The sequence below is a fragment of the Saccopteryx leptura genome, chromosome 3 (genome assembly GCF_036850995.1).
Source record: "Saccopteryx leptura isolate mSacLep1 chromosome 3, mSacLep1_pri_phased_curated, whole genome shotgun sequence".
NCBI classification, from domain to species: Eukaryota; Metazoa; Chordata; class Mammalia; order Chiroptera; family Emballonuridae; genus Saccopteryx; species Saccopteryx leptura.
This window is the reverse complement of record NC_089505.1, coordinates 173,863,313-173,935,401: the sequence shown is the minus strand read 5'-3', so window position 1 is coordinate 173,935,401 and position 72,089 is coordinate 173,863,313. Positions and strand designations below refer to the sequence as shown.

The following is a 72,089-nucleotide window of genomic DNA, read 5'->3' as shown; positions in this document are numbered from 1 at the left end:
AACAATTGGCTCCTTGGGCTTGGAGCCACCCAGACTCTCCTGATGGCCTGGGAAGCACAGCAAGCATTGCATTCCCTCCCTCCTAACCCAGCCAAGCACCCCCATCCAGGCAACCTCTCTTATTTTACTTTATTAATTTTGGTCATTCGTTTCATTTACTTCAGAATATTCAATGGGAACCTTTCATGGAACAACCTATGTGGGGCAGCTGTGTTCAGCTTGCTCACGGGGTTATCAGCTGCAAGCACTTTGCCTGCTTGGAATGTGAGTGTGTGGCTCTGCCACGTGTGTGTGGGTGCTCTCGCTGAGAGATTGGGGATTGCGGGTATGCAGGTTGCCTGCCCGCCACTGTGAGGGGCCGTTGTTTGCTGTTTGTATGCCTGAGGGTTTCCCCTGCCTGTGTGCTTGTCTGCCATTGTGAGACTTTATTAAAAGAAATGGCCCGCCTAACCAGGCAGTGGCGCACTGGATAGAGCATCGGACTGGGACATGGAGAACCCAGGTTCGAAACCCCAAGGTCACCGGCTTGAGTGCAGGCTCATCTGGTTTGAGCAAAGCTCACCAGCTTGGACCCAAGGTCGCTGGCTCGAGCAAGGGGTTACTAGGTCCGCTATAGCCCCATGGTCAAGGCACATATGAAAAAGTAGTCAATGAACAACTAAGGTGCCGCAACCAAGAATTGATGCTTCTCATCTCTCCCTTCCTGTCCGTCCCTCTCTGTCTCTCTTTCTCTCCCTGTCTCTGTCACACACACATACACAAAAAAACAAAATGGCCCAACTGTAGAGCCAGAAGCCATGGCCGAAGCCACTCTCAAAGCAGCCCAGCCCATGCAGGTTTGCATTAGATTCAGACAGTCGGTAAAGAAACAACGGAGCCAAAAACTGATAGGCCGTTTTCTTTAATTCTAGCTTGCACCCGGCAGGCAAGTAAAAATATACACTGGGCTCCAAAACCCACTCACATTCAGTGCTCACAAAGCCACTGACTTATCCGAGTTTCCTAGAATCAAAGGTTTCTAGCTCACCAGCCTTATTCTCCTCAGTTCCCCATCTCCTTCCTTATCCCAAATACAAACTGCACAAACTGGCTTCTCACTCAGCACTCCGCCATCTTGGCTGCTTCTCCTGGCCTACTCCACGTGGCCTCCTTCTGCTCTCCTCTCTGCTCCCTCTGCTCTTTCATGCTAATCATCCCAGGAACCAAGAGCGCAAGCTCCCGCTCCGTCCCCATTTTATAGTGTAGAAATCCAAACCCTTAATCCAATATACAAAATAGGGAAGTCTCTAATACAAAGTCACTTCTCTGAGGCATGATTGGATTGTACCGCCCCACATCAAAAAGGGTGGGAAAGGCTTAATCCCAAAACCAAGCCCCAGGCTACAACGATCCTGCCTGCCCCCAACACACATTAATATCACCTGGGCAACACGTGGGCAACGTTATCTTTTACAAAGTGAGCATAATACATTTTATCTGCCCAACACCCAACCCTTTCCAGCTCCACAGTTTTTCTACCATCTGCCAAGTCCAATGTGAACCTGCCTAGCCTTGGCCACCGGCATTACAACCTACTTTTTTATCTTTAGGAATACAAACAAATATGTGGTCCTGCCTTGAAGTAGCTCATCCCCCACCGAGATGGCTCAAACATCCAAATTTTAAATTAACTGGAAGCCCTAGCACACATGTTTTAAACTCATACCTTTGCCATGCAAGCTCATTTGAGTCCGCTGGCCCTAGCAGAATCCTTCCTCACAGATGAGGTTGCTAAATCCATGCTGGAATCAAGTGGCTCCTGGTCACAGGGAGACATGGCCTGAGCCTGGAGGAGCTGCCTGGCCCTTAGGGCTCACACCCAGGCAGTGGGACTGCCCTTCCAGGAGACTAATTGGCAGTTCTGCATCTCCTCCCCAACCCCACATGAGAAAGCGTGTTGCTTTCATCACCAAGTTCTGCTGCACCTAGGCCTTTCTCCTTCTGGCTCTTCTGGATATTAGCTTAAGCTGGGACCACAGAGGGAATGACTTAGGGGGTGGACTTTTAGTGCCATGCATTTAGCTGTCTGGAGGCTTGCTTTCTTTTATTAAAAAAATTTAGAAAATATTTAAATAAAAGGGGATCATTTGTAAAAGGAGCCTATGAGCTTATGAAGAGAGAAAAATTTCATCCAGGAGTGGTACCTTCCTCTTTTATGCAGACTGCATGTTTTCTTGGCTATGTGACAAGAGCTAATTTTAGAAAATTATCTTGAAAGATGATGATGCCCAAAGGCTGTTAAGATGCATGAGTATCTCACTATTCAAACACTAAATCATCTTTATTATTTCAGTGTTAAAATAAATATTGAAGATTAAGATCAGTTCAGACAACTTCTACACAAAAAAAGAACACGTGTTTCTCACACCAACCGAAAACCTGGCCAGAAAATAGCTGTAGCAAACACATCAATCAAAATGTGTTCAAAATACTCTCTGTTCAAGAAAACTGGTGATCAAAGGTGGTCAAACTCAGGGCTTACAAGGGACAGCATTAAAGTGGCAAAGCCCAGAACTAACTTCTCTTTACCTTTTAACAAAATAAGAAGGAACTTGTATTCACCCTCAGCAGCATTGTAATGGTCACCCGTGGCAGTACTCTACCTTCATAATTTCACCTGACAACTTGTATTAATTGTGCCTTTTGGAAAATGCGGTTTTTCTTTTCTTCTGAATGATGTGAAAGAGAATCTAGACATGCTTTTGTACTATGTTGAATATCCATGTGGAAATGTGACTTATTTCCTTGTTTGAGACTTAGTATCTAAGGTCTGGGTACCAAATTCCTGAGCAAGTAGTACAATCAAAATAATTTCTAGCTGACCAGGCAATGGTGCAATGAATAGAGCATTGGCCTGGGATGCAGAGGACCCAGGTTTGAAACCTCAAGGTTACCAGCTTGAGTACAAGTTCATCCAGCTTGAGTGCAGGTTCACCAGCTTGAGCTCAGGGTTGCTGGCTTGAGTGTGAGATCAAAGACATGACCCAATGGTCACTGGTTTGAGCCCAAGGTCACCGGTTTGAGCAAGGGGTCACTGGCTCAGCTGTAACCCCCTGGTCAGGGCACATAAGAGAAAGCAATCAATGAACAACTAAGATCCCGTAACGAAGAATTGATGCTTCTTATCTCTCTCCCTTCCTGTCTGTATGTCCCTATCTGTCCCTCTCTGTCTCTCTCACTAAAAAAATAATAATAATAATTTCTAGTAGTGGGTCATTTTTTTGTTTTGCTGGTAATCATTGCTTTGGTGTTATAAGGCAAGTTTCCTAGAGTCCTGGCTATAGAGGCAACAGAAGGTGAGAGGAATGGTGGGGATCAAGAAGCGCTGTTCAAATACACAGAGAACACCCCCTTGGAATTTAACCTTTAGCACCGTCAAGTAATGTTAGAATCGCCATGGAAAGGGACAGAAAGCCACACCACACAAACTAGACATAAAATCTTCCCAGCTCTCTTCCCAAGGGAAAACTGACAAGATGTCAGTAGCCACAGTCATTTACTATCCTAACAAAGCATGCATGGACCTTTGATTAGGAAGCTCTCTTTTTACTGGTGCCTGGGGACAGCTGATTTCCCTGATGTGCCACTTCTATGTTTCCAATGCATTTTATATCACACCGGCTAATGATGGGACATGGCAACAAGTAAAGAACCACTTCATTTAAGCTAGTCATTACAATATTCCAGATAGCAGAGATAATGTGTATCTTTTTTCCTACTGACTAGCCAAACACTTCTTCCTATTAGGCCACATGGTCACTTTATGGATGAGGATGACCTAAGGCTGTGACATTGACCCTCCACTTCTCTCTAACCTGGATTTTTACAACTGTGCTGATGACAGGGATGTTAAGTCGCCAAAGGAGGGACACACAAGGCCTGATGAGTTTTATAAGAAATGCACCTGCGAACTGGTTGGCTGAGACCCTAAGTGACTTCAGCAGCAAGAAAAGGATGAAAAGCCTCATCCTATACAGAACTGATTTTGGCTGCATTTCTTGCCGCAGGGGGAAAACTTCTGTTACCTGTGGCACTTAAACAAGGGAGGGGGTAATAACTAATGACCAAGCAACAGAATGCCCAGATAAGTGAAAAAAGGGGGGATAACTAGCTGTCAGGATGTCCAAGGAACAGGCGAAGGTAAGACATCAATCAGGACTGCTCAGGTGGAGAGTTACGGGGACTGTGCTGGCGCCGGGTCATCTGAAGTTTCACTTGGCTAGCTGAGGATTCTAGTAGGGGTCCCTGGACCTGAAGCTAACCTGGGTCACAAGATACATACAATGATTTTCATAGAATTTTGCTAGCAGAGGATTTACTGTTGCCTTGAGAGTTAATAGTTTTGGAGAATGTTCCCTTAATTGAAGCAGCAGGTTTGCAGTGACCGAAGTTGCAGGAAAGCTTTTGGATTATTAGAAGTTGGAGCCTAATTGTGAGTTGAGTCAGGATCTCATGAAAATCCTCATTCTTTGTGTGGTGACACTTTCTCCTTCCACAATGCTCACAGAGCTTCACACACCCCACCCTTTCTACTTCCCAGACTATAGGTGGAGAGGACAGAATCTTCCCCAGGGTTCTGGCCCCCCACCAACTCCCCCTCTCCAGTGAAACTTTCCCTTTACTTTCTTTGTGTCCACAGACTTCCTGTGATTTTTCTCACTCCCTTTCATGTCTGCTATCTCCCCATGAAAAACAAGACTTGGCATGCATTGGGCTGGGAACCAATTCTGTATAATGAAGTCTGTGTGTTTGATGCTATGAATCAGACATGAGATTTAGCAGGTTCACCCTCTCAGCTCCAGTTTCTGTGATGCAGGACACAGCTTCTCAAGTCCAATGCCTGAGGCCCAAGGTTTCTAGTTCCTCCCCAACCTATCAAGCTTTCCTGCAATTCTATGCACATATCTCACTTTATTGACTTTGTTTTAAAAATAGTCTCTCAAGCAATTGCTAGAGTAAGAAACCTCTATTCCCCATTCTTTAGTAATCTACCCCAATAAGACACCAGAGCCATTGCCAGACAACCAAGAAATGATGATTTGCACCAGAAGCAGAAAGACTGGCTGCCTTTTAAATTAGCAACTAGAGCCTAATGGTGGTTTAATCTTTTGTCTAGACCAGGTGTGGCCAACAGTTTTTGCCCTGGGCCAGATTAGAAAGAAAACTTTTTTCACGGGCCACATGAAATATTAAAATTAAAAAATATTAAATACAAAAACGATTCATTTAAGTAAACAAAATTTTATTATGTAATTTGTTTATGAATAAATGTGAGTGCAAAAAGTTTTTTTTTTTGTCTTTCTTTTTTTTCTTTTAATAATTTTATTTTTTTAATGGGGTGACATCAATAAATCAGGATACATATATTCAAAGATAACATGTCCAGGTTATCTTGTCGTTCAATTATGTTGCATACCCATCACCCAAAGTCAGATTGTCCTCTGTCACCTTCTATCTAGTTTTCTTTGTGCCCTTCCCCCTCCCCCTTTCCCTTTCCCTCTCCCCCTTCCCCCCGTAACCACCACACTTATCATTGTCTCTTAGTCTCACTTTTATGTCTCACCTATGTATGAATAATGCAGTTCCTGATTTTTTCTGATTTACTTTTTTCACTTCGTATAATGTTATCAAATCCCACCATTTTGCTGTAAATGATCCTATGTCATCATTTCTTATGGCTGAGTAGTATTCCATAGTGTATATGTGCCACATCTTCTTTATCCAGTCATCTATTGACGGGCTTTTTGGTTGTTTCCATGTCCTGGCCACTGTGAACAATGCTGCAATGAACATGGGGCTGCATGTGTCTTTACGTATCAGTGTTTCTGAGTTTTGGGGGTATATACCCAGTAGAGGGATTGCTGGGTCATAGGTAGTTCTGTTTTCAGTTTTTTGAGGAACCACCATACTTTCTTCCATAATGGTTGCACTACTTTACATTCCCACCAACAGTGTATGAGGGTTCCTTTTTCTCCACAGCCTCTCCAACATTGGCTATTACCTGTCTTGTTAATAATAGCTAATCTAACAGGTATGAGGTGGTATCTCATTGCAGTTTTGATTTGCATTTCTCTAATAACTAAAGAAGATGAGCATCTTTTCATATATCTGTTGGCCATTTGTATTTCTTCCTGGGAGAAGTGTCTGTTCATGTCCTCTTCCCATTTTTTTATTGGATTGTTTGTTTGTTGTTGAGTTTTATGAGTTCTTTGTATATTTTGGATATTAGGCCCTTATCTGAGCTGTTGTTTGAAAATATCATTTCCCATTTAGTTGGCTTTCTGTTTATTTTGTTATCAGTTTCTCTTGCTGAGCAAAAACTTCTTAGTCTGATGTAGTCCCATTCATTAATTTTTGCCTTCACTTCTCTTGCCTGTGGAGTCAAATTCATAAAATGCTCTTTAAAACCCAGGTCCATGAGTTTAGTACCTATGTCTTCTTCTATGTACTTTATTGTTTCAGGTCTTATATTTAGATCTTTGATCCATTTTGAGTTGATTTTAGTACAGGGGGACAAACTGTAGTCCTGTTTCATTCTTTTGTATGTGGCTTTCCAGTTTTCCCAGCACCATTTCTTGAAGAGGCTTTCTTTTCTCCATTGTGTGTTGTTGGCCCCTTTATCAAAAATTATTTGACTGTATATATGTGGTTTTATTTCTGGGTTTTCTATTCTGTTCCATTGGTCTGAGTGTCTATTTTTCTGCCAATACCATGCTGTTTTGATTGTCGTGGCACTATAATATAGTTTGAAGTCAGGTATTGTAATGCCCCCAGCTTCATTCTTTTTCTTTAGGAAATTTGGGGTTTTTTATAGTTCCATATAAATCTGATGATTTTTTGCTCTATTTCTTTAAAAAATGTCATTGGAATTTTGATGGGAATTGCATTAAATTTGTATATTGCTTTGGGTAATATGGCCATCTTGATTATATTTATACTTCCTAACCAAGAACAAGGAATATTCTTTCATTATATCTTTTTCGATTTCCCTTAACAATGGTTTATAGTTTTCACTATATAAGTCCTTTACATTCTTTGTTATGTTTATTCCTAAGTATTTTATTTTTTTTGTTGCAATCGTGAAGGGGATTATTCTTTTGAGTTCGTTCTCAAATGTTTCATTGTTGGCATATGGCTATTGACTTCTGAATGTTAATTTTGTATCCTGCGACCTTACTGTATTGGTTTATTGTTTCTAGTAGTCTTTTTGTGGATTCTTTGGGGTTTTCGATGTATAGGATCATATCATCTGCAAAAAGTGATACCTTTACTTCTTCTTTTCCGATATGGATGCCTTTTATTTCTTTGTCTTGTCTGATTGCTCTGGCTAGAACCTCTAGTACCACATTAAAAAAGAGTGGAGAGAGTGGACAACCCTGTCTTGTTCCTGATTTAAGGGGGAAAGCCTTCAGTTTTGTGCCATTTAATATGATGTTAGCTGATGGTTTATCATATATGGCCTTTATCATGTTGAGATATTTTCCTTCCATACCCATTTTGTTGAGAGTCTTAAACATAAAATTGTGTTGTATTTTATTGAAAGCCTTTTCTGCATCTATTGATAAGATCATGTGGTTTTTGTTGTTTGTTTTTTTGATATGGTGTATTACATTAACCATTTTACGTATGTTGAACCATCCTTGAGATTCTGGGATGAATCCCATTTGATCATGATATATTATTTTTTAATATGTTGTTGTATTTGATTTGCTAGTATTTCGTTTAGTATTTAAGCATCTGTATTCATTAGAGATATTGGGCTGTAGTTTTCTTTTTTTGTGCCATCCTTGCCTGGTTTTGGTATGAGGGTTATGTTGGCCTCATAAAATGTGTTTGGAAGTATTGCTTCTTCTTCAATTTTTTGGAAGACTTTCAGTAGAACAGGAACCAAGTCTTCTTTGAATGTTTCATAGAATTCACTGGTATAGCCGTCTGGGACTGGACTTTTATTTTGGGGGAGGTTTTTAATGGTTTTTTCTATTTCTTCTCTACTAATAGGTCTGTTTAGGCTTTCTGCTTCTTCCTGACTCAGTCTAGGAAGGTTGTATTGTTTTAGGAATTTATCCATTTCTTCTAGGTTGTTGAATTTAGTGGCATAAAGTTTTTCATAGTATTCTACAATAATTCTTTGTATATCTACGGTGTCCGTGGTAATTTCTCCTCTTTCATTTTGGATTTTGTTTATATAAGTTCTTTCTCTTTTTTCCTTGGTAAGTCCTGCCAAGGGTTTGTCAATTTTGTGGATCTTTTCAAAGAATCAGCTCCTTGTTCTATTAATTTTTTCTATAGTTTTTCTGTTCTCTATTTCATTTATTTCTGCTCTTATTTTTATTATCTCCTTTCTTCAGCTGGTTTTGGGTTGTCTTTGTTCTTCTTTTTCTAGTTCCTTAAGGTGTGAAGTTAAGTGGTTCACTTGGGCTCTCTCTTGTTTGTTCATATATGCCTGAAGTGATATGAACTTCCCTCTTATCACTGCTTTTGCTGCATCCCATAGATTCTGATATGTCGTATTGTCATTTTCATTTGTCTGTATATATCTTTTGATCTCTGCGCTTATTTCTTCTTTGACCCATTCATTTTTTAAAAGTATGTTGTTTAGTTTCCACATTTTTGTGGGTTTTTCTCTTCATTTTGCAGTTGAGTTCTAGTTTCAAGGCTTTATGATCAGATAATATGCTTGGTACAACTTCGATTTTTCTGAATTTGCTGATGTTGTTTTTGTGGCCCAACATATGGTCAATTCTTGAGAATGATCCATGTACACTGGAGAAAAATGTATACTCAGTCACTTTGGGATAAATGTCCTGTAGATGTCTATCATATCCAGGTGCTCTAGTGTTTTGTTTAAGGCCACTATATCTTTGTTGAATCTCTGTTTGGATGACCGATCTAGAACCGTCAGTGGTGTATCGAGGTCTCCAAGTATGATTGTATTTTTGTCAGTTTTTGTTTTAAGGTCAATAAGTAGCTGTCTTACATATTTTGGTGCTCCTTGGTTTGGTGCATATATATTAAGAATTGTTATGTCTTCTTAATTCAGTGTACCCTTAGCCATTATGAAATGGCCATTTTTGTCTCTGAGTACTTTTGCTGTCTTGTAGTCAGCATTATCAGATATGAGTATTGCTACGCCTGCCTTTTTTTTGGATGTTATTTGCTTGGAGTATTGTTTTCCAGCCTTTCACTTTGAATTTGTTTTTATCCTTGTTGCTTAGATGTGTTTCTTGTAGGCAGCATACAGTTGGATTTTCTTTTTTAATCCATTCTGCTACTCTGTGCCTTTTTATTGCTGAGTTTAATCTATTTACATTTAGTGTAATTATTGACACTTGTGAGTTCCCTATTGCCATTCTATACATTGCTTTCTGTTAGTTTTGTGTCTTGTTTGATCCTTCTCTTTCATCTTTCTATCTTTTGTTTTTATTTGGTTGTATTCCATACATCTTTCCTCTGTTGCTATCTTTTTTAAATCATGTGCTTCTGTGGTGGTTTTTTCAATGGTGGTTACATTTAAGTAATGAAAGGGATTCCTACCCTGTTCATTGTAGTGCACTATTTTGTGAGTACTTTTGCACTTCATTGTCCTTTGCTACTGTTAATCTCCTTCCTCTCCTCCCCCTTTCTTTTTGTTGTTGTCACAGTTTAAATTTGGTTTTATTGTGTTCTTCTTGGAGCTTTTACTTGTGGCTTTGTTTTTCTTTGTTCTTTGTATCTGATTGGAGAACCCCCTTTAGTAATTCCTGGCGTGGGGGTTTTCTGATGATAAATTCCCTTATCTTTTCTGTATCTGTGAATGTTTTTATTTCTCCTTTATATTTGAAGGATAGCTTTAATGGGTATAGTATTTGTGGCTGAAAGTTCCTCTCTTTCAGGACTTTAAATATTGGGGTCCACTCTCTTCTAGCTTGTAGAGTTTCTGCTGAGAAATCTGATGATAATCTAATGGGCCTTCCTTTATATGTTGTATTCTTCTTTTCCCTGGCTGCCTTGAGAATTTTTTCTTTGCCGTTGGTTTGTGCCAATTTCATTATGATATGCCTTGGAGTAGGTTTGTTGGGGTTAAGAAAACTCGGAGTTCTGTTTGCTTCTTGAATTTGAGGCTTTAGTTCTTTCCAAAGGCTTGGGAAGTTCTCATCTATTATTTGTTTGAGTATGTTCTCCATTCCATTTCCTCTCTCTTCTCCCTCTGATATACCTATTATTCTTATGTTATTCTTTTTGATGGAGTCAGATAATTCCTGTAGGGCTATCTCATTTTTTTTAATTTTTGAGTCTCTTTCTTCTTCTCTCTGTTGTGCCTCACGTTGCTTGTCTTCTATTTCACTAATCCTCTCTTCTATCTGGCCTGTTCTATTAGCTAAGCTTGTTACCTTGTTTTTTAGCTTGTGTATTGAGTTTTTCATCTCTGTTCGATTTGTTTTTATAGTTTCAATTTCCTTGGAAATATATTCTTTGTGTTCATTGAGTTGTTTTCTGAGCTCCCTAAATTGCCTTTCTGTATTTTCTTGTATATCTCTGAGTATTTTTAGGATTTCTATTTTAAATTCTCTGTTGTTTAACTCCAAGGTTTCCAATATATTCAATTTTTTCTCCATAGATTTTTCCTCATCTATCTGTGTTACCTCTCTTTCATTTGTATCCATGATATTCGATTTTCTCTTCCTTAATGGCATCCGAGGGTGGTTTTGTTGATAGTATTAATGAGATTTAATAAAGAATAAAAAGTTAAAAAAATAAAAAATCAAAGAGTTGGTTTTTTTAAATTAATAATTAAATAAGGAAAAATAAAATAAAATTAAAATTAAAAAAAGGAAATTATTCCCCTCCCTCCTTTTTTCCTCTCCTCTCCTCTCCCCTCTTTCTTGAGAAAATCTTGTGGTGAACTGTGAATTACATTGTACTAAATAGAACAAACAATGCCTGTAATGGAGGGCCTGAATTGGGGAGAAGTAATAAAGGGGCAAAAAGAAAAAAGAAATAAAAGGGGAGGTATGGACCCACAAAAAGCAAATAAGGAAAAAATTTGGGTCAAGAATAAAATGATTTGCTTTTAGGTGTTGGTTGACTAAGAGTTATGATGAAAGGAATAAGAGGGAAACAGGAAAATAGGGGGACAAATTAAAAAATTACTATTGTATTTAGTGGAACAAGAACTAGATAGGCCCTGGCCGGTTGGCTCAGCGGTAGAGCATCGGCCTGGCGTGCGGGGGACCCGGGTTCGATTCCCGGCCAGGGCACATAGGAGAAGCGCCCATTTGCTTCTCCACCACCCCCCTCTTTCCTCTCTGTCTCTCTCTTCCCCTCCCGCAGCCAAGGCTCCATTGGAGCAAAGATGGCCCGGGCGCTGGGGATGGCTCCTTGGCCGCTGCCCCAGGCACTAGAGTGGCTCTGGTCGCGGCAGAGCGACGCCCCGGAGGGGCAGAGCATCGCCCCCTGGTGGGTAGAGCGTCTCCCCTGGTGGGCGTGCCAGGTGGATCCCGGTCGGGCGCATGCAGGAGTCTGTCTGACTTTCTCTCCCCGTTTCTAGCTTCAGAAAAAAAATACAAAAAAAAAAAAAAAAGAACTAGATAAAATGGAGAGCCAGGGATGGGAGCACGGCTAGTGAGTTAAAAAGGTGAAGTAAAAAACCCCCAAAATGCCACAAACATAAGTTTGAGTCCCAGATAAGATAATTTGTTCGTTATTGAGGTTTGAATGAGAGGAGACATAAAGGAGAAAGGAAGAAACTAATATAGAGGGAGAAAAGAAAGAGAGAGAGAAAAAAAGAGGGAACCACTAAAAGATAAAAAAAGAAAAAGGAGAGAGAGAGAGAGAGTTAAGGGTTTTGGAGTGCAACCCTCATAGAGAGAAAGGAAGAGGAAAGAAAAGATAATGGGAGATGTAACACTTACGGGTAGCGTAGTTCAAGGAGAGGAGAGAGTAAGACTGGCAGAGCGTTAAACGACCGAATTGGAGGAGGAAAAAAAAAATCAAGAATGAAGAGAAGCAAACGAACAAATATAATAAAATGGGAAAGGTTATAAAGTCTGTGATTATTCTTGATTTTGAGAGGTTATCTTCTTGCTTTTTCTTCTCTCTCCCTCTTCCTGGTCAGTGACTCTGTACCCCGGGTTCTGTCCCTTTGGCACGCTCAGGTAGAGGTTTGTAGTTGATAAGTCTCTATGGCAATGTCATGTATTGGGCTTCAGTCTCGTTGGCAGTCGAGGCTCATTAGCATTTATAGGCTCCGACAGAGAGAGTCTGTGTTCCTGGAGCCTCTCTCCTAGTCTTTCCTTTCTTAATTAGTAGCCTGATAATCCAGCTATGGGGTTGCTGCTGCCTCTGCCTGGATAGTAAGAGGCTCAAAGAGCTGGCAACTCCCCACTCTATTTCCACTCAGCACAGGGCTCTGGGTAAGGCTCAGTCAGTCAGAGCTGCTAGCATAATCAGGCGGGGCTTCCACCCACTCAAAGACCTCTGGCTCTGCCACTCTGTCTGGTAACACGGGCGGGCGCCCACTTCCGGGGCGCTTGGAGGAGACTCTCTCACTATCTGCGCGTGCAGACCAGGATATCAGGCCGGCAGTCTCACACTCTGAGTGAAACCCCCAACCGCATGGAAAAGTTCCAGCGTTGGAATTGGCTCTTGCTCCATCCCCGTGCGCGGCTTTTGCAAGGCACTGGGGCGGCCCGGAGATTCCGCTTTTGGCCCACACAAAGGCCCCGACTCTGCCCCTCTGTGGGATAACACGGGCGCGCACTGCCGAGGCACTTGGAGGAATCTCTCGCTCACTATCTGTGCGCGCAGACCAGGATATCAGGCCAGCCGCCTCTCCCTCTAAGTGAAACCCCTACCAGCACGGAAAAGTTCCACCATTGGAATTATTGATAGTTCTCGCTCCCTCCCGTGCACGGCTTTCCCAGGGCGCTGGGGCGGCCCAGAGACTCCGCTTTCGGCCCACACAAAGGCCTCTGACTCTGCCTCTCTGTGGGATAACACGGGCGCCCACTCCCGGGGCTTTGGAAGGAATCTCTCGCCCACTATCTGCGCGTGCCGACCAGGGGATCGGGGAAAATGGCTGCCCCACTTGTCTTTCTTTGTCTGGGTTTGGCGTGAGTGTTAGCTTGTATTGACTGGGTTGCCACAGGCAGTTTTTCCTCCTCGGCTTGGATCTCCGTGCCTCAGCCTGGTTCGGCCGTTTGTGCTGCGGCCTGGATCTATTCACCCCCTTTGCCCGCCTTAGTTTCTATTCTCTCAGTTCCCAGTGAAAGCAGCCCTATTTAGGTTAGTTAGGAAGGCGGAGCATTTCCTACTCCCTATTTCCTTCGGGGTTTGATTATATATTTTGCCAATTTTTCACTCGACCATACCTTTGGGTGTATTGCGGAATATCTGGAGGCTCCAAGGATAGGTTTTTCTGTTTCTGGTTGAAGATCTTGTTGAGTTTTGGGGGAGATTTATCAGTACTGCTTCCTACCGCGCCATTACTCTGACGTCATCTCTCCAAAATGTTTCTAATATACATTATTTTAATAAAAATATATTTTAATAAAAATATAATTACATACCATATAAATATCCAAACTATATCGCAATCAATCAAAACAATATTTAATTAATAGAATGAGCTTGAAGGGGTTATATCGCAAATAAAACAATTATTTTTCTTACAAACAGCCTGAACACATTTTCAATTATCAACTGCAGCTATTGTCTATGCTACAATGCCACTTGATTCAGTACACTTGACCACAAAAATAACGAATTGTTGACCTTGGGTGCACACTGGCAAACTACACCTAAAAGAATGTGAGTTTCACATTGCTGCTGCTAACCATCAAACAGTTCATATCGAGCACAGATGAGTACAATCTTTATAATGGAATTTTTTAAAAAATAAAGAAGTATCGCGAATCCATTTGACCAATTATTGGAAGTTAACCCTAGATTAGTCACACACAGAATTCTTTTCTGAATATCACTATCTTCTTAAATATCTCGATTTCCAATAATCAAAGATGCTTCTGCTTCTGAGTAGCTGAGATTTTAAAGTAGCGGAGAATATTAAAAATTTAATCGCAGGCCGCATAAACTCATTACGCGGGCCCTTTGTTGGCCATGCCTGGTCTAGACTTTGTCCTAGGCTTTTGGCATGAAGTTTTTAAAACCCTTGGATATTTAGTGGCTTTGTTATGCAAATGAGGTGATCTCTTTTTTGGCAGGCCCCTAGGTAGTTTCTGGATGGGGACTGATCACCAGAAAGACCCACCATGTGATTAAGGGATAGGAGACTTTGGGCCAGCCCAACCTTTAGGGAGAGGAGGAGACTGGAAATTGAATCACATGGCCAATGATTCCATCAACCATGCCAACATAATGGAACCCCAGTAAAAACTCTGGCTGCCAAAACTCATTGGAGCTGTGTTTGATGAACAAGTAGATGGCCCAAGAGGATGATGTTGCCTGACACCATGGAGACTAAACATGGAATCTCTCTTCATGTAGTACCCCCACACACACACACACACACCTTGAATTTACAAGAAAGAACTGCAATCATTAGTATAATATGGCTTTCCTGAATTCTGCTAAGTCATTCTAGCAAATTATTGAACCTGAGGAATGTCTTAGTTATGCTAATGAAGTCATTCTTATTCAGCCCCTAGTACTGTAGGAAGCTCCTACTTTGGTTGCCAAATGGTGAAAAGTGCAGGCTGGTGTCTGAAGTGGGGGTGGCCTCGTGTGACTCTGCTAACTATGGTGGTTAGTGTCAAACTTGCATTGCAAGGTACTCAGTTGGGGTGGAAGCAGAATAACTCAGTAAGGATACTTTTCTGATTTCTAATAGAAATGTTGAAATACTGGCCAAAGTTTTGGATTTTCGAGTTTGGGCATTACAGCTTGAAGCACTGACTCCTAAGCTGACAGGTTTAGAAAGGTCATTTAGCAAATCCTACTCAACATGTGGCCCCCAGACTACACACATATGCAAACTGTTCTCAGTATCGGATTGAGATATGTCCCATACAGAACAGATAGCAAGCATTTAGAAGGATTTACAGAAATTGGACGTTGCCAAGACATTCAGGAATGGAAATATAAAAGTAGCAGATTATGACAATTTGTGGGAAAAAACCATGGGGGATGGGATCCTGCTCCACAGATAGTTTAAGAAGGCTTACTTAGAAAATACAGCTTCAACTGGTATGATCAGATGGAATCAGAATTAGTGTTAAAACTGTGAGCCTTCCTCCCCCCCCCCCCCAAAAAAAACTGTGAGCCGCAGAGTAAAGCAGACGGGTTTGTGTGTAGTATCTGCTGCTTACTATCTCTGTGGTTTGGGGCAAGTTACTTAACCTCTCTGGGCTCCAGTTCCTTCATCTATAAAATGGATATTTCCTACCTTATGAGATGCTGGGAAGACCAAATGAGACAATCCAGGAAAAGTGCTCAACACAGGGTCTGGCATATAGAAAGTTAACTGCCAATATTGCTTTTTCTATGTTCATTTCTTGGCATCAGTCTCCCGGGCTTGATGAAAACATATTCTGTGTATGTATATCTAATTTATGACTGTAGGTGACATCTGCAGCCTTGCTTTCATGTGAAAACAATGTAAAGCAAACACTTTTTGAAAAGCCGTAATTTATGCATTGAAATGGCTGTTGCTTTTTATATAATCCTTCTGAGAGGTTAGATTCTCATCTATCTTAAAGATGCCACAATTGTCGGAAGCATTCCAGGCACTTCTCATCTGGTACCCTCATGAGAGCCTGTTCCAATAATCTATTCTGATCTCACAAATCACCTCAAAATTCAGTAGCTTAGAACAATCTATAATTATCTCTCATGGTTCTGTGGGTTGACTGGCTCAGCTGGGTTATTACTGGGGGCATTACGTATAGTCAGAGGTTGTCCGGGCTGGAATCATCTGAAAGCTATACTGGGCTGGCCATTCACAATGGGGTAGCAATGGCTGAAACAGTTCAGGGAAGGCTGGGCATCACTCAGTCCATGTGGCCTGTGCACATGGTTAGCTTGGGTTTCCTCACTCACGGTGGACTTGTTACAGAGAGATCTTTGTGAGTGGCTGGCTTTCCCCAGAGTGAGTTGTTTACGAGGCAGAAAGTGTTACCCTAGCCAGATAGCTCAGTTGGTTAGAACATCATCCCAAAGCACAAAAGTTGCTAGTTCAATCCCTAGTCTCTTTCTCTCTCTCTCTTTCTAAAATCAATAAAATAAACAGGAAAAAAAAGGCAAAAAGTAGAATCAACTAGATCTTTGCCTGATAACTGATCAAAGAAGTCACACTCCTTCCCCCCACCACCACACTTATTCAAAAGGAGGAGACATAAACCCCATCCCTTCATAGAAAGAGGGTCAAAGAGTCTATGTTTATCTTTAATCATCTACAGAATCAGAAGGCAAATGTGTTTTCTTACTTCAGTGTATTTTTTTCCCCAACAAAGACAGTATATAGCTCCCAAAGGTGACTACATTGATATGGGTATCCCTCACTTTTTGTTTATTTCAGTAAAAACCCCAACATGGTGTTGCATATCATGGCCACACCTGACCTGCCTTTAGTGTTGCAGTAGCAGACAGCCTGTGCTGGAAAGCAATCAGATGAGCCACTGATTTCCTCATGAACGCCTTTCACCGGCCCTTTCTGAATGTCTGATCCCTACAAATGACCTCCTCTTAGCACAGCTCCCTGCCCCACTTAACCTGCTACAAAAAATCACCGTAAAGCCCATGCAAGTGGCTCGCCATGCCCTTGCTCAGAGTCCTTCACTCTTCCCACTTCTCAGATGGCCCAGACATCCAGGTTGGCCCTTGAGGGTCCCCATGGCTGATGGCATAGGTTAAGTTTTCACAGAATGGTTGCCCTACTTCTTCCAACAGTGTCACCCAAATACACAGCCACACACACTACAGACATGCACACATACAGGCTCACACCATTCTGTCAAGTCACTCATTCATTCAGTGCCAGCTGGCGCTAGGCTCTGTGCTCTTAGCTATAAGTTCCAGCAAGCTTATTATTCCACAAGTATGCCGCATGGTTTTGCCTTTCTGGTGCTTGACTTACATTCCTGAAGCTTAGGTGCATTTATTAATGTTTTATTGTTCCTCTTAGCATTAAGTACTGCACTACCCAGGTATCAATGTAGCAGTAATGATGGGTTGCAACACTGTACAGAGGAGAGATTCCTGCTTATTTACATTCTCTTAAACTTTTCACCTCTGCCTTCTTTGTCATCCTTTCTCATCTAGAATCAGCAAGCTCTCTTCTTACCTTCTCCCTTATGTAAAATGTTAACGAACTTCCCTTTTTTTTCCTCAGAGACTCATGGTGAGGGTGAAGGAGGTGGGCATTATTTGGGGCACTACTGAAGTCCAGACACCTTGGCATAACATCCCTCTGCAGCAACAGTCAGTGAAGCATTGCTTACTCAGAACCATAGGTGGACTTCTGATGTGTTCCAGGCAGCCTCCTAGGCCTGCAGGAGACCATGAAAAATCAGATACGGTTGTCACCCCTTAGAAATGCACAGCAATGCTGCTGTACCGTATGCAAGCTTTGAGCTTTTGGCCGTCTGATAAGCAGGTAGGAGATGGCAAATTCTGCTCACCTCTACTGCTTTGTTTTTACCAAATTACAATTCTATAACCCAGCCTCAGGAAGAGGTTGTTGGGATGGCCCCTATTCACCATTTCACTTAGTGAACATGGAGAGTGTTTCCAAATATACACCCACTCCACTGGCTCTCTCCCAAGATTCTCAGCTGAGATGGCAGGATCCGTTTGGAGAGGTCTGGGTTTGAGCAATATATACTGCTCATAAAAATTAGGAGATATTTTATCGCTTCATATTCATTTTGAAATATCCCCTAATTTTTGTGAGCCGTTATATATGACACCTGAATTTAGCCAAAGCTCCCTGAGGATCCTGGTTTCTAATGCCCATCCTAATCCTCCCATACAGGAACACAGCCAAGATAGATTTTCCCCAGTGATGCCTGAACAGATGTCCACACTGGCTAACTGTAGACCTGATTGTTTTTCAGGTACACTCCACCTCCACCCCACCCCCGCCCCCACCAATTTCGGACACCAGCTGCTGACCCCAGAGACTTGCCATGAAACCGCACTTGAAGCAATGGAGACAACGAATGCTTTGCGGGGTATTTGCTTGGGGGCTCCTCTTCCTGGTCCTCTTCATTTACTTCACCGACAGCAGCCCTGCTGACCCTGCACCCAGCTCTTTGGCCTTCCTGGAGACTAGGAGGCTCTTGCCCAGGCAGTTTGGAAAGCAGAGGGCCATCATGGGCGCCATGCAGGTGCCCTCCGTGCCCGAAAGCATAGACTCAGAAAAGGGGCAGCTGGATGGACACCCCACGGGGCCTCGCGACCTGCAGAAATGGGCCCAGGGGCAAGACGGGGTTGAAAACGAGGATTTCTTTTCATCCCAGATTGGGAGAAAATCTCAAAGTACCTTGTACCCGGGGAACGATGACTACTTTGCTGCTGCTCAGCCAGTGTCTCACAGCCACACTCAGTGGACATCGGAGTCCCCTTCCCCCAGGCACCTTGATCAGCGGGACGGGGTTTTCCCAGTGAAGAAGAAGCACCAGTACCAGGGATGTAGCCATAAACTGAAGGATGGCGACGACGCAGACAGGTGGTACTCCTCCATGTCCAGGTCCTTCCTGCACCGACTCTGGAAGGGAAACGTCTCCTCCAAGATGCTCAACCCGCGCCTGCGGAAGGCTATGAAGGATTACCTGGACGCCAACAAGCACGGCGTGCGTTTCCGCGGGCGGCGCGCGGCCAGGCGGAGCCGGGCGGTTCTGTTGTGCGCCCTGCGGCGCCGGGTGCGGTTGCGCACGCTCGATGGCACCGAGCCGCCCTTCTCCGAGCTCGGATGGCAGGCGCTGGTGCCCGCCCTCCCGCTCAGCCAGCTGCATCCGCGCGGCCTGCGTTCCTGCGCCGTGGTCATGTCTGCCGGCGCCATTCTCAACTCTTCCTTGGGGGAGGAGATAGGTGAGTGTCCTCGTGGGGACTCTGGTCAGACAGCCCCAGTTCGGTGCGTAATGCGGGGCTGGCTCTTTCACCCCTTTTCTCTAGTTCCTGCTGGCACGGCAGACCTGGTTCCTAGCCCTGCATGCTTTGGACATTCGCCAGAGAGTGCGCTTCTCTAGCCGAGACTGAAGGAACCTGTGTGGGATCCCAGCAGAGGTGTCCTTGGGACAGTTTTAGAGCAGAGGTGCGCTCCCGGTAGCTGGGGTCCAGGGGGAGTGGAAGGCGAGCGCCCCTGCCTTTTGCAACCACAACCTTCCTCACCGCTATCTCAGTATTCATTTCCCTTAGAAACTATGTTCTGAGTTGCTAAGTCTCCCAGCCTGGCCTACAGAGGTGTAGTACTCATTTGTGGTAGAGTTAGGGCAACCAACAAATGAGCAAGAAAGGAGAGCGAACTCCCACGGGGCAAAGGCAGGTGTCTACTCCAAAGAGAAGTATTCATGATGATTATAGTTCGTTAGAGACTAAACCCATGTGATTGGCTTTGAGGAGAGCCTGCTTGCTATTGGGAGAACATTATTCTTGTCTCAACAGTGAGTTCTGACCTCCTATCTGTTGGCATCAGTCTAACCTTTGGGTGCACCTAGCATGGCCCTTCTCCAATAAATAACAGGACCACACCCTGGGCTCCCATCTCCCCTTCAGCACTGTCTTCAGTCTATGCCAAGAGTCCTAGGGAACATCTGTTTCATAATCTGTCCAGAGAAACAGACTGGTGGGATGTGGAGACCAGCTCAGCGGTGGTTGTGCTGAAAGGAAGGCAGGGCAGGACTTAAGAAAAACACACAAGACACAACATGAAGAAAAGTTGGGTACAAGGGACTCCCAGCTTCTAGTACTGAAAGCCCAGATCTCTGCAGCCTCATTGTATTTATTCGTGTCTTTGCTCATCAAGCAAATTAGCAGAGCCTGGGTCAAATTAGTCTACAATGGATTCAGGTGCAGAGAAAGATAACCAACCGATAGCCCCCCAGGCATGTAGGAAAATGGCTACAGGGATCAGCTGCTTCCTATAAACAATCATAGTGCTTGCCAGAGCAGCGTTCTGCCCCCGCAGGACTTGGCATTCCGAAGTCCACACCAAAGACTTGTCTCAAGGCTGCAGTTTAATCTCTCAGCCATTTTCCTACAGTGGGATATGTATTGAGAGAGATTTTATTTTAAGGACTTGCTCCTGTCATTTTGGGGACTGCCAATTCCAAAATTTGTAGGGCAGGAAGGTAAGTTGGAAATTCAGGTAAGAGCTGATACCTGGAGCCCAGAATCTGTGCAGGACAGGCTGGCTGGTGGGAGACTCAGACAGGTTTTCTCTGTGGCAGTCTGGATGCAGAATTCCTTCTTCAGGAAACTTCAGTCTTTGCTTTAAGGATCTAGGCTTCCCTCTGTGCCCAGGCTAGTTTTGATGCTGCACATCAGTGAACAAGCAGCTAGGCTCTTTAGGTCCATTAAATCATTTAGCAAACAGGTGTTTACCCCTACTATGTGCCAGCTTCTGCACTAGGTGCCAGAGGACCAAATGCAAATCAGATATCTCAGCCTGAAGTGCCAATGTAAAGTAACTGAGTCTAATACATTCTCACCGTGGACAGGTTTCTCATAAACTAGTCTGGGAGTGACATTCAGGAGGCATTGCCCACTTGTTAGAAAGGAATAACTGTTGTTTCCTGGACCCATGAGTTGTTCTGTGTCCTTTAGGAGTTGTTGATGTCCAGGACTCTCTTTAAATGGGGTGGTGCCATCGTAATCAGGCTCCACAACCCAGACCTCATCTCAGATGTTCCTGGGAATGAGGTTAAATGTGAATTTTATTTTAAAGTAAAAAAAAAAAAGACACACCAGTCTGGACTTGAGGTCTGGGATCCCAGTGTCCCCATGCTAACATGACAGCAGGCTCATAATAATGTCTATATGTCACAGAAATGTGTAGCCAAAGCTGGAGCAGAGCAGCCTGCGATCGATTAGGAAAACTGGTGGCTTAGAGGTCCCTGGAGTGCAGTAACACAAAAGTTCTCATTTCTAGGACCATTAGTAATAATGTAAGGAGGAATTTTTTAAGTATTATGCTGTAAAGCAGGCAATAACTCACTTCTGGTTCTGTTTCTGTGTTTTAAACACCTCTGCATCGAGTTGCATGTGTGGATCACTCTTACGTGTCAGGGAGAATTCCCCCACTCTTTGTTCTGGCATTAATGTTACTGACCAGAGTCTCATGAACTCCATTCAGAATTAGGAGTAGCATATGAAAGACACTGGGCATTACACGTTTTAGGGGAATATGAAATGTCACATTTTTGTTAATTTCTAGTATCCAAATTTAATTTATATTGTATGTACTAATATAAAGCTTCATGATTAGAATTAAAAAATATAGGCCCTGGCTGGTGGCTCAGTGGATAGAGTGTCAGCCTGAGGTATGGACATCCCAGGCTCAATTCCTGGTCAGGGCACTCAGGAGAAAAAGACCATCTCTCTTTTTCTCTCCCTCTTCCCCTCTGCAGCCAATGGCTCAGTTGCTTCAAACATCAGCCCTGTGCACTGAGGATAGCTCAGTTGTTCCCAGTGAGTCAGCCTCAGTCACTAAAAATAGCTTGGTACTCGAGCAGTGGCCCTAGACAGGAGTTGCTGGGTAGATTCCAGTCAGGGCACATGTGGGAGTCTGCCTCACTGTCTCCCATCCTCTCACATAAATAGAATAAATAAATAAATAAATAAATAAATAAATAAATAAATAAATAAATAGAACGAAAAGATCTTAAGTGAAAAATACAAATTTTTTTAATTCTCTGGTTTTTTTGCCTACATCCTAGGTTCCTTTTAATCCAATTTTATGCCTACCATTTTAGGAATATGTTAGCATAGCATAATATAATTTTAGAAACCAAAATGTTCTTCATTTTTATAAGCCGGTATCTCTTAGCACCAGCACGTGTGCATGTGAGGTGGTGACATTTCTCCTTCCTACTCACCTGAATGTATACATGTTTGTGAACATGTAGTTTGTTCATGGTTCTCTTAATGAAAACAAAGTCACTAGCCAGTTGCTCCAAGCAACTTGTAATATTGGGGCATGCTGTACTGTTTAGCTAAATTCATCTTGACACCTGAAAATGTCATTGGCTAAGTGAAATGAAAAGACTTATAAACATAGTCTTATGAAAACCTAAGGACAAAACTAGGAAAGGACCTGGGCCAGCTCCCTGTTAGTGCTGCCAGAGGCCCCCTCCAGTTTGAAGTGTCTCTGACTACATGGCAATCACCACCCACCAGCCCGCAGAGGAAGACTCTGTTCCTCCTCAGGTTACCTAATCTGCTGGCTTCCCTCTAGCTCCCTCTGCTGGTTCTTTTGGCAGTGCCTTTCTGTTTCCCAGTTCCTAGACTGAGTCGTGTGTGTGTGTGTGTGTGTGTGTGTGTGTGTGTGTGTGTGTGTGTGTTTAGGATTTTATTTATTGATTTTTTTAGGAGAGAGAAAGAGAAAAATGAATTGAGGGAGGAGTGGGAAGCATCAACTCATAGTTGTTTCTTGTATATGCCTTGACCTGGCAAACGTGGAGTTTCAAACCAGAGACGTCAGCATTCTAGGTCAGCGCTCTATCCACTGCACCACCACCGGTCATGCAGTTGTGCCCTATGATTTTAAGAATATTGTAGCAGTTGTCAACACCCCCACTTTGAATGTAATTGAGAAAAAACTGAACTGCTTTTGGAAACCGGGATCATTCCTAGAATCAGTGAGATCTTTTTTTTCACCCATACATATAAATAATAGTAATATGGTAATGAGATCATCTGCCAGCAGTCCTGTGGAAATATCTACTCTGAACTAACAGTAGTGGACTTTATATGGGAAATCAGGATCTGTGTACTTGAAACTCAAATTTTGGAAAGTGTGTAGGAAATGGGGGGAGGGAGTGTTTAGGAAGTGAAGCATATAGTATTTCCTAAGGGGCAGAGCCTTGATTTGGCATGTCCTGTTACCTAAAAAAACAAAAAACAGAAAACAAGAAAGATCTTATAGTCATTCAACAAGCACTGAGTTTTTATTACTCCTAACCTCTTTGAGGCCTGATAACTATGCTAGCTATTGGTGATGTAAAAATGAATAGGGAACAGACCCAAACCTCACATCCTTTGCGATTTCGTGGAGAAAATAGACTATGAACCAGCAATGGTGATATGGTGGTTAGAAGAAGGATTGAAAGAGATGTAGACTGGCAGGAAATACAACAAAATCCTAACCCACGCTAAGGACTAGTGCCTTGAGCAGAGAAAGGAGGTTAGCAAAGACTGCCCAGAAAAGGGGCATCCAGGTCAGAGGTGCAGCATTCAGGTAACAAGACCTCCGGGGCTCCAGGGGCCAGGAGGAGAGAGGAGGAAAGCTGTACAGGTGGCAGGAGGTAGCTCCCGGAGGGTTATAATTGTAAGCACCATTTAACAGGGTGGTTATAACAGAACAATTCCGGTTCCAAATGCTAATATGTGTTAACTGCCAGAAGCCTTGCAACACAAAATAGATAGTTATTCCTGTTCTATGGATAAGGGAATGTAGACACCTGGAAGGCCTAGTGAGCAGAGACTATATTCTCTCAGACCCCAGTCTGCATCTCCAGAAACTCCAGCTCTGACCCCAGGGCCCATGGTGAGAGTCATCATGATCTTTAAAACTGAGAAGTGATGGATCAACATTTTTATTTCAGAGAGATTTCTCCCGATGCTAGATTTGAGGGCATGAAGAATGTGAGTCATACTGCAGTAGTCCCGGGAGAGGTGATACAGACCGGGATGGTGGAGTCAGAAGAGCTGAATAAGGACTGCAGGTGTTTGCTTTCTTACTGTTGCAGACTTCGTTTCCTGGGAAAGGAGGAGGAGTACATGGGCGCAGTGCCCAGGGCTAGGCTGTGATGGAGTGCTCTGAGTGCTCGTGCACCACCTGGCTGGCTGCTCTTCACAGGCTTTCATCTTCCTTAAGTGAATGCATTTAGCCTGGTTCTGTTCTCAAGGTCAACATAAACCAGCTCTAGCCTGGAAATACCTTCTCCAGAAATGGTGCTTTACTTTATCATTCCCTTTGTGCTTGCTGTCTGATCCATTTCTTCTTTTCCAAATGTGATTGGACAGCTTAGTTTTTAAGATGCATTATCAGGGTAATGCACACACAGCTACTTTTACAAAACATGTCTGCATGATGGGCACACTCTTAGCTCATCCTCCGGCACAGACATCCCTCCCACCCTGGCCCAACACTACTCACAACTTTAAGAAGGTTCAGTCCCTATCCATGGCAGCTTCCAGCTCTCCCTCCCTGTCTTCTCCACAAAATGACCTTTTAACTCTTCAGACTCATACTACTTCCAAAGGAGTTCACTAGATTACTTTCTGTGCCCTGCACCTTAAGAGGTTGTTGGAAGATTCAAAACACACTTTAGTATAGAACTCTGGCATTTAAAAAGCTGTGACGGGATTAGGGAAGATGGCAGCGGAGTAGGCGGACGCACAGACGCCCAGCTCTCAACACCAAACTGGAATACAAATCAATTTAGGAAAAATCAGCATGAAAAACCAACACTGAACTGCAAGAACAGCTCTCAAAAACCAAGGAGCAAAGAGGAAGCCACAATAATCCTGGTAAGGAGTGCCTGAATCTCCTCTGCTTACAGGAACGGAAGGGGGGGGGGGGTGAGGCTGAGAGCCCAGAGAGGATTTCACAGAGGAAAAAGAGCAGAAACTACTGCTCACAGCCACTTACCTGACGACCAGGGAGCAAGGTGGGTTGAAAAGACCAGCTTATCTCCCAAGTGGAAAGGACAAGGAGAGGGACAGACTGTGAGGGGCTAAGGTATGCAAGAAACGAAATAAAAAAGCTGACTCATTCATGCTGGAGGCGGCCATAGCTGGGGGAGGGACTGAACCTTTCACAAAACAGAGCTGAAGTGCTTCCGGATCAGAGATCTCCGGACATCTATCCCGCTCCAATCAGCGCAACAAGACACAGCTGAAAACAAGAAGTGGGGAGGAGGGGCAGTAACTCAGGTCTCCATGGAGATCTGATATACACCTCCCCCTACTGAAGCTGAGAAAAAACCCTGCCCCCAGTGAGATTAGTTGGTGGAAGAGACCTTCAGCGTCTCAGGTTACACCCACAGCATTCCTGGTTACAGTTTCAAGGAAGCCCCCTGCTAAGATCAGTTAACAAGACTATCACCTGTTAAGAAAACAAACAAATCAAGACTTCAAAGCTGCCCAAATCCGAAAGTGGATTACAAATAATAGCTGATACCAACCCAAGAAGACCTAGAAATAACACAACTGAAAACTGGAGGCAGACAACACCAAGCCTAGACTCAACCAGTCTACAAATAAAACACCATTATGAGAAGACAAAGGAGTGCAACCCAAATGAAACCACCAGAGACACCTTTGAGAGATGAGCTGAGTGATATGGAAATAATCAAACTTCCAGATGCGGAGTTCAAAATAATGATTGTAAGGATGCTTAGGGATCTTAGAACAACAATGGAGGGGCAGTTTGAAAACCTAAATAAAGAAATAGCAAGTATAAAAAAGGATATTGAAATATTAAAAAAGAGTCAGTCAAAGATGACAAATACAATATCAGAAATGAAGACCACAATGGAAGGAATTAAAAACAGGATGGATACAGCTGAGGATCGAATCAGCGAGCTGGAGGACAACTGAAATGAAGGCATGAAAGCAGAGAAGAAAAGAGAAAAGAGACTCAAAAAGTCAGAGGAAACACTTAGAGAGCTCTGTGACAACATGAAGAGAAATAACATCCGCATCATAGGGGTTCCTGAAGAAGAAGAAAAAGAACAAGGGATAGAGACTTTGTTCAATCATATCATAACTGAAAACTTCCCTATATTAATGCAAGAGAAACTCTCACAAGTCCAAGAAGCACAGAGAACTCCATTAAAGAGAAACCCAAAGAAACCTACACCAAGACACATCATAATTAAAATACCAAAGCTAAGCGATAAAGAGAAAATATTAAAAGCTGCAAGAGAAAAAAAAGTTATCACCTACAAAGGAGCCCCCATAAGGATGACATCCGACTTCTCAACAGAAACACTTGAGGCCAGAAGGGAATGGCAAGAAATATTCAAAGTAATGCAGAACAAGAACCTACAACCAAGACTACTTTATCCAGCAAGGCTATCGTTTAAAATCGAAGGAGAAATAAAAAGCTTCCCAGAAAAAAAACAACTCAAGGAATTCATTACAACCAAACCAACGCTGCAAGAAATGTTAAGGGGCCTGTTGTAAACAGATCAAAGTTGGAAAAGAATATAGCAAAAAAAGGAATACACCTTTAAAGAAGAAAATGGCAATAAACAACTACATATCAATAATAACCTTAAATGTAAATGGATTAAATGATCCAATCAAAAGACATAGGGTAGCTGCGTGGATAAGAAAACAGGACCCATACATATGTTGTCTACAAGAGACACACCTTAGAACAAAAGACACACATAGATTGAAGGTAAAAGGATGGAAAAAAACATTTCATGCAAACGGAAATGAAAAAAAAAGCTGGGGTAGCATTACTTATATCAGACAAATTGGACTTTAAAACAAAGGATATAGTAAGAGATAAAGAAGGCCACTACATAATGATAAAGGGAGTAATCCAACAGGAAGATATAACTATTATAAATATCTATGCACGTAATATAGGAGCACCCAAATATATAAAACAGACTTTGATGGATTTAAAGGGCGAGATCAACAGCAATACTATAATAGTAGGGGATTTCAATACCCCACTAACATCACTAGATAGATCCTCAAGAAAGAAAATTAACAAAGAAACAGCAGACTTATTGGACACACTAGATCAACTCTATTTAATAGATATCTTCAGATCCTTTCACCCTAAAGCAGCAGAATATACATTCTTTTCAAGTGCTCATGGTACATTCTCTAGGATAGACCACATGTTAGGGCACAAAAGTGCTCTCAACAAATTTGAGAAGACTGAAATCATATCAAGCACTTTCTCTGATCACAACGGCATGAAACTAAAAATGAATCACAGCAGAAAAGATAAAAAATTCTCAAACACATGGAAACTAAATAGGGTGTTAAATAATGAATGGATTAAGAATGAGATCAAAGAAGAAATAAAAAAATTTCTAGAAACGAATGACAGTGAGCATACAACAACTCAAAATTTATGGGACACAGCAAAAGCAGTGCTGAGAGGGAAGTTCATAGCACTACAGGCACACTTTCAGAAGCTAGAAAAAGCTCAAATAAACAACCCTGCTTCTAAAAGAATTAGAAAAAGAACAGCAAGTAAAGCCCAAATGTAGTAGAAGGAAGGAAATAATAAAGATCAGAGCAGAAATAAATGACATAGAGGCTAAAGAAACAATACAGAGCATAAATGAAACTAGGAGCTGGTTCTTTGAAAAGGTAAACAAGATTGATGAACATTTAAGTAGACTCACCAAGAAAAAGAGAGAGAGGACTCAAATAAATAAAATTAGAAATGAGAGAGGAGAAATAACAACTGACACAACAGAAATACAAAATACTGTAAGAAAATACTATGAAGAACTGTATGCCAAAAAACTAGACAACCTAGATGAAATGGACAAATTCCTTGAAACATACAGTTTTCCAAAAATCAATCTGGAAGAATCAGAAAACCTAAACAGACCGATTACACCAAATGAGATCGAAACAGTTATCAAAAAACTCCCAACAAAGAAAAGTCCAGGGCCCGATGGCTTCACAACGGAATTCTACCAAATATTCAAAGAAGAACTAACTCCTATCCTTCTCAAACTATTTCAAAAAATTCAAGAGGAAGGAAGACTTCCAAGTTCCTTTTATGAGGCGAGCATAATTCTGATTCCAAAACCAGGCAAAGACAACACAAAGAAAGAAAATTATAGGCCAATATCTCTGATGAATATAGATGCTAAAATCCTCAACAAAATATTAGCAAACTGGATCCAACAATATATGGAAAAAATCATACACCACGATCAAGTAGGATTTATTCTGGGGAGGCAAGGCTGGTACAATATTCGTAAATCAATCAATGTGATTCATCACATAAACAAAAAGAAGGAGAAAAACCATATGATAATTTCAATAGATGCAGAAAAAGCATTTGATAAAATCCAGCACCCATACATGATCAAAACTCTCAGCAAAGTGGGAATACAGGGAACATACCTCAACATGATAAAAGCCATCTATGAGAAACCCACAGCCAACATCATACTCAATGGGAAAAAATTAAAAACAATACCCTTAAGATCAGGAACAAGGCAGGGGTGCCCCCTTTCACCTCTCTTATTTAACATAGTCCTGGAAGTCCTAGCCACAGCAATCAGACAAGAAGAAGAAATAAAAGGCATTCAAGTTGGAAAAGAAGAAGTAAAACTATCATTATTTGCAGATGATATGATATTGTATATAGAAAACCCTAAAGTCTCAGTCAAAAAACTACTGGACGTGATAAATAAATTCAGCAAAGTGGCAGGATATAAAATCAATACTCAGAAATCAGAAGCATTTTTATACGCCAACAATGAACAGTCAGAAAGAGAAATTAAGGAAACAATCCCCTTCACAATTACAACCAAAAAAATAAAGTACCTAGGAGTAAACTTAACCAAGGATACTAAAGACTTGTACTCGGAAAATTACAAAGCATTGAGAAAAGAAATCAAGGAAGATACAAACAAGTGGAAGCATATACCGTGCTCATGGATAGGAAGAATAAACATCATTAAAATGTCTATATTACCCAAAGCAATCTATAAATTCAATGCAATACCAATTAAAATACCAATGACATACTTCAAAGATATAGAACACATATTCCAAAAATTTATATGGAACCAAAAGAGGACACGAATAGCCTCGGCAATCTTAAAAAAGAAGAATAAAGTGGGAGGTATCACACTTCCTGATATCAAGTTATACTACAAGGCCGTTGTACTCAAAACAGCCTGGTACTGGCATAAGAACAGGCATATAGATCAATGGAACAGAACAGAGAACCCAGAAATAAACCCACAGTTCTATGGACAACTGATATTTGACAAAGGAGGTAAGGAAATACAATGGAGTAAAGACAGCCTCTTTAACAAATGGTGTTGGGAAAATTGGACAGCTACTGCAAAAAAATGAAACTAGATCACCAGCTTACACCACTCACAAAAATAAACTCAAAATGGGTAAAAGACTTAAATGTAGGCCGTGAAACCATAAGCATCTTAGAAGAAAACATAGGCAGTAAGCTCTCGGAGCAATATATTTGCTGATTTATCTCCACGGGGAAGTGAAATAAAAGACAGGAGAAACAAATGGGACTATATCAAACTAAAAAGCTTTTGCACAGCTAAAGACAACAAGAACAAAATAAAAAGACAAACTACACAATGGGAGAACATATTTGACAATACGTCTGATAAGGGGTTAATAACCAAAATTTATAAAGAACTTGTAAAACTCAACACCAGTAAGACAAACAACCCAATCCAAAAATGGGCAAAAGAGATGAATAGACACTTCTCCAAAGAGGACATACAGATGGCCAATAGGCATATGAAAAAATGCTCAACATCATTAATCATTAGAGAAATGCAAATTAAAACCACAATGAGATATCACCTCACACCAGTCAGAATGGCGCTTATCAACAAAACAACACAGAATAAGTGCTGGCGAGGATGTGGAGAAAAGGGAACCCTCCTGCACTGCTGGTGGGAATGCAGACTGGTGCAGCCACTGTGGAAAACAGTATGGAGATTCCTCAAAAATCTGAAAATCGAACTGCCTTTTGACCCAGCTATCCCACTTTTAGGAATATACCCCAAGGACACCAGAGAATGGCTCGAAAAGGAGAAATGCACCCGCATGTTTGTGGCAGCATTGTTTACAATAGCGAAGATCTGGAAACAGCCCAAGTGTCCGTCAGAGGACGAGTGGATTAAAAAGCTTTGGTACATATATACTATGGAATACTACTCAGCCATAAGAAATGATGACATCGGATCATTTACAATAACATGGATGGACCTTGACAACATTATACGGAGTGAAATAAGTAAATCAGAAAAAAAAAAAAAAAAAAAACTAAGATGAATCCATACATAGAAGGGACATAAAACTGAGACTCAGAGACATGAACAAGAATGTGGTGGCAACAGGGGCTGGAGGTTGGGGGAGGGGGGAGGGGGTGAAGAAGGAGAGAGGGGTTAGGGGAGGGGAGGGGCACAAAGAAAACCAGATAGAAGGTGACAGAAGACAATTTAACTTTGGGGGAGGGGTATACAGCACAATCAAATGTCAAAATAATCTAGAGATATTTTCTCTCAACATATGTACCCTGATTTATCAATGTCACTGCATTAAATTTAATAAAAAAATAAATAAATAAAATGAATAAAATAAATAAAATAAAAAGCTGTGACGGCCTGACCAGGTGGTGGTTTAGTAGATAGAGCGTCGGACTGGGATGCGGAAGGACCCAGGTTTGAGACCCCGAGGTCGCCACCTTGAGCACGGGCTCATCTGGTTTGAGCAAAGCTCACCAGCTTGGACCAAGGTCGCTGGCTTGAGCAAGGGGTTACTCGGTCTGCTGAAAGCCCATGGTCAAGGCACATATGAGAAAGCAGTCAATGAACAACTAAGGTGTTGCAACGAAAAACTGATGATTGATGCTTCTCATCTCTCTTCATTCCTGTCTGTCTGTCCCTGTCTATCCCTCTGTCTGACTCTCTCTCTGTCTCTGTAAAAAAATAAATAAATAAATAAAAAGCTGTGACGGTCTCAGGATGATGCAATGCATTTGGAATTGCCTAAATTAATTTGAAATGCTTGAAATCCTTGGCTTGTTCACCTTAGCCTCAGACAGAGCTGTGTCTGAGAGCAACATGGTTTAGTGGGACACCTGTCCTGGAGGAGCACGGGCATCCTCTTACTCTAGTGTTGTCCTGACTACCTCTTAGTGCCTGGAGTTCTGCCTCACTGCTCGGAACCTCTTCTCATGCTCTGCCTTGTCAGACAGAGGGTTGCCTGCCTTAGGTCGGAGTTTACCTAGTGTGGTCTGCTTACACTTGGGGAATCCAAGACCCTCTCAGGAATTCACAAGATAAAAACTATTTTTATAATGCTCAACAGTTGTTTTTTAATTAAGTATGCACTAATATTACAAAAGCATTGGTGGATAAAATAGCATCTTAGCACAAGTCCAGGCAGGAGGACCCAACTCTACTAGACATGATCTTTTTTGCTGCCAAGCATTAATAGTAAAAGAAAAAAAAAAAAAGTGCCAGTTGCACTGATGGATGTCCTTGATGAAGCAGTAAAAATTGTTGGTTTTATTAAATCTCAGTCTTTGAGTACCGGCATCTTTAAGATAAAGTGGGAAATAACTTGAAAAGGCTCTGCATGCCAACACACAATGGAAAAACATTGGTGTGAGCTGTGAGCCAAACTAGCCATTTTTATCATGAGCTGCAAGTCTTTAACGTGATGACTCAGAGTCTTTATTCAGTCTTGGACATTGGATGATATTCTCTCAAAAAAGAATTAAGTGAGCCTGTTGTAAGGTATTTTTCCCCACCGAGAAAGAAGGAAGGGGCCCAGAGCCACAAAGTATGGAATAATAAAAGGCTTTATTGAGTACAGAGCGCATCCACCCGACGAGATCCCTAGCCCCAGGGACAGAGACTATGGAAGTCACAAGGATTAAACCGTGTGAGGGATATTTAAAGGGTCCCTAGCGTGGTCGAGCTCATATGATGTAGTGAAATCTCACTGGCTGACAGATGGTCGCTCTTTTCCAAAGGGTTCCTGGGAAGTTTCTTTTGGCGTGCTTGGTTGTGGGTGGTCCTAGCCAAAGTTCCCGGGTTTGGGTTCCCCACGTGACTTTTCCCCATTATCCACCAGACCTTACATTCTGACCTTTTGTGTTAAATAGAATAGGGGCACCATTTATTCATCTGGCTACTTCCTGCTGATTAGGGGCATCGTGGGGAGGGGGAGATCGGAAGGTGGTGGCTTTGAGGGGTCTCAGGAGGAACATCTGTTTGGCCATGACTGGAGAAACTTAGCAGATGCGGTCCTGTAAGGATTTAAAACAAAAGGGGAGTGATATAATATTTAAGAGAAGGCTAGGTTAGAGATTAGAAGATGGCAGCGGAGTAGGCGGACGCACAGACGCCCAGCTCTCACCACCAAGCTGGAATACAAATCAATTTAGGAAAAATCAGCGTGTAAAACCAACTCTGGACTACAAGAACAGCTCTCAAAAACCAAGGAGCAAAGAAGAAACCACAACAAACCTGGTAGAGAGCGCCTAAATCTCCCCTGTTTACAGGAACGGAGGGGAGGGGGAGGCTGAGAGCCCAGAGGGGATCACACCCCAGGTAAAAGAGCAGAAAATACTGCTCACAGCCACTTGCCTGGTGACCAGGGAGCGAGGTGTGTTGAAAAGACCAGCTTATCTCCCAAGTGGAAAGGACAGAGAGAGGGACAGACTGTGAGGGGCTAGGAATGCAGGAGACAAACTAAAAAAGCTGACTCATCCGTGCTGGAGGCGGCCATAGCTGGGGGAGGGATTGAACATTCCACAAAACAGTACTGAATTGCTTCCAGATCAGAGTTCTCCGGACATCTATCCAGCTCCAATCAGCGCAACAAGACACAGCTGAAAACAAGAAGTAGGGAGGAGGGGCAGTAACTCAGGTCTCCATGGAGATCTGAGATACACCTCCCCATACTGAAGCTGAGAAAACACCCTGCCCCCAGAGAGATTAGTTGGCAGAAGAGGCCTTCAGAGTCTCAGGTTACACCCATAGCATTCCTGGATACAGTTTCAAGGAAGCCCCCTGCTGAGATCAATAAACAAGACTATCACCTGTTAAGAAAACAAACAAATCAAGACTTCAAAGCTACCCAAATCCGAAAGTGGATTACAAATAATAGCTGATACCAACCCAAGAAGACCTAGAAATAACACAACTGAAAACTGGAGGCAGACAACACCAAGCCTAGACTCAACCAACTCTACAAATAAAACACCCAAACACAATGAGAAGACGAAAAAGTGCAATCCAAATGAAATCACAAGAGATAACTTCAGGTGTTGAACTGAGTGATATGGAAATAATCAAACTTCCAGATGCGGAGTTAAAAATAATGATTGTAAGGATGCTAAGGGATCTTAGAACAACAATAGATGGTCACTATGAACACCTAAATAAAGAAATAGCAAGTATAAAAAAGAATCAGTCGGAGATGACAAATACAGTATCAGAAATAAAGACCACAATGGAAGGAATTAAAAACAGGATAGACAGAGCTGAGAATTGAATCAGCGAGTTGGAGGACAACTGGAAGGCATGAAAATAGAGAAGAAAAAAGAGACTCAAAAAGTCTGAGGAAACTCTTAGAAAGCTCTGTGACAACATGAAAAGAAGTAACATTCGCATCATAGGGGTTCCTGAAGAAGAAGAGAAAGACCAAGGGATAGAGACTTTGTTCAATCATATCATAGCTGAAAACTTCCCTAAATTAATGCAGGAGAAACTCACAAGTTCAGGAAGCACAGAGGACTCCATTAAAGAGAAACTCAAAGAAACCTACACCAAGACACATCATAATTAAAATACCAAAGCTAAGCGATAAAGAGAAAATATTAAAAGCTGCAAGAGAAAAAAAAGCTATCACCTACAAAGGAGCCCCCATAAGGATGACATCCGACTTCTCAACAGAAACACTTGAGGCCAGAAGGGAATGGCAAGAAATATTCAAAGTAATGCAGAACAAGAACCTACAACCAAGACTACTTTATCCAGCAAGGCTATCATTTAAAATCAAAGGAGAAATAAAAAGCTTCCCAGACAAAAAACAACTCAAGGAATTCATTACAACCAAACCAATGCTGCAGGAAATGTTAAGGGGCCTGTTGTAAACAGATCAAAGTGGGAAAAGAATATAGCAAAAAAGAAATACAGCTTTAAAGAATAAAATGGCAATAAACAACTACATATCAATAATAACCATAAATGTAAATGGATTAAATGATCCAATCAAAAGACATAGGGTAGCTGCATGGATAAGAAAACAGGACCCATACATATGCTGTCTACAAGAGACACACCTGAGAACAGGGGTCTCAAACTCAACTTAGCATGTGGGCCGCAGAGCAAGATCACAGCCATTCGGCGGGCCGCACTAGGTCTACAAAAGGCAACTGTTACGCAACACTTTTCTCACTGCAGTTGAAAACAAAAAAAAATCAGTACAAAATTGTTCGGTGGGCCGCATGCAGCCCGCGGGCCGTGAGTTTCAGACCCCTGCCTTAGAACAAAAGATACACATAGATTGAAGGTAAAAGGATGGAAAAAAACATTTCATGCAAATGGAAATGAAAAAAAGCTGGGGTAGTAATACTTATATCAGACAAATTGGACTTTAAAACAAAGGATATAGTAAGAGATAAAGAAAACCACTACATAATGATAAAGGGAGTAATCCAACAGGAAGATATAACTATTATAAATATCTATGCACCTAATGTAGGAGCACCTAAATATATAAAGCAGACTTTGATGGATTTAAAGGGCGAAATCATCAGCAATACTATAATAGTAGGGGATTTCAATACTCCACTAACATCACTAGATAGATTCTCAAGAAAGAAAATTAACAAAGAAACAGCAGACTTATTGGACACACTAGATCAATTCTATTTAATAGATATCTTCAGAACCTTTCACCCTAAAGCAGCAGAATATACATTCTTTTCAAGTGCTCATGGTACATTTTCTAGGATAGACCACATGTTAGGGCACCAAAGTGGTCTCAACAAATTTAAAAAGACTGAAATAATATCAAGCACTTTGTCCAATCACAACGGCATGAAACTAGAAATGAATCACAACAGAAAAGCTCAAAAATTCTCAAACATATGGAAACTAGATAGCAGGTTGTTAAATAACAAATGGATTAAAAATGAGATCAAAGAAGAAATTAAAAAATTTCTCAAAACGAATGACAATGACCATACAACAACTCAAAATTTATGGGACACAGCAAAAGCAGTACTGAGAGGGAAGTTCATAGCACTACAGGCACACTTTAAGAAGCTAAAAAAAAGCTCAAATAAACAACTTAACCCTGCATCTAAAAGAACTAGAAAAAGAACAGCAAGTAAAGCCCAAATGTAGTAGAAGGAATGAAATAATAAAGATCAGAGCAGAAATAAATGACATAGAGGCTAAAGAAACAATACAGAGCATAAATGAAACTAGGAACTGGTTCTTTGAAAAGGTAAACAAGATTGATGAACCTTTAACTAGACTCACCAAGAAAAAGAGAGAGAGGACTCAAATAAATAAAATTAGAAATGAGAGTGGAGAAATAACAACTGACACAACAGAAATACAAAATATTCTAAGAAAATAGTATGAAGAACTGTATGCCAAAAAACTAGACAACCTAGATGAAATAGACAAATATCTTGAAACATACAATCTTCCAAAAATCAATCTGGAAGAATCAGAAAACCTAAACAGACCGATTACACCAAATGAGATCGAAACAGTTATCAAAAAACTCCCAACAAAGAAAAGTCCGGGGCCTGATGGCTTCACAACTGAATTCTACCAAATATTCAAAGAAGAACTAACTCTTATCCTTCTCAAACTGTTTCAAAAAATTCAAGGGGAAGGAAGACTTCCAAGCTCCTTTTATGAGGCGAGCATAATTCTGATTCCAAAACCAGGCAAAGACAACACAAAGAAAATTATAGGCCAATATCTCTGATGAATATAGATGCTAAAATCCTCAACAAAATATTAGCAAACTGGATCCAACAATATATGGAAAAAATCATACACCATGATCAAGTGGGATTTATTCTGGGGAGGGAAGGCTGGTACAATATTCACAAATCAATCAATGTGATTCATCACATAAACAAAAAGAAGGAGAAAAACCATATGATAATTTCAATAGATGCATAAAAAGTATTTGATAAAATCCAGCACCCATTCATGATCAAAACTCTCAGCAAAGTGGGAATACAGGGAACATACCTCAACATGATAAAAGCCATCTATGAGAAACCCACAGCCAACATCATACTCAATGGGAAAAAATTAAAAGCAATCCCCTTAAGATCAGGAACAAGGCAGGGGTGCCCCCTTTCACCACTCTTATTTAACATAGTCCTGGAAGTCCTAGCTACAGCAATCAGACAAGAAGAAGAAATAAAAGGCATTCAAGTTGGAAAAGAAGAAGTAAAACTATCATTATTTGCAGATGATATGATATTGTATATAGAAAACCCTAAAGTCTCAGTCAAAAAGCTACTGGACCTGATAAATGAATTCAGCAAAGTGGCAGGATATAAAATCAATACTCAGAAATCAGAAGCATTTTTATACGCCAACAAATGAACAGTCAGAAAGAGAAATTAAGGAAACAATCCCCTTCACAATTACAACCAAAAAAAATAAAGTACCTAGGAGTAAACTTAACCAAGGATACTAAAGACTTGTACTCGGAAAATTACAAAGCATTGAGAAAAGAAATCAAGGAAGATACAAACAAGTGGAAGCATATACCGTGCTCATGGTTAGGAAGAATAAACATCATTAAAATGTCTATATTACCCAAAGCAATCTATAAATTCAATGCAATACCAATTAAAATACCAATGACATACTTCAAAGATATAGATCACATATTCCAAAAATTTATATGGAACCAAAAAAGAACACGAAGAGCCTCGGCAATCTTTAAAAAGAAGAATAAAGTGGGAGGTATCACACTTCCTGATATCAAGTTATACTACAAGGCCGTTGTACTCAAAACAGCCTGGTACTGGCATAAGAACAGGCATATAAATCAATGGAACAGAACAGAGAACCCAGAAATAAACCCACACTTTTATGGACAACTGATATTTGACAAAAGAGGTAAGGAAATACAGTGGAGTAAAGACAGCCTCTTTAACAAATGGTGTTGGGAAAATTGGACAGCTACTGCAAAAAAATGAAACTAGATCACCAGCTTACACCACTCATAAAAATAAACTCAAAATGGGTAAAAGACTTAAATGTAGGCCGTGAAACCATAAGCATCTTAGAAGAAAACATAGGCAGTAAGCTCTCCGACATCTCTCAGAGCAATATATTTGCTGATTTATCTCCACGGGGAAGTGAAATAAAAGACAGGAGAAACAAATGGGACTATATCAAACTAAAAAGCTTTTGCACAGCTAAAGACAACAAGAACAAAATAAAAAGACAAACTACACAATGGGAGAACATATTTGACAATACGTCTGATAAGGGGTTAATAACCAAAATTTATAAAGAACTTGTAAATCTCAACACCAGGAAGACAATCCAATCCAAAAATGGGCAAAAGAGATGAATAGACACTTCTCCAAAGAGGACATACAGATGGCCAATAGGCATATGAAAAAAGGCTCAACATCACTAATCATTAGAGAAATGCAAATTAAAACCGCAATGAGTTATCACCTCACACCAGCCAGAATGGTGCTCATCAACAAAACAACACAGAGTTAAGTGCTGGCGAGGATGTGTAGAAAAGGGAACCCTCCTGCACTGCTGGTGGGAATGCAGACTGGTGCAGCCACTGTGGAAAACGGTATGGAGATTCCTCAAACAACTAAAAATCGAACTGCCTTTTGACCCAGCTATCCCACTTTTAGGAATATACCCCAAGAACACCATAGAACGGCTCCAAAAGGAGAAATGCACCCCCATGTTTGTGGCAGCATTGTTCACAATAGCGAAGATCTGGAAACAGCCCAAGTGTCCGTCAGAGGACGAGTGGATAAAAAAGCTTTGGTACATATATACTATGGAATACTACTCAGCCATAAGAAATGATGACATCAGATCATTTACAATAACATGGATGGACCTTGATAACATTATACTGAGTGAAATAAGTAAATCATTGGCTCAGCAGTAGAGCATCGGCCTAGCATGCGGAGGACCCGGGTTCGATTCCCAGCCAAGGCACACAGGAGAAGCGCCCATTTGCTTCTCCACCCCTCCGCCGCGCCTTCCTCTCTGTCTCTCTCTTCTCCTCCCGCAGCCAAGGCTCCATTGGAGCAAAGATGGCCCGGGCACTGGGGATGGCTCCTTGGCCTCTGCCTCAGGCACTAGAGTGGCTCTGGTCACGACATGGCGACGCCCCCGATGGGCAGAGCATCGCCCCCTGGTGGGCAGAGCGTCGCCCCATGGTGGGCGTGCGGGGTGGATCCAGGTCGGGCGCATGCGGGAGTCTGTGTGACTGTCTCTCCCTGTTTCCAGCTTCAGAAAAAAAAGAAAAAAAGAAATAAGTAAATCAGAAAAAAACTAAGGACTATATGAATCCATACATAGATGGGACATAAAAATGAGACTCAGAGACATGAACAAGAATGTGATGGCAACGGGAGTGGGGGATGGGGGGAGGGGGGAGGGGGCGAGGAAGGAGAGAGGGGGTGGGGGAGGGGAGAGGCACAAAGAAAACCAGATAGAAGGTGACAGAAGACAATTTGACTTTGGGGAAGGGGTATACAGCACAATCAAATGTCAAAATAATCTGGAGATGTTTTCTCTCAACATATGGACCCTGATATATCAATGTCACTGCATTAAATTTAATTTTAAAAATGGGGGGAAAAAAACCAAAAGGGAAGTAATAGGGGGATTTGTAGGGTCCAGCCTTTTGGTGAGCTGGATATGGATGGAGTCCAGTGGTTCCGACTGCCAGTGGTCCTGTATGGAGGCAACCTTGAGGCAAAACTGCATGTCAGCAGTGGCCTAAGAAGGGGAAAGGAAGGGGTCCCATCCATTCCCATAACCAAGACCTGTGAGGGAATTAGAGGTCCAGAGTGTCATGGCAAAACAGAGAAGGTAGCCCCCGTGTCCACAAGAAATGAGATGGACTTACCCACTAGTTGCAGCATACCCTGGGTTCTCTGAGTCTAGGTCCTGTCCTAGGAGTTTGAGCGATGCACCCACCTGGCTGGATTGGCCTCCCATTCAAGCAGCTTGTCCTCCATGTAGAGGCACTGAGGAAAAGCCTGTTGCCCAAAAGGGCAATTGCTCCACCAGTGACCGGGCTGTTTGCAGTCAGGGTAGTGCTCAGTGGTTAGCCATGGGCAGGGGCCCTGCTGGGACCAGTGACCCTGCTTGCCACACTTAAAGCAAGCTGCTGATGCGATTTCTCTTTGCAGCTTGGGCTTGGGTCGGGCACTTCCTATGCCTTGCCCCTGTTGCTCTGCTGGCCTCGAGGCTGCGACGAGCCAGGGTTTGGAGCATTACCTTCTGCTGCATGCGGGCCTGGCAAACAGCCTTGGCCTGTTATTACTAGTTGGGACCATTAAAAACTTTAACTGCTGTGTTCACAGTTCCAGATAGGGGTTTGGGGTTGAGAATAAGAGGAGGAGGGCTCGTGGGGAGCCTGGCACCCAGATCCGGCAGGAAACACTGGAGCCAGAGGCAGGACAGGGCTAGAACTTACTGCAAGAAAATTGGGGTTGAGCCTTGGACTCCAGCAAACTGATGTAAGAGCCAATAGTAGATGGAGAATGGCCTGACGGAGGAGGGACTTAAGAACACAGTGGAGAAGGGAGGGGCCCCTGGCCAGCAGGGGAGGAGAAAGAGAGACTGGTAGTGGTGAATAAGAAACAGGATTTTGCCTGACCAGGCGGTGGCGCAGTGGATAGAGTGTTGGACTGAGATGCGGAGGACCCAGGTTCGAGACCCCAGGGTCGCCAGCTTGAGCGCAGGCTCATCTGGTTTGAGCAAAAGCTCACCAGCTTGGACCCAAGGTCGCTGGCTTGAGCAAGGGGTCACTCAGTCTGCTGTAGCGCCATGGTCAAGGCACACATGAGAAAGCAATCATTAAACTAAGGTGTCGCAACAAAAAACTAATGATTGATGCTCTCATCTCTCTCCATTCCTGTCTGTCTGTCCCTATCTATCTGTCCCTATCTATCCCTTTCTCTGACTCTGTCTCTGTCTCTATAAAAAAAAAAAGAAAGAAAGAAACAGGATTTTGCAAAGTGAGGGGAGGGTCTCTCAGCGGGAAGAGACCCAAGCAAAGTGGTTTGCAGAGGGACCAGAGAGAAGTCCCAAGAGAGGGGCACCCCTGGGGGTCAGGCAAGAGGAAAAGAGAGTTGGGAGTCCATGGAGAAGGAAAGATCAGGAGTGGAGGTTTTAGGTGAAGTTTCTCTGGGCAGAAAAAGGGCCTGTGAGGTGGAACAGGTGGCATAGAGATTAAGGACAGGTGTGCGAATAACTAGAAGCCGTGAATGTAAGAGATCTCCAATCAGTTTCCAGCTTTTTTGGCGATAGTTAAATTGGTGAAGGTGTTAAAACCGAAAGTCCCTTCAGGAGGCTAATTCAGTGGGTTCTGTAGCCTGGCCACAGTGGAGAAGAACAGTTTCTTCTTCTTTAGGGAGGGAGATTCCTGTGCCCCCACAGCTGCCCTCAGTCCTTGGAGTGGTCAGAATTGAGGATTGGCATCCCAAAGCTCAAGCTCTGGCCACAAACAGATAAGGTAAAGTGGATGTGCTCAGGACATCTTCATGATTACAAGCATTCAGAACGGAAAGACTTCCCTGACATAAATACGGTTTCCAGACAGGGAGTCTCGGCGGAAAGAAATCAAGGGTGGCTGGAGGCAGGGGACTTACTGCACCATGCGCTGAAGTGGGTAGAAGGTCGGAGATCCTGGTTCTTTCTCAGAGGGGAAGGGCAGAGGAGCGGTCCTTGCAGACTTCAAACTCCTCCTGGGTTTTCGGCACCAAAATGTAAGGTATTTTTCCCCGCTGAGAAAGAAGGAAGGAGTCCAGAGCTATGAAGTGTGGAATAAGTAAAAGGCTTTATTGAGTATAGAGCGCATCCCGCCCGACGAGATCCCTAGTCCTGGGGACAGAGGTTATGGAAGTCGCAAGGATTAAACCGCATGAGGGATATTTAAAGGGTCCCTAGCGTGGTCGAGCTAATATGACATAGTGAAATCTCACTGGCTGACAGACTGTCGCTCTTTTCCAAAGGGTTCCTGGGAAGTTTCTTTTGGTGTGCTTGGTTGTGGGCAGTCCTAGCCAAATTCCCTGGGTTTGGGTTCCCCACGTGACTTTTCCCCATTATCCACCGGACCTTACACCTGTCACTTTTAGAAAAATAGCTGACACTGTTGTTGCCAGTGATAAAATTAGGCTTTCGGTAATAAGCTTGATTTACTTTATAATAAAATGCACTATCTGGAAGATCTGGGTAACTTATTGAAGTGACAGTTCTTATTTGTAATATTATACAATGTTACAAAATTATGCATGGGTGAATCATCTATTTTAAGAGCAAGATAAACTAATGGGTTTTAATATAACAGCATGAAAAGTTTCTTTATATGGTGGTGCATTCCTCTTCAGCTACCTTTTACAAAACTTGCCCTTGTCAAGTTTTGATGAAGTATCAAAGAAGACTTCACAGTAATCTGAAAAGACTTCAGATATCCCTTTCATTTTCAGTGATATATCTGTGTATTCATACACTTCAACTAAAGCAATATATTGCCTCAGATTGCATGCAGAAGCAACTAGGAGAAACCACTGTCTTATAAAAAGTCATTCATTAATGAGATTTGCTAACATTTAAAACAGAGCCAGTCTTCTCGCTATTTTTTTTTTGAAAATGTATGTTTCATTTTTAAAAATGTTACTTTAAATTAAATAAATAAATATTTAACTTTTTTCTATTTTAGTTTCTAATGTGTATTTATAAAGATAGTACAAATAAATGTAACGTCTTTGGGTTGTCATAAATTTCCAAGAATGTGAAGCAGTCCTGGAGACCAAAAAAGTAAAAATCTAGAGGTTGGCAAACTTCTTATTTTTAAGAGCCAGATAATAAATGTTTTAGGCTTTGTGAGCCATAGGGTTTCACAACTTAACTCTGCTGTTACAGATATTCAATAAACAGATGTGTGTGTCTGTGTGACTGTACAGCTTCATTTCCTAAAATAAGTGGCAGGTTATAGCTTGCTGACTATAGCAAAATTTCCCCTAAAAGAACATTATAGGACTTCTTTTGATGACATAGCCATAAGCATTTTTTGTGTTCAAACACTGTATCGGTTTTGCTTAAAACTGGAATCTGAGTTCTGAATTCACTGCTTGTTAAGAGAGGCATCTTTTATAACGTAGTTTTAATGGTGCACATGTTCCGACTTTCTACTGCTTAGGAAGTAGGAAGAGTCCTCCCAAGGAGATTCCTCAGAAGGGGACAGCAGACTCAAGTGAAGAAGGCAAGCTGCTTTAGGGACTTGAGCAGGGTGTGGTCCCCATAAATGAGGTATGGATCCACATGGCTCTTTGGCAGATCAGAAGTGCATAGTCTTACCTCTCACTCTCTCACAAACAGGCATTTCATTGCTCCAAGTTGAAATATACATAGAATTTTTAAACCTAAAAATAGCCCATGGAAAATCCCTTATTGCTGGTTAATTCTGGTTTTAGGCTGGTTTCTGAGAAATACATTAGCTGGCACCGCAAATTTCAAGTCCTATGTATGTATGTGGGCTGCTTTGTGGAAAGGGAGCATACTGTCCCGTTTCCATCCCTTATTGAGGTTGAGCTCACTTTGCTCTATGCCTAGCTCTTGTCTTGCTTATCAGCCTCCAGGATATGGGAGTCTTGTTTTTGGGATGTCAGAGAACTTATGAAAGTCTGACTGTCAAGTCAAAGGAAGAGAAACTTAGATTTACATTGTGGTTGAAACTCCATGAACCAAGATGTGCCTTTATGGACTATACATAGTCTTGGTATCCAATACCATTGATGGGTTTCTCTCTTCTTCTAGGACTGCAGCCATAAGTCAGACCATTGCTGGAAATTAAGAATGTGCTATGATTGCTTTCACATGGGTCTTCTTGGCACAGTCAGCAGTATGTAAAGATGCACAGAAATGAGGTCTGGTATTCTTTTTTAAGCACAAATCAGCACCCAAAAAGGGTAAAGTTGCGCTGAAGGCTGTGGCTTCCACCATGTGAGAGGCACACTTGGTCTTGGTGCCAGCAGCAGCATCAGAGGCACTGGGGCAGCCTTCGTTCTCTACAAGCAGTGAGAAGCCGCAAGCGAGAAACCTGCTCATAGCATCCCTATCTGTTTCTGTAGATTCTGTCTTCAAAATCTTTGGAACCTTTAGGAGGATGACTGCAAAAACCATGCTCCTTTTAAAGAATGTGTCAGAAGATACAGGACCAATTGTAATTGAATGGATTTATATTTCCATGTTGATTTGCCCCTAGGCAGCATCTCATTCTAAACAAACAGTATACTGAAAAATATGTGTATGGATCTCTTCATTGTTGGTGTCTAATTAGCTTCAGGTATTGAAAGATTTGCTTTAAAATATTTTCCTAGATTATGTTTATTCTACAGAGGAAAAAGAAAGTGAGTGTGTCACTTATGTGCCCTTAGATTCTCATGATGCAGTTTTGAGATTTAATGCTGCTCCTACACGTGGCTATGAGAAAGATGTGGGGAGTAAGACCACAGTGCGCATCATAAACTCCCAGGTAAGGGGGTGGAGGGTGCATTCTATGCTGTGCATTCTGTAGGGAACAGCTTAACTGGTTGAGTCAATAAAAGTTACCTACTTACCCATAAATCATGATCTTCCTTAATTCTATGGGTCTTGTAATTATAAAGAATCAATAGCCCTGGCTGGTTGGCTCAGTGGATAGAGCGTCAGCCCAGTGTATGGATATCCTGGGTTTGATCCCTGGCCAGGGCACACATAAGAAGCAACCATCTGCTTTTCTTCTCCTCCCTCTCTCCCTTCTCTATCTTCCCCTCTCACAACCAGGGGCTCAACTGGTTCAAGCGTCAGCCCCAGCACTGAGGATAGCTCAGTTGATAAAAGCATCAGCCCCAGATGGGTTTGCTGGGTAGATCCCAGATGGGGAGTATGTGGGAATCTGTCTATCTCCCCTCCCCTCACTTAAAAAAAAAAATCTGATAAAATTAATTAATTGAGAAAAAATGTAAAGAAATAGAAATTTATGAATGAATGACTAGGGAAGAAAATGAATAAGATCAAAAGGAAAATCTATTAGATATAGATATAGATACTGATACAGATATAGATAGATATAGATTATATATATATATCAATCATAGACTTAGCATGTTGCATTTTGTAGACTTACAAAAGATGTTATACTTAGAAGTCATGGCCATGAGAAGACGGGATGAAGAAGAGAAAAACAAAGGTACAAAATTCAAGGGCAGTAGGGTACCTTGAAAATGTTACTCTGTTACTTGAAAATTTTTTAAATGAAAATGGATTGTTGGATCAAAAATGAAATTACCTCTTTTCTATTCTTAATAAGAATGTTTTCCTAATTTGTAGCAAAATTATTCTCAGAACAAACCACAATAATTTCTAGACTTTCAACCTATATAGAAAAATATGAGGTAATGAATGATTTATGACGAGTTGCTTGCAGAACAAAAGATTAGATTTTTGCCTAAGCCAGACAGCATATAGCAAGGTAAGAAACAATTCCATATTCCTTAACTTATAGATGCCATTGATGATAAGATTCACCATTCATTTAACAACAGCTTTTCAGAGAGGAGGAAATAAACCCCACCAAATAAAAATGCATGTCACCTGTAAGATATATTTTAACTTCAGAAACATTAAGAAGTGAAGGAAAAAGTACATCTTAAAAACTGAGGGAAAAAAAACTGAAAAATTGCACCTTAAAGCTGAAGAAAATCTAGGGTTTTTTTGCAAAAAAGTGGTTTAAAAAATGGTTATTGGCCTGACCTGTGGTGGTGCAGTGGATAAAGCGTCGACCTGGAAATGCTGAGGTCGCCGGTTCGAAACCCTGGGCTTGCCTGGTCAAGGCACATATGGGAGTTGATGCTTCCAGCTCCTCCCCCCCTTCTCTCTCTCTGTCTCTCCTCTCTCTCTCTCTCTCTCTCTCTCTCTCTCTGTCTCTCCCTCTCCTCTCTTAAATGAATAAAAAAAAGAAAAGAAAAAGTCTCTTGTTTAAAAAAAAATGGTTATTGGCAGGTGAGATGGAGGAACTCATTCCAACCTAGATAGGGCCTTAGAGAGAGGACAGTTATACCAGGGCTGACTCAGGCTGACTGGCTCTATCTGTCTCCTCTGTCCTGAGTCTGGCACCCTGGAGGCACCTTCATAATTCAGTTCATTCACACCTGCAACCTTCTCCAAATGACCTCTGAAGGCAATTGGAGAAGGTTGTGGGGACCTGAATTACCTAGAGAGTCACATCTTTCAGGAGCCTATTTGATGCCACTAGATATGAGTATAGTGCTTAATGAAAATGTAGGGACAGATTGATTTAAACAAACAAACAAAAATGTCCCCAAACATTTATTTTAAGTGCTTTAGCAGGCAGTGCCAGCCTCTTTCCCTCCCCTTGAGGGAAACATGTCTGAGAAACTTTGTAAAAATGAATTATAGCAAGAAAAAATTTTTTCATCTATTTTTTAAATATGATATTGAAGAACCAAACACTTGCTTTAAAATGATTTGTCTATGTATTTCCAGATTCTGACCAACCCCAACCATCACTTCATTGACAATTCATTGTATAAAGATGTCATTTTGGTGGCTTGGGACCCCGCTCCTTATTCTGCAAATCTTAACTTGGTAAGTCTGTCCTTTGTTGCCCCTGCCCTAACCCTAATGGTCAGAAGGTGCCTTCTACTAATTACTCATGGGAACATGTCAAGGATTAAGCTTTGATAGACATGATGAAACTGAATATGGATGCTACTTAAATACATGGTTGTCCATACCATGTTGATACCCACTTTCAATAGCGTACTTGGTGAACATTGTCCATCTCAAAAGGGCTTTTGCTCTGGAGGACTTTTTTTTAAATGTACAATGTCCAAAAGTTCAGAAACTTCTAGTTATCTTGGAGGTTGGGGTGATTAAACTCAAAATATTCCCATTATGATAGGGTGACATCACCTTTCAAGAAGTTACAAAACCTTTTGAAATAAATTGGAGGTGCTTAGCAACAAAATCTAAACTTGCATACCAACAGCTTATTATTGTTTTAGTGAACCTGGTCCAGGCTTTCCTTGAGTGTGTCCCTCTTTGATTCTGCTTCTAAACCTACTTAATCTCATAATATAGCATAAACAAGATTATTACTAGCCATCAAAATGTAAGCAAGATGTATGCATGACTTTCTGGAAAATCATTGCCTGTCTAAACAAGCAGCTAGTTACTTTTGGTGAAACTGTGGATGAAAATCAATGTCAGTGTTTTTTAAAGAGGGCTGGGAAAGATGGTTGAGAATTTATCCTTGGGAAAGATGCCGTCAGCTGTGCCAATGAGTGTCTTTCCACTTGTTCTGCTATGACTTAAAGAATGCAGGGGTATTTTTTTTTGGGGGGGGGGGGATGGAGGACTGATTTTGGCTCCACTAAGAGGTAACTTTCTAAGAGAGCTGTTCAAGGTTGAAGGGGTCCCTCTGAAAAGAATGTTCTATCACTGTTCCTCTTGACACTAAGGCTGGACCTTTACCTAGTGTGATTACTAACCGGTTTTTAACCAGTATTACAAATGAGAACCACATGGAGAGTATTTTTCAAATTCATCTGTCAGAGCCCCATTTTCAGAAGTGTAGCATACAGTATCAATGTGCAGTTTTTGAGGAGCCTGGCTGCTTTTTATAGGTACCCTCTGTTGAGAATCAAGCATCAGATGGGTGTTTGAACTTTTCAGCTTCCTCCCCAGACTAAGGTTCTCTGCCTTTAAGTTTTTATACCTTTCTTGCTGTTTGTTGGCGAACCCAGAGCTTCCAGCTGTCGGAGCTTGTTTCTTGCTCTGTTGGAAGCAACCAAGCCCAAGGCGCAGAGCCCCTCGGCCCCAGGGGTGTGGACAGCGATGGTGCTGAAGTCTAAGTGACAGGCTGCTGTCTGGGGGGCCTGTCCTTCAGTACGCTGCGTGAGGCTGGGAGGAGGAGGGTAGAGAAGCAAGTCCCACATTCCTCCAGCTTCCTCCACTGCCTCAGGGGTTGGGGGCACAGTTCACTTAATAAGATGATCTGGCCCAGACACTCTCAACATTTTCAAAACAACAGAACACATTCAGCTATGGAACACTCCCTGGGATCTTACTGCAAACCAAGATGTCTGTCTGAAGGGAGCATGGGGCCTGAGCCCACGGAGCTGAGCACATGCCATTCTGCAGATGCCATTTCATGATGGCATCTGAGACACTTCTGAAAATATTTTTTAATCAACCTTATAGTTCATTTTTTCATAAAATAATTTATATTAAATCAATGTAAGTACACATTTTGATGAGTATTAGCAAATATATATAGTCAAGTATTACTATTGCAAATAAGAAATAGAATATTTTCTGCCTGACCTGTGGTGGCGCAGTGGATAAAGCATCAACCTGAAACACTGAGGTTGCCGGTTCAAAACCCTGGGCTTGCCTGGTCAAGGCACATTTGAGAGTTGATTCTTCCTTTTCCTCCCCCCTTTCTCTCTCTCTCCTCTCCTCTCCTCTCTAAAATGAATAAATAGAAATCTAAAAAAAAAATTTTTAAATAGAATATTTTCATCATTCTGGAGAGTCCCCTTGTGTCGTCCCACCATCTTCCCAGCCCCAACACCAGGTCTGAGCATTAACTGATTTGCTCTCTGTCACTATGGATTCTATTTGGAGAACATTATTTTTGAGCCCAGGGGTCAGCCAACTACAGCTAGGAGCCAAATCTGATCCTGGTTTTTAAGTAAAATTTTATCAGAACAAGGCCAGGCCATTTATTTTGTATCTTGTGTGGCTGCTTTCCATGTGCGAAGACCAAGTTGAGTAGTTGCCGAAGAGACAGTATTACCCTAAAAAACTTAACAACATGTGTATTATTTGGCCCTTTCCAGAAAAGTCTGCTGACTGCTGCCTTAGCCATGTCCCTCGTTTTACTAAAAAATAAAGTGCCAGTCCCCCCGAGCGAGGCCTGCTGCCTCTGTGCTCGTTGCCGTGCCTCTCCTGAATCCCTCCCCCCTGGGTGCTGCCTGATGTCCTTTCCACAGTGTGGTCCTCAGGACTTGATGGTATTGATTTTTTTTCCCTATTAGTGGTACAAGAAGCCAGATTACAACCTGTTCACTCCATACGTTCAGCATCGTCAGAGAAACCCAAATCAGCCGTTTTACATTCTTCATCCTAAATTTATATGGCAGCTTTGGGACATTATCCAGGAGAACACTAAGGAGAAGATTCAGCCCAACCCACCATCTTCTGGCTTCATTGGTAGGTATATGTTAAAAGTTGGAAAGATTGAGTGTGCAGGCAGTTAACCTAATATTTAATAAATACACATTCATATTACATAATAAAAGCAGTTGAAAGGTGGTTTTAGGCCCTGGCCGGTTGACTCAGTGGTAGAGCTTGGCCCGGCGTGTGGATGTCCCGGGTTCAGTTCCCAGTCAAACACGTGGGAGAAGCAACCATCTGCTTCTCTACCCTTCTCCCTCTCGCTTCTCTCTCTCTCTCTCTCTCTCTTCCCCTCCTGCAGCCATGGCTCAGTTGCATCGAGTTGGCCCAGGCACTGAGGATGGTTCCATGACCTCTGCCTCAGGTGCTAAGAACTCAGCTGTGCTCATGGCCCCAGATGGGCAGGGCATCAGCCCCAGACAAAGGTTGCTTGGTGGATCCCAGTCAGGGCATATGCGGGAGTCTGTCTTTCTGTTTCCCCTCCTCTCACTTAGAAAAGAAGAAAAAGAAGAAAAAAAAAGAATGGTGGTTTTAGAAGGGAAATTATTCAATTCTAGTTTCTTTTGCTGCATAACGTACTCCCCCAAATTCTGAGATATAAAGCAAGAACTACTTAATTTTCTCTCCTGATTTTGTGAACCACCATGAGCTTGCCTGGACAATACTGTTGTCCCACAAGCATGGATGGGGGTCTTGTGGCTGTATTCATCTGCTTCATGGGACGGTTTCAATCCCATGTCTGGCCCCTTGGCAAGGACGGCTAGGAGGCCAGGCTCAGCTGGGACTGTGGCTGCACATGATCTCGTACCTGGTAGTCTCAGGGTAACTGGACTACCTATACAGAGTCACAGAGTAAATTTTAGTTGTGTCCATTATAAACTATAATGTTCTCCACCCTAATTTCAATGAAGGTATTAGCCTGCACCTTAACTTGGGCTGCACAATGGCTCCCTGTGAATAAAGGGAAGGTTTAAGGAGATGACACTTATTTGGTCATGGATACAGGGCACATACACAGTCTCTGAATTGAGGCTTGCAGATATTGGAGTGGGTTTTTGGTATTGTAATACTGTGAATATTTTATGCAGAATTCAAGGCAAAATTTACTCTGTGACTCTGCATATTATTTTCCTTGAGCACATTTCCCCTCCCTGGATATTTAAAGTCATGCCTTTGATTAGACATTACATAACTTACTAAGTGACCATCCTGGGGTACATGTACACTGAAACTCATATAATAATGCATGGCAACTGGAAGCAACTGAAAAACAAAAATGATTTAAAATGGGGAAAAATTTTTAAAAGTCATTATTAAAATTCTGTTTCTTTAGAAAAAAAATTATTTAAATAAAGTCGTATCTTTGACACTTTATTTTCAAGTCACTCTTTCGAAATCCTAAGCTTTTTATTTTGGGGGCAGTTCCATTGAATCCTGTTGATTTAGGAAAAAAGTATATACCCATATTTCCCCATGTATAAAATACACCTTTTTTTTTTTCCAAAAAATTTGAGGTCTAAAAACTGGGTGTGTCTTAGACAGTGGTTGTGGCATTTCAAATACCACAGATGGAACTGAGGACGAGGCAATATATGAAGAGAGTGATTCATCATCAGACACAGATGAGGACAAGCTAGTGGATGGGAGTTTTGACAGTGATGAGGAGTTGTATGAACTTTATGATGAATAAAACTTGAGTTTAATAACTTTATGTCATACATTTTTTTCAAAGTTCAGGCCCCAAAATTAAAGTACATCTTATACATAGGGAAATATAGTAATCTAGTTTGTCAGCAAAAGGTAAACAGGATATAACAATGCTTAGTCAGCGTAATGGGATGTGACCCAAGTTTAATAATGTCTTTTTCTTATTGTCGCCTTCTCATGAATTCATTTGTGTAATACTTGATTAGAGCAAAGGTTTTAGGGCACAGTGGCAGAGAAGATTGTCAGACATACTCATAACATAATTTGAGAAATTCAAGTTAGTCAATCATAGCTATAGAAGAAATTTCTCCCATGTGTTTTTGCTGAGAGAAATTATGCCATATATATATGACCAGCTTCCTTTCATTGCTATGTGCTGAGAATTTGGAGTTTTGGGAGGCTGATGCTTGCTTTAAGGTTTCTACATGAAAGAGGTATTGCAGTCGGGTGTCTTTGCAGGGGTGTCACTGGGCCGGGCAGAATGAGTGTGAATTCTTCTCTGCCATCTACTTCAGCTTCTTTACCATTGGCAAGTCACTTAGTCCTGTTAGCCTACATATGCTCACCTGAGACATGCAAATAATAAAACCTTTGAAAAGATGAGTTCGTGGGCCATTTTGCAATTATTTTTTTAACAGTGTCCTGTCCTGTGTAGCAGTTTTAGCCAAAAATGGCTGTATAAATTTAAATTGATTAGGATTAAATAAGAGGAAAACTTCAGTTCTTCGGTGTTCCTAGCCCTGTTTGGAGTTTCAGCAGGAATGTGCTCCTCGTGGCTACTGTGCTGGGCGGTGCAGACAGAACACCTCCATAATCACAGAAAGGTCTGTAGGGCAGCACTGGGAAGATTTCGCTAGTCACAAAAGAATGGGAAAAAGCAAGTCGATAAGGTGTTATGTTCTTACTGGGCAGGCTGGGGTCTATGGGGATGGGATACAGATGTGTAGAAGGTATGGCGTGACATCACTGACTTCCTCTGCTGCTCTCGTCCCTTGCCATATCTAAGTGTGATCCCCTCACTAGAGATGGGCAAGAGATACAACCTGGGCTAGTTGTGCCCAGCAGAGCCCCTATCCACCCTCTGAATTTCCCGCTAATGTTACAACATGTATACCTCTTTCTTGATCTTGCTCAGAAATATGCAGAGAGCCAGAGTCTGTTTTATAATTTATCTGACATTCTTATAAATCAGTCAAATGATGTCACCTGCCTCTTAATCTATCTGCCAGAAGAATTTTTAAAGATCAATGAGTGTTTGTTTGTTTTCTTTTATCCAAAAGTGTACTCCAAATTCTAAGGTCATGTTGAAAAACTGTTGACCTGTTGTCTCACCACCTCGTCATTTCCAAACACTCTGACCTGTGATGTCAGTTGCTGAACAAAAGAACCCATCATAGAGCCCTTAGTGAGAGTGGGCCTGGAGCTACTTCTGCATCAGCAATGTCCTTGATCGCCATGCCTGAATCACAGAACTATGCTTTCCCTGGGTTCTGTGGTATCTATGTATCAGTTCCTGTGGAGAAGTTTTCTTTTGGGCAAGGTGTCAGTAAAATCAGATTTGGGCACAAATGCTTAACTTTGCAACTAAGTAAAATCTTTTTATTTTACCTACAGATGCAAAGACTCCTTTTTCTATGCATTGAGAAAGAATGGCAAGTTGTAGGATTTGAGGAACACATTGACTGAGCATTGGCATAAGGACCCCTTCACTGAAACTCACTTTATGTTAGAAAACATTTCAGAAGTTTGAAATTCAATTACATAGAGAGTTTATCAAAGCTAATAATTTATTGTGCTTTTTTTATAATGAAACAATTAGATATACATAGGTGAACAATATAATGATGCAGCATAAATGCATTATAATATTAAATGAATTAAACTATACACCCATTACAAGCCTATTTAATATTAATAAGATATCTGTTAGACTTTGATATTACAGAGGTCATATCATTACATCAAATAGGTATATCATAACTTCAGTTGTTGAATATTTGGGTTTCAAATTATTTTACATTATCAAATATTACATCAATGAGCCATTATAATATCTATGTCCTAATAATGTGCTATAGTTTATTCAATATGTGAATATATAGCCTGACCAGGCAGTGGCGCAATGGACAGAGCATCGGACTGGGCTGCAGAGGACCCAGGTTTGAGACCTCGAGGTCGCCAGCTTGAGCGCGGGCTCATCTGGTTTGAGCAAAAGCTCACCAGCTTGGACCCAAAGTCACTGGCTTGAGCAAGGGGTTATTCAGTCTGCTGAAGGCCCACGATCAAGGCACATATGAGAAAGCAATCAATGAACAACTAAGGTGTCGCAACAAAAAACTAATGATTTACGCTTCTCATCTCTCTCCATTCCTGTCTGTCTGTCCCTGTCTATCTCTCTCTCTGTTAAAAAAAAAAACCTGAATATATAGTTAATTTCCTTAAGATAAGTTCCCAGAAGTATTAATGCTGAGCAAAGTGTATGACATTTTGATCATTGTTGCTAAGTGCTAATATACTGCTGCTTTTTCCTTTAAATTTCTGATCAGAGTCTGTATTTTTCCTTACAGTTTAGAGAAAGAGGCTAGTAGATACATTGGAAAGGTATCATTGTACCATCCCTTTCTCCAGAGAAACAATCAAGCAGTCCTTACTTCACTTGGACTGCATGTGTACTTTTCACGGTAATTTAGATGATCCATGGGACCTGTTTCTTTGGAACCTTTTTGTCTTATTGAGTTTCATACCCATAGCCCACTGGGGAGCTAGTTATCTATGAGTAGCATTTCTCTCTTTCATCTCCAGTTGGGTGTTAGAGATTTACCTTGTTATTTGGTGCTATAAAGTCATTTTTGACTGTGCTATAGCCTGAGTGAGGATAAAGAATCATTTACGTAGAATCCCAGAGCTTCCATTTTGCTCTCACAAAACAGGCATTTTTATAGAAGGTCAGTGAGCTCGCTGGGGCTCGCAAAACACAGCTGGATGGGTTTGCCACCTACATGAAGTAGGCATCCAGCTAAGCCAGGAAGCACCAGCTTCACCACCCTGGCTCATAAGCTGAGCACCATCAGGGCTGATAGCACAGGATCCAATAGCAGCACAGAGATGGAACTCACTTAAAATCTGTAATTGACAATATTTTGTTGTAGAAACCCCCACCACCTCCCCTGCACCCCTTTTAAAAGGCAACCAAAACTGATTATAAGTAATATTTCTGGATTTCCTAGATACAAACACTATGATTTCAGTATATTTAATATATACACAAGAATAAAATGTTCAACAGCTATATATACACAAGAATAAAATGTTCAACAGCTCATTGCTTCCTTTCTTTTTTATACTGCTTTTGCATTCTGATTATCACTGGGGAACAAAATTTTTGTTGCATTCACAAAAACACTTGTTCTTACCTAATTCGAGTATGCTGATCTCAAATCTGACAGTTTTTCTCTGTAAGCTACAGTTTTTTTGCAATTCAAGATTTTAGGTTTTCATTTTATTGTAAAATTTTCAACATTTAGTTTAACATAATTAAGTAGAATGTCTCCTTGGGCATCATCTTTGTGAAAATATAATAATTTATATAATGCAATAAATATACTAATACACTAAAACAGGGGTCCCCAAACTTTTTACACAGGAGGCCAGTTCACTGTCCCTCAGACCGTTGGAGGGCTGGACTATAAAGAAAACTATGAACAAATCCCTATGCACACTGCACATATCTTATTTTAAAGTAAAAAAAACCAGAATAGGAACAAATACAATATTTTAAATAAAGAACAAGTAAATTTAAATCAACAAACTGACCAGTATTTCAATGGGAACTATGCTCCTCTCACTGACCACCAATGAAAGAGGTGCCCCTTCCGGAAGTGCGGTGGGGGCCGGATAAATGGCCTCAGGGGGCCGCATGCGGCCCGCGGGCCGTAGTTTGGGGACCCCTGCACTAAAAGATATAACTGCATCAGAATTTGTCTACAATTTTGAAATAGAACATATTAAAACACTTTTTTAATCATAAAATTTGCGCAAAACTTATTTAAATTCTATTCAGGCAAAAATTTGCGTTTGTAGCTCTTGCGTTTGTGTACTTGTTGAAGACATTCTTGTTTGATGCTCCAGCAGTAGTCTGCTCATCACTAACAGCTCCAAGATTTTCGGGAAACTTATCAAGGTGACTGTTCAGGAAGTGAATCTTAATGCTCATGTTACATCCAATGTCACAAAAACCTAACAGCATCCTTTGAACCAGAAGTTCATAGTTTTCTGCTTTTTTGTTGCCAAGGAAGTTCTTTGTAGCTGCCACAAAAGACTGATATGCTGCTTTCTCCTCCTTATTCATCTTCCTGGCAAATTCTTCATCATGTAAGAGGGTTCGAATTTGAGGTCCATTGAATACACCTGCTTTTATCTTCTCGAAAGACAAGGCAGGAAAAGCAGAAATAATATGTTGAAAGCATTCACTTTCTCTATTCAAAGCCTGAACAAATTGCTTCATTAAGCCAAGTTTGATGTAAAGTGGGGGGGAAATGATCCTGTCTCCATTAACTACAGGTTCATTCACAATATTTTGCATCCCTACTTCCAGAGCTTCACATTTCGACCACTCCTTCTGTGTCCAGTGTCTCTCCCGAGCTCAGCTGTCCCACAAACACAGAAAGCAAGTTTTCACTTCATGAAAACTCTGTTGTCCTAGCAGGAAATTTACCATTTTAAATCCACACAGCCTGACTGGGTGGTGGCACAGTGGATAGAGCATCGGACTGTGATGCGGAGGACCCAGGTTCAAGACCCCATGATTGCCAGCTTGAGCACGGGCTCATCTGGTTTGAGCAAAGCTCACCAGCTTGGACCCAAGGTTGCTGGCTTGAGCAAGGGGTTATTCGGTCTGCTGTAGCCACATGGTCAAGGCACATATGAGAAAGCAATCAATGAACAACTAAGGTGTCGCTACGAAAAACTAATAATTGATGCTTCTCATTTCTCTTCGTTCCTGTCTGTCTGTCCCTATCTATCTCTCTCTCCGACTCTCTACCTGTCTCTAAAAAAAAAAAAAAAAAAAATTCACACAAATGATCCAGTTATGCTCCTCATACTTCAGAAAGTCGAGGACAATCTTTTTTTGTCATTCTTACTAAATCATTCAATTCAGGTTGGCTAAACTGCTGAGGGGTCAATGACTGCTTGGCATCAGAAGAAGACCCTTCAGATTCTACAACCATTTCCTCATGCATCTTATCAAAATACACTTGATCACCATTTTCACTTTCTTCGTCCTTAGAAGAACTAAAACCATTGAAAACTGGAACCGGGAGTGTCTCAGAGTGTGGGATAGGTCATATTGCTGAAGAAATATTAAGATATGCAATCATATGCCATTTTTTCTTGCCGATGCCCTTTGTATGGATCAGACAGAAATAACAGTCACTGCTGCTGTGGTCTTTATATTCATGCCAAGCCATGGGAATACCAAAAGGCATTCCTTTGCATTTTTTCCAGTCATGAAGCATTTCCTCATAATTATGACACATAACATGAGGAGCCCAATTCTTGTCTTGATTGCCAAGGGGAACTTGAAAATAGGCAATATATGCATGTGTCACAGATAATGAAATATTGCGCCTTTGACGTTGAAGTGTGTAATAGCCACATATATAACAGAAGCTGTCAGGACTATTCTTACATTTTCGCCTACTCGAAGAAGCCATGATTTAATCTTAAAATAAAAGGGTGTTTTATAATTTTTTACATTTAAAAACAACTACAATTATGTAAAAGTGATTTCTTTATTAATTTTTTTATTAATTTTAATGGGGTGACATTGATAAATCAGGGTACATATGTCCAGAGAAAACATCTCCAGGTTATTATGACATTTGATTATGCTGCATTCCCATCACCCAAAGTCCAATTGTCTTCTGTCACCTTCTAACTGGTTTTCTTTGTGCCCCTCCCCTCCTCCCACCCCCTCCTTCTCCTCCCCCCCAAAAAAGTGATGTTTATAAAATATTAATTGCCTTGTGGTTATGTTCAATCCAAGAGTCATTGTCTTTTAACTCCAATTTAAAAACCAATGCATGCCATTAACTGTAAAAAAAAACACACACACACACACAATTAAAATTGCATAAAAACTAGAGCATGCACCAAAAAACGGATTTCAGATTTGGAATCACCGATGCAAAAATATATAGAAACAGTTCTAAAACCTCATGCAACAGAAAGTGAAAAAAAAATTGTTCCCCAATGTTATCCAATATATCATCCAAACTCGTGATTTGACACAAAATAACATATTAACAAAATGATAAGCCATTGAACATCCATATTTAGGAGTGTGTAAAATGCATCACAATTATGCTGATTAGAAAACTAGTCATCCCTGGCCAGTTGTCTCAGTGGTAGAACGTCAGCCCAGCCTATGGAAGTCCTGGGTTCAATTTCCGGCCAGGGCATACAGGAGAAGCGCCCATCTGCTTCTCCACCCTTCCCCCTCTCCTTTCTCTCTATCTCTGTCTTTCTCTCCCCCAACCAAGGAGCAAAGTTGGCTTGGGCACTGAAGATGGCTCCATGGCCTCTGCCTCAGGAGCTAGAATGGCTCCGGTTGCAACAGAGCAACTCTCCCTGGTGGGCATGCTGGGTGGATCCTGGTCAGGCGCACGCAGGAATCTGTCTCTCTGCCTCCCTGTTTCTCACTTCAGAAAAATACACACACAAAAAAAAGAAAGAAAACTAATCAAATTTGCATTTTCCTATAAATAATCCTGAATGTATGTTACCATCAAATAAATGAGCTAAAAATTGGCCTTCAGGTATTATTCTTGCACTATATGATTTTATTTAATATAGTAGATGCTCTTAAAATTATTTTATGGTGAATTTATGGAGAAACCACAAAACAGCTGTTAGATTTCCATTAGACTGGCCTATTCAATAAACTTAACCTTGCATGCTCACCACTTATTGAGAAATAAGTTTTGTAGTGTTCTATTGGTCAATCTCAGATTCCTAATTTACCTGACATAAGAGTTGTGTTCAATAGTTAACTGGAAAAATAAGCCAGTATTTTTCCTGTCGCCAGCATTATGTTCTCTTTATACCTAGCTTATTTAGCCACATGTTGAAAGAATACGTTCATGAAGGAGAAATTTCTATCATTTTTAGTGGTTTTTGGATGTAATACTGCCAGGTGAAAAGCAAGATAATTTTAGTGGAAGCACAATGAGGCTAAAGGCTAAATGGTTAAACTCTACTAGACTCCAAAAACAGATCAAGTACATCAATATATGCCATGTAAAGTTTTATAGAAGGAACTTTGTTCATTCTGAATTTGTGATAATCAGAACATGGGGTTGAAGCTTACTTTTTATCCATGTTTTGCGGCAAATAAATAAGTGTACATATTGCTTGTTATGTTGAGCTACATAATGTGACATTTTATTAAGACCAGTTGAGATGCTTTTTAATTGGTTTGATAATTATATACATTCTACAATATTTTAAAACATGTAGTTTGGCACAGGAATGCCTCTTGAGTCGTAATTGCCTGGAAATTTTTACATACTTTTTTTTCTTCAAATGAATCCCTAGTGTGGACTCATTTGTAAAATCTGACCAGGTAAACTTAACATTAATTTAATTTTATTTAATTATTTTTAAAAAGCTGGCCACAAGTCCATTTGATTGGCTTGCAAAAGCACATGGTAAAATGTCTGGATATTAATCTTCCCATCAAAAACCACAGCTCTGCATTGAAAGCAGTAAAAATTTTATTAGTAATCAAAGAAGTTTCTGAGGAAGCGTGGGACAGGCACCCGGTTGTGTCGTCCCAGAGCCAGCACCCCTCACCATGGAGCTGCCTCTGTGGCTATGAGCTACAGCAGGACAGAGCCCGAGCCTGTGTTACTTACTGCCTGCTGTATCCCCTGCGTGTCCAGGCCGTGTCTGACCCCAGCAGGCACTAAATAGACGTGCTATATTAACGAAAGCACGAAACACCGGAAACCGAGGACTTGCTAGTTTCTCTGAGTTGGCGCCATCAAGCAGAAGAAGAATTCGGTGTGGGGCAGAGATTATCAATTAAAAAAAGAAGAAGAAGAAGTTTCTTTCTGATAATCAGTAAACAAAATTATTTAACATAAAGTTTCCTAAAGTGATTTAAAAAAAAAAAACTTCACCGAATAGCATAGTATTAAATGATTTTTATTCTACTTGCCTTTTGGGTAATTCTGAGCAGTCATAAGAGGAAATGAAAATATTGTAATAACACTTTTAGCATAACCAGATGTGAATTCCCCATGGCAATCTGGCACTGGGAAAATGATTACAAAGTAGCATGACACTCTAAATTTAAAAAAATTAGTAACCATAGCAAGCCTGCCTGCTGGTCCGTAGGAAGGCCAGCTTACAAGGTTGGCATCTGGGAACTTGGATTTGGGGAGGGTTCCCACTCCCATAACTGATAAGAAAAGAGTGGATCACTATGTCTAGACTGTTTATGCAAGCAATGTGGCTTATACCAAGCCCCTCTTTTCTTTCTGGGAGTGTGGGATTTGGGGTTGTGCCAGACAGAGACTGCCTACATGACCAGTTCCTGGTGAAAACCTTAAATACTGAATCTCTTAAGAAGTTTTCCTGGTTGTACCATTTCACATGTGTGGCGGCAGTAATTAAGTAAATCCTGTGTGACTATAATGGCAGAGGATTCTGGAAGCTTGCTCCTGGTTTCCCCTCAACTTTCTCCCCATGGTCGGTGGGCCAGGAATGGTTGTTATTGGTCTACAACTAGATCAGTATGGAAATTGAAAATATTAAGAAATTTTCATAGATATTTGACAGAGACTGTCACCCAATCATGTGATTATTTCTCTAATAATTAATTGTTATTGCATTTATAAAAGTATTGCTTGCGATGGATTGGAATTTTCTTAAATGGGTTTTTATTACAGATGGTTTAGGAGTGCTTGTGAAAAATTCAGTTTCCTGGACCCCAACAGGAAATCTCTGGGAATGGAGCAAGTCCCAAGAATCTGCATTTTAATAAGCTGCTGGGTCATTCTTTTCAGGCTGAAGTTTGAGAATTGCTTCAGGAGGAGGAACAGCAAACTAACATATTTCTTAAGCATAACATTAATTTTGAAAACCATCCACTTTAAAAACCAGAGTTGCAAAGATAACAGCTCGTATACAATTGACTTCAGTTCCCATGGATGAAGCTGTGCTACTGGCTCACAGAAACACCTGGGGAACAGAACCCTGTGCTTTCTGGGTACAGTTCCACTGCTAGTTTATAAGATGCCTGTGTGCCAGACACCCCTGAGGACTCTTCACTGACATCTGCAGGCAAATTTTAATAATGCACTAGTGGATAATGTGCAGGATGCCCAGTGTCTAGGACCCTTGGCCTCCTTATGCAGAGCTAGCACCAGGCCCAAAGGAAAGACAGCAGCCAGTGCAGGACCATGTACAAGAGTTCATAGCTCTGATTAGGAAACCCTGAAGCCATTCTCCCTCCACAGACACAGATCCAGTGACCCTCAGAGAGAGAGACCCTAACACATCACAACTTGCTTGTTGCAGGTTAAAGTAACTGGGAATAAAAGAATTTCATTCTCCCTTGGCACATAACTTTCCCTTTCACTGTGTCAATTCTTGATAGATGGTTCTGTAAGGATTAGAAAAAAAAAATGTTCATAGAGCAGTAATTACTTCTAGAAGGAGGGACTTCTTCATCGTCAGTGCTGTGTGCTGGGATGCTGGTCCCCACTCCCTTCTGAGACCAAAGGAAGAAGGGGCTGTCCTTGGTGATTCTCTCTGGGCTCCACCTGATTCACTGTCACTTTTCACTAGCACAAGGAAGGAGCCACAGCTAGGCAGTAGGCCAGCCATGGAAGAGGAGCAGGAAACATAGAACTGAGAGGAGCTGATCCATAACTGGGAGTGTTGGCATCGCTCTTGAGAACAACTTTACTTCATAGAGTTTGAATGGAATAATCTTCTCTTCATTAGAAATGTGTTTTACACCCTGGCTGGATAGCTCAGTTGGTTAGGGTGTTGTCCTGAGCATACAGGTTGCTGGTTCGATTCCTGGTTAGGGCACATAAAGGAATAAATCAATGATCCTGTCTCTACCTCTCTCCATCTTCCTCACTTTCTAAAATCAATTTAATTTTTTTTTTAATTTTTTAAAAAAGGAATGTGTTTTACTCTCAGCCACAATACTGTATCATGGCTCTCAAGTCACATCTTTTAAAGTCTTCCAACCAGGACACTATGGTCACCCCTCAGGCAGGACCCCTTCTTCCATCTCCTGTCCACCCATCGTCTCCTGAGCCGTTCTTTTAGGTCCAGGCCTCTCCTCCCCTGGGCGAGCTTTCTGTTTCTCCTACGCAAAATAAAGACCCTTGTTTCTTCTCTCCTGGTGTTCCTTCTGCAGGCCTTTTTCTGGTTGTGGGGATTTTCATGATGCAAACAGGGTTGATTAGAAATATGATTGGGCCCTGGCCAGTTGGCTCAGTGGTAGAGCGTTGGCCTGGCGTGCAGAAGTCCCGGGTTCGAATCCCAGCCAGGGCACACAGGAGAAGCTCCCATCTGCTTCTCCACCCCTCCCCCTCTCCTTCCTCTCTGTCTCTCTCTTCCCCTCCCGCAGCCAAGGCTCCATTGGAAAAAAGATGGCCCGGGCGCTGGGGATGGCTCCTTGACCTCTGCCCCGGGCGCTAGAGTGGCTCTGGTCGTGACAGAGCGACGCCTCCTGGTGGGCAGAGCATCGCCCCCTGGTGGACAGAGCATCGCCCCTGGTGGGCGTGCCGGGTGGATCCCGGTCAGGCGCATGCGGGAGTCTGTCTGACTGTCTCTCCCCGTTTCCAGCTTCAGAAAAATACAAAAAATATATATATATGATTGTCCTCTGCAGACAAATATAGCTTATAACAGGAACTATGTGACTGTTTTTCCTTAACAAGGGATATCCCTTTAATTAAAGGGATATATACATTTTAAAAGAAATATTTAAAGGTGGTGCTAGGAAAAGAAAGTCCGTTAGCCTAGATCACAAACTAGACTTGCTCAGTGATTATTAGGTTTTGTGGCTGTCTATTTGAAACATTAAAATAAAGACATTAAAGCAACTATAATGCTGACAGTTCCAGTGAAAGAAATAATTTTGTTAATATGAATCTTAAACTCTGTGTCTGTGACTTCATTTCTTTTCATTCAAACAGCTATTTTATATTTCATTTATAATCAAGCAATTATTTTATGATGAGGTTTTTTTTCATAACATGGCTTTCTTTGGAAGATAGCAGGTCTAACTACTGCAAATCAGGTGGAACCCAAGCGTAGAATGTGACATGATGTTCTAACTTGGGGGGTGCAAATCTGGCACTAACTAGCTTGCAGAGCTTAAGTTCAGTAGCTTTGCTATTCTGGGTCCCACAGTAATCACCTGAACAAGTACATATATGCTAGTATTACATATGTGTACATATAAACCCCACACCACATGGACCACATGCACCTACTTACCGGGAGCTGGACCCCTGCAGTTGTAAAGAGAATGAGTGCAGAGCAAGGGCTTTTTGCCACCATCACTCCCCACCACCATCACTCCCCACCACCATCACTCCCCACCACCATCACTACCTCCACCACTGTTTCAAATGCTGCCCTTCCACTTAGAGTTCCAATTTTTTTTTCCACTCAGGAATCCTCATCATGATGTCCCTGTGCAGTGAGGTGCATGTATATGAATACATCCCATCCATCCGGCAGACAGAGCTCTGCCACTATCACGAGCTGTACTACGATGCGGCCTGCACGCTCGGGGCGTACCACCCACTGCTCTATGAGAAGCTCCTGGTGCAGCGCCTGAACACGGGGGCCCAAGGGGACCTGCACCGCAAGGGGAAGGTGGTCCTGCCGGGGCTCCGTGCTGTTCGCTGTCCTGCCCCCGGCTCTTGAAAAAGGGCTCTTGGGAATAAATGTGCAATTAGGTACTACTGTTGTGCTATAAGTCACAAAAGAATACTTGAAGATATATTTTAGGTATTTTAATCTTGAGTCTTTAAACTATAATTTAGTGGTGGCCACAAGAGTTCTCTTTCTAAGCCACTGGGTATTTATTACTGCTTTGAATATAATGAATTAAAAGAAACAAAAAAATCAAGAAAGATGAATAAAAAACTGAATAGCTGAAAAGAAAGAAAATGTGTAACAAAGTGTTAAGCTTTTCTTATGACATGGCCATTGCTTATCAGGTTTGGTTCTAGTAATACATCCAATAGTAAGAAGTAGTTTATACACTTGAAATACTGACATTGTGGCACAGTATTTGTAGCATGTAGTGTGTCACTTGTACGGGCATTCATCATTAAAGATTCTAGAGTTTATCATGAATGTCTAAATTATCACTCAGATGTGTTTATTTTAACAGCAAAAATCCATAGGATATTCTATGAGGTGCCCTTGTTTCCAAACCACTACATTCACCATCTGTGCTTCTTGTTGCCCACTGAGTGGTTTGCTCTGTGTCCCAGGACATGATTCTAAAACCAGAGCATCCCTGGAGCATTCCAAGAACAAGCCAACCCTAGAATAGCACCACAAAGGGGACACTTTGTTTTGATACAGTATTTCCTTACTTAACTAGGCGTATTACCTCGGGAAAGGGACATCACTGGCAAGTACTACAGAATCATGAGGCTGCAGGGTGGCCCTGGGCAGGACCTTTCCCGGCTCCAGTGCTCCCCACCTTGCACCTTCTCACCTGCCAGTTCTCCCCACAGCCTTCAGAGTTACAATCACTGACAATGACACATCTTTGGGAGAGTGCTTCTTCCAGCCCAGAAGGAAGATAGAGCAGTAACCCTGAGCTTCTGGGGATGCACACCTATCTCTTTATAAGGAGTTCTTGCTGGTTAATTATCAACTATTGGAAGCCGGACACTAATTCTTCTACATGTGGACATTTAGGAATCCCATTCTTGTTTTCACAGATACGTTTTATGTCATCAACATAACAAATCCATATAATTAAATTGTGTGAAAACATGGCTTTTAGCAAGGAAAACACATATCTACTTCAGAGGGAGAGGTAGCAAGAGGGAAAATTACCCCATTGCATTAGTTATATTTAGTTTTTGTTTCATTTAATCTTAACTTTTGTCACTGATACACTGAAAAATATTTTTTATATGAACATAGTGAAACAGAAAAATTTGAAGCACATTAATTAAACATGGTACTATTTCAATATATGACGAAAACATATTTTAATGGTCTGGGTAATTGTTCTTTGCAGTGACCATAACAGCTTCATTAAAAACGTTCTCCATCAAGAGTGTGTGAATGTCAGAAGAGTTTATGGAAAAGTTTTTGTTCCAATATTGTTTTTTTCCGGAGCCCTCTAAGGACTGCGTTCTTGATCAACAGTGATTTACAGAATCAGACAGCTGTTTGGTTAGTCTACTTGGCAGAAATCCAGTTGGATAACAGACATCTCCTATGGCTTCTTATGATAGTGAAGTAGGAGTGATTGAAGTTTCAGCATGGCCATGTCCCTAGAAGCCAGTTCTGAGAGCTCTCTTTCCAGATCTTTGGGAAGAGATGGATAGATTTGTCCTACACATTAGCTTGTGTCTGAGCAGACATTGCCAAGCCACTTTTCTTTTTTATTTCCTGAAAGGGCTCAGTTTTGTCCCCATGTTTAGTGAGTGATGAGCTCAGTAATTCTGGATGATTCCAGAATCACTGGTGAGGTGGCTCTGATTCAGGCGAGCAGCCCTCTTACAGTCCTTGTTTCTCCCTGGACCTTCTGAATTTTGCCTTCAAATGCCCATGGCATTGAAGTTTCTTCTGTAGTCATCCTAGTGGATTCCCTTACCACATCCTATGACCCAGGACAGCCCCCTTTGATGACATAAGATACTGATTAGAGGAAAAGTTATTTGGGGTCAGTGTATATATTTAAGTTCAAAGGCTCCAGAAAACACCTTAAAGATTTTTAAATTGCATTATGTTGTATTGCATATACTTTTAAAAAAAAAAAAAGTGCTTCCAGTCTCACTGAAATAGTTATATATAACTTTGCAACTTTTACTTCTGAAAGTGCCTGGTTATGTATTGAATAAAGAATAAGGCAAAGGTAAAAAAAAGTTATTAGGCCTGACCTGTGGTGGCGCAGTGGGATAAAGTGTCGACTTGAAATGCTGAGATCACTGGTTCAAAACCCCGGGCTTGCCTGGTCAAGGCGCATATGGGAGTTGATGCTTCCTGCTCCTCCCCTTTCTTTCTCTCTCTCTCTCTTCTCCTCTCCTCTTTTCTCCTCTCCTCCCATCTCTAAAATAAATAAATAAAATCTAAAAAAAGAAAAGAAAAAAATATAGTGAAAATAATAAAAAAAATTTTTTTTTAAAGTTATTAGACTGAAAAGCATAGAGGAAATTTAATCAAAATTTTTGAATATATTATGGTCTTAAAGACTTGGGAACCAGGATTTGTTAAATTCCAAAAATGTGGTACACGTAGTCATATAGCATGGGCTGGGCATTCTTCTATTTAAAAGTTTAAATTGTTTAGCCTCTCAAAATATTAGGCAGTTAGAGTTAACATGATGACTGCTTTGAGGGTTATCTAAACTGATCTTAAGTGGCAGTATCTGGCCAGACATTAGGTCCTTATGTGCTACCTAGACTGAACTGCAGTCAACATAGGCATGGTGGCCTATAATAAATAGTACCTCACTGCATTTCTTCCAGGCTCTGCCCCGCCTATAACCCTTCATCCTCTTCTGTGAACGGACACTGATAAAGTCCTTGTGGTGCAGCCTGAGCCTTTACTTGTCCCTTTTCTCACTTTCAGGACAAACACGTTCACAATGCTGTATATTTCAAGATAAAACATAACTTGATCTTTTTTGTTTTCGTAATCACAAAGAAACAAACATTAGCCAAGAATGACAATTTAGCTTCTAACTCTTTTCTCTGACAACTAGCTCTCTTTTTTCACTGGTGAAAAAGTCTTACCCACACCTGATATGAGGGTAAGACTTAACAGGTGTAGCGTTCTCACTGTCCCCATGGAAGGCAGTGCTGGCTTGTGTATCTGACCCTCCCTTATAAGTCCTTATAAGGCTGCCCTTCATAAGAACTTTGTGCACAGGGCCAAGAGGTAGTCAATCAAAAATTGTACATAAGCATCATGCAACATCAGGGATAGACGTAACATGGACCATATGAGGGGGTTTGCCACATCTTTCAATTACTGGGTCTTTTTCTTGTCTGTTTGAACACAGAGCTTAAGGAGCCAGCTTCAGTAGCAGCCACTCCTGTGTGTCTTATGCCCTGGATCTCCCAGGCAGACAAGCAATGGGGACTCCCTGGTAATCATGTGTTGCTGTATCCATACCATCTAGACAAAGCAATGCTGAAATGGTCTTGAGCATTTTCAAAGCTGGGAAATAAAAGTACTGTTTGACAATACCAAGGGGTTGCCCTGTTACATGTTTATGAACCAGGTCATTATGGAACATATTAACACCTTATGTTGTTGCTAACCCTTTTGGGTGGCAGCAGTTCCACCTATTGAATTGATTAGGTCCTGTTGAGCCACATTAGGCAGAATCAATCCCATGTGTCATGGTATGTGATGGTATGCACAGATGACATGATTCAAGTTCTCGCTCCAGCCTTTCTTAGAGGTCATGGCAAAGCGCTTGTTTGAGGCTTGTAGCCAAAGTGACCTGGTCTCATTTCTGCTTGGGATGGAAAGAAACAAGGCAAGGAGGCAGGAGAATTATCAAGAAACACATGACTGAATATATAGGCCAAATTTGTCTCTGAACTTACTCTGTCATACTGTCTGATCTACCTTCTCACTTTCTGATGGCTTAGGACTCTACCCCGTTGTTACACAACTGGTAAAGGCAGCTACATTTAGAAATGAATTGCTTACCTAAAATGTGCCTGAGTTCAAATTTGTTTTTTATTCTCTGGATATTTCCATTATGAAAATATTCTGCATGTTTCTGTTACTGGGGCATTACCTACACAATTGGTAAATGAAAGGTTATTTCCCTGTCATTTTAAGGATAAAATGTAAGTGCTGATTCTGGTTTTATTAAATGAATGAAGCCTTTTAGTAAGAAAATAAAAATGCCAGCATATTCCTCTACAAGTTTGGCCTAGTGGAATTTAAAGAATTAAAGACATTGATATATTCTTGTTATAAAAAGTATGCATATAGATATAGTTACATGATTGTATATACCCATATCTTTGCACATTGTTGGTTTTATATTGTCTTTTTCATCAAAATTTCTTTCTGAAACCTTTGTAATACATTTTAATTATGCAAACACCAATTGTTTGAGAGAAGGAAGAAATTTTCTATGTCCTTCTATTAAAAAAAAAATCTAGTCTTCCCACACACTCATGGTTTTCATATCCTGGCTGCATTTAAAAGTATAGCAGACATATTTAAAAGTCACTATGAAGGTAGACCCACTGCCTGAAGACTGCCTAGTTTTATTCCACTATTTGATGAGAAGTTTATAGCTCATGGTTTCTACAAGATTAGAGGAAGAAACATTTATTGGTTCTATAGGAAAGACTCTTCTTACTAGGTAGGTTTCAACCAAATTAACCGCATTGGTAGCATTAAGACACAAACATTTATAATACTATACATCCTGTTTTATCCTAGATAAAAACACATATGAAGTTTTTCCAGTAGAAACCAGTGAACTTTTTTAACAACTTTGAGAAATATTTTGTATGATAATTTTTAAAATGAAATGTGTACTCTTTCAAACTAAGTAAGGCTTGAGGTTTTCCAGGAGTCACATTTTAAGTGTTTGTACACATTTTAATGTTTTGATAGTTTCTATTTTGGTTTTGTATATTTTTATGTATACACAGTGTACAGACTTTTTCTTGTAAATAAAATATTTTCATTTGTCCAGAATTTTCTGTCTCGTGTAGAAGTTGTACATACAAGATGAGTGAGTGGCAAAATAATGAGCCATCTCTAGGAAAAAAGACACAAAGCTGAAATCTAATTAGAAGTCTGTAATGCCAGCGTCTGAGGCCAGGCAGGTTCACATTGGATTTGGGCAGACGGTAGAGGAACTGTGGAGCCAGAAAGTGATAAATGGGCCATACCCATTTACTGGAGGCTCACAAAGACAGGCGAGCAAATGAACAACAAAAGGGAAAGAGCTAATAAACAAAGGAAAATCTGCTATTCACAGTAAGGACAAGGGAGCAAGGGAAACCACACCTCATGGTGGCAGGGGAGCGATCTGGGAGAATCACCACCCAAGGGAAGCACCCATAACCTTACATAGGCTATATGCACGTACCTTTGCCACGTGCTCATGCACTAATCAAGCAAAGTGCTTGCAGCTGGTAAACCCATGCGCAAGCCTAACACAGCTGCCCCACAAAGTCTGTTGAAGAATGAACAACATGCCTTCCAGCTATGAGTACCGACACACCTGAGCTTTGTCCAGGGATTAATCGCCACACACAGGAGAATAGAAGTGAAAAAATCAAGCAGAGAAGGATACATAGGCTAATGTATCCCAATGTTGACTTAACCTTAGCATTATAATTAATTTCTTGCCTTGGGAGACTTTCTCAGTTCAACAAGGCTTCAAGTCAGAAAATATAAGTAAGTTATTAGAGCAGGGGTCGGGAAACTTTTTGGCTGAGAGAGCCATGAACGCCACATATTTTAAAATGTAATTCCATGAGAGCTATACAACAACCCGTGTACATTATGCATTATCCAATAAAAATTTGGTGTTTTCCTGGAAGACAACTGTGATTGGCTCCAGCCACCCGCAACCATGAACATGAGTGGTAGGAAATGAATGGATTGTAATACGTGAGAATGTTTTATATTTTTAACATTATTTTTTTTATTAAAGATTTGTCTGTGAGCCAGATGCAGCCATCAAAAGAGCCACATCTGGCTCGCAAGCCATAGGTTCCCAACCCCTGTATTAGAGGAAAGCCTAGAGATAGTGAAATCACCTCAATCTACTGCAAAATCAAATTTTCATATTTGCCATGTGAGGGGGTGTAATGCCAGTGGCCGAAGCCAGGCAGGCCTTCACTGGATTCAAGCAGATGGTAAAAAAAACTATGGACCTGGAAAGGGGCCATTCTGTTTGAGTAACAGTTTTATTGTTTTTTTCAGGTATTATTTAATATCTTTTCATTAATATTTTTAAACTCTTATAATCTAGTTTTGTGAACCTCTTTTATTGTTCTTATTTAAGTATTAAATGTATGAAATAATAAACTACCTTTTGGTATATATTTTTTTATACTTAAAACGGTCATAAGGGCAGAAAACTGGTTAGCTCTGGGTCTTGGGAGAATGAGAGAGAATAAGGAAACTTTTCATGTCAGCCATGGGTCCTGTGAATGTTGGGAGGGATTTCTGCCAGAGAAAGTAGTAGGTCTGCTGATATCAGCATTGGAGCTTATGAATGTCCATAGGGGTCCCACCTAAGAGGGTAGAGTCATATTACATCAGCTGTGGTCCTATAAATGTAAAATGTGTCACACATGAGAAAACGGGTGTCCTGTGGCTAGAGCTCAGAATCCTTTCAGAGAAGTCTTTCCCTGTGAAAGTAGGGTGTCCTGATATGTCAACTAAGCACCCTAGTCGTTGTGTGGAGGATTACCACCCTGAGAGAATAGGAGTACTATCAAATCAGCTGAGTCCTATTAGTTCGGGGGAGGTTCCACCTGAGAGATGTGGGTCTTGTCAAATGCTATTTAGGTCCCACCCTATGGGTATATAAGTCATAAGATGTCCTAAGCTAGAGATGATGTAAGATGAGTTGGGGGATTCATTGACTCCTTGCTAAATAAATGATCAATAGCCCAGATTTAGCAAATAGGTGCTATTCCCAAGATGTATACTAGATGGCAGAAGAGAAGAGCATTTCTTGGCAGTGTTCACCTGGGGGGGGGGGGGGGCTTCCAGTCTGAGAGCAGGGAGGGTCCCTTCACATCTGCTCTGTACTCTGAGTGTTGCTAGACTTACTAGAGACAGTAGACACAGTCAAGTCGTCTCATGGCTGCTTGTGGGAAAACCAAATATCCTCTGACACATTTTCACCTGACCCCTCCAGTCCAAGAGACTCACCTAACCGTGTTGACTTTCATTAACTAAAAGAATTTCTCTCACTGCTTCCATTACCTCATTTCTTCATGGTTTTTTCCCAAGCTTAAATTACTCCTCTGCTTGTATGATATAAAGCTAAAGTAACATAATTTGATCATTACACGATAGCTTACTTCCCTTGATAATTCACCTTTAAAAGCATTACAGGCCCTGGCCAGTTGGCTCAGTGGTAGAGTATCAGCCCAGCATGTGAATGTCTCAGATCTGATTCCCAGTCAGGGCACACAGAAGTGTCCATCTGCTTCTCCACCCCTCCCCTTTTTTCTCTGTCTTTCTCTTCCTCTCCTATAACCATGGCTTGATTGGAGAAAGTTGGCCCTGGGAGCTGAGGATGACTCCATGGCCTCTGCCTCAGGCACTAAGAAGAGCTCAGCTGCTGAGCAACAGAGCAATGCCCCAGATTGGCAGAGCATCGCCCCCTAGTGGGCTTGCCAGGTGGATCCCGGTTGGGTCGCATGAGGGAGTCTGTCTCTCTGCCTCCCCTCCAGTTGCTGAATAAAAAAACTTTTTTAAAAAGTATTACAAATGATAGAATTTAGTGACATGAGGGGAAAATTACATGCAAAAATAAATACTTTCTATATGTAGGAACAGTAAGTTTAAGATATAATCAAAGAAAAATGCAATAGCAGCACAACTGTTATCTCATGCCTGGGATTACAGTGTACACCAGGGGTCCCCAAACTATGGCCCACGGGCCACATGTGGCCCCCTGAGGCCATTTATCCGGCCCCCGCTGCACTTCCAGAAGGGGCACCTCTTTCATTGGTGGTCAGTGAGAGGAGCATAGTTCCCATTGAAATATTGGTCAGTTTGTTGATTAAAATTTACTTGTTCTTTTATTTTTTTTATTTTTATTTTTTTCTGAAGCTGGAAATGGGGAGAGACAGTCAGACAGACTCCTGCATGTGCCCAACCGGAATCCACCTGGCACGCCCACCAGGGGCGACGCTCTGCCCACCAGGGGGCGATGCTCTGCCCCTCCGGGGCGTCGCTCTGCCGCGACCAGAGCCACTCCAGCGCCTGGGGCAGAGGCCAAGGAGCCATCCCCAGTGCCCGGGCCATCTTTGCTCCAATGGAGCCTCGGCTGCAGGAGGGGAAGAGAGAGACAGAGAGGAAGGAAGGGGAGGGGGGTGAAGAAGCAAATGGGTGCTTCTCCTATGTGCCCTGGCCGGGAATCGAACCCGGGTCCCCCTGCACGCCAGGCAGATGCTCTACCGCTGAGCCAACCGGCCAGGGCTACTTGTTCTTTTATTTTAAATATTGTATTTGTTCCCATTTTGTTTTTTACTTTAAAATAAGATATGTGCAGTGTGCATAGGGATTTGTTCATAGTTTTTTTTTTATAGTCCGGCCCTTCAACAGTCTGAGGGACAGTGAACTGGCCCCCTGTGTAAAAAGTTTGGGGACCCCTGGTGTACACAAATGGGCACAATGTGCATGAAAAAAATTTCAAATGAGACTTGCCCTGGCTAGGTAGCTCAGTTTGTTAGAGATGTGAGAGTCATGGAAGAACTTCAGATTTACAGATGTGAGTGGGTCATGTAAGGTCTTTTCCCCACCAAGGAAGAAGGAAGGACATAGCCATGAAGTGTGGAATAGCAGAAGCTTTAATCAGAGTGCTTCCCCGATGATGTTCTCTAGTCCGGGAGACAGGGGCCAGAGAAGTCATGCGGGGGGGGGGGGGGGGGAGAGGGTAATTTATAGCGTCTGTAGGGTGGTCAGGTTAATATGACATGGAGAAATGTCACTGGCTGACAGATGGTCGCTCTTTTCCAAAGGATTCCTAGGAAGTTTCTTTTGGCGCACATGAGTGTGGGCGGTTCCAGCCAAAGTTCCCAGACCTAGTTCCTTACGTGACCTTCCCCCATTTCCAACTGACCTCACATTTGACCTTTTATGTTAGATAGGGTGCTGCTATTCATCTGGCTACTTCCTGCTGGTTAGGCATCGTGGGTAGGGGAGGTCGGAAGGTGGTGGCTTTGAGGGGAGTCATATATATGGGTGTAGGAACATCTGGTTGACTGTGACTCGAGAAACTTTGCAGATATAGTCCTATAAGAATTTTTTGAAAAGAGGAGCAAATATGAGTAATATGCTGATACTTAGAGGAGGACCTAGGATAGGGGCAGTCCAGGTGAGAATGGGTGGCTGCCATCAGGAATTAAGCAGGTTGTAGAAGGAGAGGTCCTTGTGCAGTTTCTTTTGCAGATGGTGGAGGACCCCGATGCTTTCTTCCACTGGGCCGGTCTCATTGAACAGCACTGCTCCCTGCTTCAGCTCACTCTGGTGGCAGGTTCCCGGTGGGAGGGACAGGAGCAACAGAAGGATCTGCAGGGCCCAAACTTTTGGTGAGCCGGAGACGGGTGGGCCCAGTGGTTTCGACTGCCAGCAGTCCTGTATGGGGGCAAGATTGAGGCGAGAGACATGGTATTAAGGTGTTTGCCCTAGGAGTTGGGCTGTAGTAGGAGTAGTCAATATTACCGTATGGGGTCCCATCCTAACTGCATGTCAGGGGTGGCATGTGAAGGAGAAAAGAAGGGGTCCCATCCACTCCCATAACCGAGATCTGTGAGGGAACTAGAAGTCCAGAGTGTGATGGCAAAACAGAGAAGGTAGCCCTCATGTCCACAAGAAATGAGATGGACTTACCTGCTACCTACAGTATTACCCTGGGCTCAACAAGGGTGATGGGGGTCTCTGAGTCCAGGCCACATCAGTCATTCATGAAGTCCAGGAGTTCAAGCAGTGGGCCCG

The 72,089-nt window shown here is 41.7% G+C and overlaps 1 protein-coding gene across 1 annotated transcript; it reads left to right on the top strand.

The window, feature by feature from the left end:
- Nucleotides 1–18,147: 18,147 nt before the first annotated feature.
- On the top strand, nt 18,148–62,093 carry ST6GAL2 (ST6 beta-galactoside alpha-2,6-sialyltransferase 2). The gene is made up of 5 exons (XM_066372232.1): nt 18,148–19,065; nt 43,616–43,713; nt 45,726–45,827; nt 48,284–48,458; nt 61,837–62,093. The coding sequence occupies exons 1-5, from the start codon at nt 18,162–18,164 to the stop codon at nt 62,091–62,093; spliced, it is 1,536 nt and encodes a 511-aa protein (XP_066228329.1). The 5' UTR covers nt 18,148–18,161.
- The last annotated feature ends 9,996 nt before the right edge of the window (nt 62,094–72,089 follow it).

Excerpts from the sequence above, each read along its gene's own strand:
- ST6GAL2 (XM_066372232.1), top strand. The coding sequence starts at position 18,162 with ATGAAACCGCACTTGAAGCAATGGAGACAACGAATGCTTTGCGGGGTA. Across the intron at positions 43,714-45,725 it reads TGCGCATCATAAACTCCCAG|ATTCTGACCAACCCCAACCA; the intron begins GTAAGGGGGTGG and ends ATGTATTTCCAG. Across the intron at positions 45,828-48,283 it reads ATTCTGCAAATCTTAACTTG|TGGTACAAGAAGCCAGATTA; the intron begins GTAAGTCTGTCC and ends TTTCCCTATTAG.